This window comes from Orcinus orca, chromosome 19 (genome assembly GCF_937001465.1).
Source record: "Orcinus orca chromosome 19, mOrcOrc1.1, whole genome shotgun sequence".
Classification (NCBI taxonomy): Eukaryota; Metazoa; Chordata; class Mammalia; order Artiodactyla; family Delphinidae; genus Orcinus; species Orcinus orca.
In genome coordinates this window covers 57,567,263-57,639,351 of record NC_064577.1, presented here as the reverse complement: position 1 = coordinate 57,639,351, position 72,089 = coordinate 57,567,263, and positions in this window count along the sequence as shown.

The window sequence follows — 72,089 nt, the reverse complement described above, 5'->3', positions numbered from 1 at the left end:
ACAGAGACATCCTGGCCCACATATTATCAATTTGCAAAAGCTCTCCCAGAGGTCTCCAACTCAACACTAAGACCCAGCTCCACCCAATAGCCAGCAAGTTCCAGTGATGGACTCCCCATGCCAAACAACAAGCAAGAGAGGAACACAACCCCACCCATTAAGAGAGAGGCTGCCTAAAATTATACTAACTCCACAGACACCCTAAAACACATGACCACATGCAGTCCTGCCCACCAGATAGAAAAGATCCAGCCCGACCCACCAGAACACAGCCACCAGTCCCCTAGACCAAGAAGCCAAAAGAAGCCATGGAACCAAGCTCACTGACTGGGGGCAGACACCAAAAAACAATGGAAACTATGAACCTGCAGCCTGCAAAAAGCAGACCCTAAACACAGTAACTTAAACAAAATAAGAAGACACACAAATATGCAGCAGATGAAGAAGCAAGGTAAAAACACACAATACCAAACAAATGAAGAGGAAATAGGCAGTCTACCTGAAAGAGAGTACAGAGTAATGATAGTAAAGATGATCCACCATCTTAGAAATAGAATGGAGAAAATACAAGACATGTTTAACAAGGACATAGAAGAACTAAAGAGCAAACAAACAATGATGAACAACACAATAAATGAAATTAAAAATTCTCTAGAAAGAATCAATAGCAGAATAACTGAGGCAGAAGAATGGATAAATGACCTGGAAGATAAAAGAGTGGAAATAACTACTGCAGAGCAGAATAAAGAAAAAAGAATGAAAAGAATTGAGGACAGTCTCATGACTTCTGGGACAATATTAAATGCACGAACATTAGAATTATAAGGGTCCTAGAGAAGAAGAGAAAAAGAAAGGGACTGAGAAAATATTTGAAGAGATTATAGTTGAAAACTTCCCTAACATAGGAAAGGAAATAGTCAATCAAGTCCAGGAAGAACAGAGAGTCCCATATATGATAAATCAAAGGGGAAACATGCCAAGATTCATATTAATCAAACCATAAAAAACTAAACACAAAGAAAAAATATTAAAAGCTGCAAGGGAAAAGCAACAAACAAGGGAATCCCCATAAGGTTAGCCGATGATCTTTCAGCAGAAATTCTGCAGGCCAGAAGGGAGTGGCAGGACATATTTAAAGTGAAGAAAGGGGAAAATCTACAACCAAGATTACTCTACCCAGCAAGGATCTCATTCAGATTTTATGGAGAAATTAAAACCTTTACCGACAAGCAAAAGTTAAGAGAATTCAGAACCACCAAACCAGCTTTACAAGAAATGCTAAAGGAACTTCTCTAGGAAGGAAACACAAGAGAAGGAAAAGACCTACCAAAAAATAAACCCAAAACAACAAAATGGTAATAGGAACATACATATAGATAATTATAGGTAAAGGGATTAAGTGCTCTAACCAATAGACATAGACTGGCTGAATGGATATAGAAAGATGATCTGTATATATGCTGTCTACAAGAGACCCACTTCAGACCTAGGGACACATAGAGACTAAAAGTAAGGAGATGGAAAATGATATTCCGTGCAAATGGAAATCAAAAGAAAACTGGAGTAGCAATTCTCATATCAGACAAAATAGACTTTAAGTTAAAGACTATTTCAGGAGACAAAGAAGAACATTACATAATGATCAAGGGATCAATTCAAGAAGAAGATATAACAATTGTAAATATTATGCACCCAATAAAGGAGCACCTCAATATATGAGACAAATGCTAACAGTCATAAAAGGGGAAATCAACAGTAACACAATAATAGTAGGGGACTTTAAAACCCCACGTTCACCAATAGACAGATCATCCAAAATTAAAATAAATAAGGTAACAAAAGCTTTTAATGACACATTAAATAAGGTGGTCTTAATTGATCTCTATAGGACATTTCGTCAAAACAACAGAATACACTTTCTTCTCAGGCAGTCATGGAACATTCTCCAGGATAGATCATACCTTGGGTCACAAATCAAGTCTTGGTAAATTTAAGAAAATTGAAATCACATCAAGAATCTTTTCCAGCCAGAGTGCTATGAGACTAGATATCAATTACAGGAAGAAAACTGGAAAAAATGCAAACACAGGGAAGCTAAACAATATGTTACTAATTAAACAAGATATCACTGAAGAAATCAATGAGGAAATCAAAAGTACCTAGAATCAAATGATAATGATGACCCAAAACTTATGGGATGCAGCAAAAGCAGTTCTATGAGGGAAGTTTATAACAATACAATCCTACATCAAGAAACAAGAAAAATCTCAAATAAACAACTTAACCTTAAACCTAGAGCAATTAGAGAAAGAAGAACAAAACAACCTCAGAGTTAGCAGAAGGAAAGATCATAAAGATCCGATCAGAAATAAATGAAAAAGAAATGAAGGAAACAATAGCAGAGATGAATAAAACTAAAAGCTGGTTCTTTGAGAAGATAAACAAAATTTATAAACTATTAGCCAGACTGTTCAAGAAAGAAAGGGAGAAGACTCAAATCAATAGAATTAGAAATGAAAAAGGAGAAGTAACAACACTGGCACTTCAGAAATACAAAGGATCATGAGAGATTTCTACAAGCAACTATATACCAATAAAATGGATAACCTGGAAGAAATGGACAAATTCTTAGAAAAGAACAGCCTTCCGAGCATGAACCAGGAAAAAATAGAAAACATGAACAGACCAATCACAAGTACTGAAATTGAAACTGAGATTAAAAATCTTCCAACAAACCAAAGCCCAGGACCAGATGTCTTCACAGACAAATTCTATCAAACATTTAGAAAAGAGGTAACACCTATCCTTCTCAAATTCTTCCAAAATATAGCAGAGGGAGGAACACTCCCAGACTCATTCTATGTGACCACCATCACCCTGATACCAAAACCAGAGAAAGATATCACAGAAAAAGAAAACTACAGGCCAATATCACTGATGAGCATAGATGCAAAAATCCTCAACAAAATATGAGCAAACAGAATCCAACAGCACATTAAAAGGCTCGTACACCATGATCAAGTGGGGTGTATCCCAGGAATACAAGGATTCTGTGATATACACAAATCAATCAATGTAATACACCACAATAACAAATTGAAGGATAAAAACCTTATGATAATCTCAATAGATGCAGAAAAAGCTTTTGACAAAATTCAACACATATTTATGATAAAAACTCTCCAGAAAGTGGGCATAGAGGGAACCTACCACAGCATAATAAAGACCATATATTGTTCTCAATGGTGAAAAAGTGAAGCCATTTCCTCTAAGATCAGGAAGAAAACAAGATTGCCCACTGTCACCGCTATTATTCAACATAGTTTTGGAAGTTTTAGGCACAGCAATTAGAAACAAAACATAAATAAAAAGAATCCAAATCAGAAAAGAAGAAGCAAAACTGTCACTGTTTGGAGATGATATGATACTAGATATAGAGAGAATCCTAAAGAAGCCACAAGAAAACTTCTAGACCTAATCAATGAATTTAGTAAAGTAGCAGGATACAAAATTAATGCACAGAAATCTCTTGCATTCCTGTACACAAATTAATGAAAATCTGAAAGAGAAATTGAAGAAACACTCCCATTTAACATTGCATATAAAATACTTACAAATAAACCTACCTAAGGAGAGAAAAGACCTGTATGCAGAAAACTAAAATATACTGATGAGAGAAACTAAAGATGATGCAAACAGTTGGAGAGATATACTTTGTTCTTGGATTGGAAGAATCAACATTGTGAAAATGACTACACTACTCAAAGCAATCTACAGATTCAATGCAATCCTTATCAAACTAGCACTGGCATTTTTCACAGAACTAGAACAAAAAATTTCACAATTTGTATAGAAACACAAAAGACTCCGAATAGCCAAAGCAATCTTAAGAAAGAAAAATGGAGCTGGAGGAATCAGTCTCTCTGACTTCAGACTAAACCACACATCCACAGTAATTAAGACAGTATTGTACTGGCACCAAAACAGAGCTATACCTCAATGCAACAGGATAGAAAGCCCAGAGAACCCATGCACATATGGTCACCTTATTTTTGATAAATGAGGCAAGAATATACAATGAAGAAAAGACAGCCTCTTCAATAAGTGGCACTGGGAAAACTGGACAGCTACATGTGAAAGAATGAAATAGGAATACTCCCTAATGCAGTATACAACAATAATCTCAAAATGGATTAACGACTTAAATATAAGGCCAGACACTATAAAACTCTTAGAGGAAAACATACACAGAACATTCTATGACATAAATCACAGCAAGATCATTTTTGACCCACCTCCTATAGACATGGAAATAAAAGCAAAAATAAATAAATGGGACCTAATGAAACTTAAAAGCCTTTGCACAGCAAATGAAACCATAAACAACACAAAATAATAGCCCTCAGAATGGGAGAAAATATTTGCAAATGAAGCAACTAACAGAGGATTAATCTCCAAAATTTATAAGCAGCTCATGTGGTTCAATATCCAAAAAACAAACAACCCAATTCAAAAATGGGCAGAATACCTAAATAGACATTTCTCCAAAGAAGCTATACAGACTGCCAACAAACATGTGAAAGAATACTCAACATCACTAATCATTAGAGAAATGCAAATCAAAACTATAATGTGGTATCACCTCACACTTGTCTGAATGAGCATCATCAAAATATCTACAAACAATAAATGCTGGAGAGGGTGTGGAGAAAAGGGAACCCTCTTGCACTGTTGGTGGGAATGTAAATTGACACAGCCACTATGGAGACCAGTATGGAGGTTCCTTAAATATCTAAAAATAGAACTACCATACAACCCAGAAATCCCATCACTGGGCACATACCCTGGAAAACCATAATTCAAAAAGAGTTATGTACCACAATGTTCATTGCAGCTCTATTTACAATAGTCAGGACACGGAAGCAAACTAAGTATCTATCGACAGATGAATGGATAAAGAAGATGTGACACATATATACAATGGAATATTACTCAGCCATAAAAAGAAATGAACTTGAATTATTTGTAGTGAGGTGGATGGACCTAGAGTCTGTCATACACAGTGAAGTCAGAAAGACAAAAACAAATACCGTATGCTAACATATATATATATATGGATTCTAAAAAAAAAAAAAAGGTTCTGAAGAAACTAGGAACAGGATAGGAATAAAGATGCAGTTGTAGAGAATGGACTTGAGGACATGGGGAGGGGGAAGCGTAAGCTGGGATGAAGTGAGAGAGCAGTACTGACATATATACGTTACCAAATGTAAAACAGATAGCTAGTGGGAAGCAGCTGCATCACCCAAGTAGATCAGCTCGGTGCTTTGCGACCACCTAGAGTCGTGGGATAGGGAGGGTGGGAGAGAGATGCAAGAAGGAGGGGATACAGAGATATATGTATACATATAGCTGATTCACTTTGTTATACAGCAGAAACTAACACAACATTGTAAAGCAAGTATACTCCATTAAGGTGTAAAAAAAAAAAAAAATGAAAGGAATTCTGAGAAGTTAGATATCCCTAAAAAAAAATAAATTAATGATATTGTGTGCAAATCCCCATGCGTACACCCACTCTTTTTCTGTTATATTCTGTCCCCTATTAACAGCAGAATTCTGATACCTATTATTTTTCATGGTTTCCATAAAAATATCTGATATATTTTTAAGTGTTTAAGCTACATTTTTAGTATATTAATGATAAAAGAAAACTTCTGCTTTGAATAGGCATTATTAAGAAACAAATTCTTTGCTTACAAATTTATATTTGTGTCATTTGGAAGACATTTCCAGAGACTAGCTTACTGTTCCACCAAATTCAGATTTTGTTTCTCTTCTACTCCTCATACAATACCATTATTAATATCTGAAGAATAACTTCAGATTGTTGTAACACCTGTGGCCCTGTGCTTTTACATTACATCATGGTGAATCTTCACAGTGGGCAGGAGGAGTATTTCTGGAAGCCATTCTTACACTGGCAATTTTGGCAATAAATTAAATGTAAACAGAAGTGACTCTAAACCGTATAACTATATCTCACTAAATGACAAATATATGTATTCCCCAGCTCAACTTTTAACTTGAATCCATATAACTATCAATTGACCCAAATGGAAGTGTGAAGGAAAGCAAACTGAGGTGGTGGGAAGCAGTGATCTTAATGATCATAAGAAATATATCTAACTTAACAAATTTTACCAAAACATATAATCACAACCCATTGCTAGGTTTAACCCATTCCACAGCTGTGGCAAGAATTTGTGCAGTTTAGGGACTTTGAAACTTGATGTTTATTAGCTTCATGTATACCCCACTATGATAGGAGCTACATAATAAGTGCTTAAAAGAAAACTAAAAAAATATAATGTATTCCATTTGTAAGTTTGTATGATATTTTACAATGTGTCCCCTTTGTAACCATGTGAAGTGAGGATGTACGCTCAACTTTTCACAGAATATTTGCCTCCATACTGCTAATTGAAATAAGATGTTCAATAGAGAGCTTGCTCACTGAGACAAGGCAAGAAAAATTAAGAAAATTTCTGATAATTAAGATTTAATTTTCCTTCCCATTCTAAAAATTTTCTCAGTTTTCCTTCAGATAAAAATCTTAGTTATTTTTCCAAACTCACATAACTCCCACTAATATTTGATATTGGTGAAATACACACTACTAAATATTCTTGCACATGATAGTTCTCCATTTATTCAGAGAAGGATGATAAATAAGACTTTATATGTTTTGATATCCAAACTATAAATTCACATTATTTTTATATGCAAGACTTTGGAAATATCAAATACATGATCTTGATATTGCCCACTGTTGGAAAATAGTTCAACATGCTGAAAAATCAAAACATCTTCTCATGTTCTTCACCAGATAATATATTTTTATTTCTGAGTATTACTGGAAACTCAAGCAGGGGAACACTTCTAAGGAACTGTGGAACAGATAATGTTTTCTGTTCTTTCTCAAATCTTCCCTTTCTGTACCATTTTCCTCCTTTCCTTCTAGGTTGGCTCCATTAGGATCAACAGCATTCATATGCTGTCTTGCACATCAAGGCATCAATTCCTGATAGACTCATGCCTGAGGTTCTCTTTTTCACTGGCATATCTGCTAGGATTCACAAAACAACACACACATGATAGCACAAAAAAAGAATGATTTTTTGAGAACGTGCTCAGAAAAAGTAAATAAATGTTGGTTCCAAATGTAACCATAAAGCATTTAACATGAAATTGTTGTAATTTATTAAAGGAATGATAAACAAGGAAGAGACATCTTAAACAGAAGGTAGGAAGAACAAAAACTTGAGAAAGCTATCAAGACAATCACAGCTTTTTAAAGTCAAAGGAAATTTAAAGCTGCAGCAGTAAATCAGCTCCCAATCTAAAATGTTCAGAGCACTTCTCTGGTGGTGCAGTGGTTAAGAATCTGCCTGCCAATGCAGGGGACATGGGTTCTAGCTGTGGTCTGGGAAGATCCCACATGCCGTGGAGCAGCTAAGCCTGAGCACCACAACTGCTGAGCCTGTGCCCTAGAGCCTGTGAGCCACAACTACTGAGCCCAGTGCCACAACTACTGAAGCTGTGCACCTAGAGTCCATGCTCTACAACAAGAGAAGCTGCTGCAATGAGAAGCCCAGGCACTGCAATGAAGAGTAACCCCTGCCCACCGCAACTAGAGAAAGCCCACACACAACAATGAAGACCCAACACAACCATAAATAAATAAATAAAATAAATTTTAAAAATTAAAAAAGTAAATATTCAGAATGTGAGGAGGAGTGACCAAGGTGTCAGAGTAGTAAGATCCTGAGATCATCTCCTCCTATGGGTGCACCAAAAGCAAAACTATTTACAAAGCAACTATCAATGAGAATGACCTGGACACTAGCAGAAAAGATTTTCCACAACTAAAAATATAAAGAAGGAATGGGTAGGACGGGTAGAGATGCAATATATTCAAGACCCTCACCCCTGTTAAGCAAACCACAAGGGGGAAGATAATCAAAATTTCAGAGATTCTCCCCAAGGAGTGAGGGATTCAAGCCCCACATGGGGGTCCCCAGTTCTGGGGTGCTGCACTGTGAAGATGAGCCCCCATACTATCTTTGAAGGACAGCAGGGCTTGTGTACCAAAGAGCTGAAAGGCTGTAGCAAAAAAGAGACTTGGTTCTTAAAGAGAACACACAAAATCTCACATTCTGCAAGGCCCAGTGCAGAGGCAGAAATTTGGAAGGAGCCTGGGTTAGACACATTTATTCATCTTGGAGAACCTCCCAGAGAGGGCAGGAGGTAACTGGGACTACCTCTGGGGACAAAGATTCTAGCTGCAGCCATTTTGGGGAGTTCTTGCTACAATGAGGACACTGTTGATGGATGGCTCCATTTAGGTGTCCTCCTTCTATTCTACTAGCTCTGAGGTCGTACCAGTATACCAACAAGTTTTTACCAGTCCCAGGACCTCCCATGCCCTGCAACCAGTCTCCCTGGGACACAACTCCACCCACCAAAAGACCAGGACCAGAACTGAGATGCTCCAAGTCATCCAGCCATCTGCACGAGGGGTTGGCCCCACCCACCAAAGTCCAGAAGCATCCACATAAGGCCTAGGCTGGCAGCCAACCAGGACAAAGGCCAGCCAAGCCTAAAGAACACCCACAGTATTTCACCTCAACACAAGAGAAGGGCCCACTTAGCTCACACAGTGAACACCCCTAGATCATGGAACTCTGGTGACAAGAGGAGATTTCACTATTGGGCTCCATAGGAAGTCTCCTACATAAGGCCACTTCTCCAAGATCAGGAAACATTACCTACCTAATCTACTTAATGCATAGAGTAATCACAGAGAATTAAGCAAACCTAGGTGACAAAAGAATATGTCCCAAATGTAGAGGCAAGATAAAACTCAAGAAGCAATAAGTGATGTAGAGATAAACAATCTACCTAATAATGAGTCAATGTAATGATAATAAAAATGCACAATAAACTTGGGAGAAGAATTTATGAACACAGTGAAAGTTTAACAGAGTTAGAAAATATAAAGAACTAAATGGAGCTGAAGAATACAATAACTGAAAGGAAAAATACACTGGAAGGAATCAACAGTAGATTAGATGATACAGAAGAATGAATCAGCTAATCGTAAGCCATAACAGTGAAAATCACCCACACTGAACAGAAAAAAAAAAAAAAAAAAAAAAAGAATTTTATAACACAAGAATAGTTTAAGAGACCTCTGGGACAGAATCAAGTGTACTAACATTTGCATTATAGGAGTCCCAGAAGAAGTGAGAAAGGGGCAGAGAACTTATCTGAAGTGATAATGGCTGAAAATTTCCCTAATCTGGGAAAGGAAAAAGATGTCCATGTCCAGGAAATACAGAGAGTCCCAAATAAAATGAACACAAAAGGATTCACACCAGTACACATTATAACTAAGATGGCAAAATTTAAGGATAAAGAGAGAATCTTAAAAGGAACAAGGGAAAAGAAACTTGTTATGTACAAGGTAAATCCCATAACATTGTCACCTGACTTTTCTGCAGAAATTTTGCAGGCCAGAAGGGAGTGGCATGATATATTTAAAGTGATGAAACAAAAAACCTAAAACCAGGAATACTCTACCTGGCAAATCTATCAATTATATTTGAAAGAGAGATAAAGAGTTTTACAGACAAACAGAGGCTAAAAGAGCTCAGCACCATTAAACCAGCTTTAAAAGAAAGATTTAATGGACCTCTCTAAGTGGAAAAAGAAAGGCCACAACTAGAAATGTGAAATTATAAAATAAAAAAATCTCATTGGTAAGGCAAATATATAGAAAAAGTATTAGATCAACCACTTATAAAGCTAGTGCAAAGGTTAAAGACAAAAGCAGTAAAATCATCTATATTCACAATGAAGAATACACAAAATAGAAAGATGGAAAATATGGTGTCAAAAACATTAAAAATAGGGGAGCGAGTAAAAATGTAGGATTAGTAGAATACATTCAATCTTAAGAAATCATCAAATTAAAATAATTATATTGCTATGTATAAACCATGTGGTAATTGTAACAAAACGTATAATAGATACATACAAAAGAATAAATCCTTGAATCACAAGGGAAAAGTGCTATTGAAGAAGAAATGAACAAAAAGGGACTATTAAAACAATCAGGAAATTAACAAAATGACAATAAGTACATACACATCAATAATTACTTTAAATGTAAATGGACTAAATGTTCCAATAAAATATATAGAGTGGGTGAATTGATAAAAAAAATACCAGGCCCATATATATGCTGCCTCAAAAAGATTTATTTCAGATAAAAAGACATACAGACTGCAGGTGAGGGGCTGGAAAATGGTATTCCATGAAAACGGAAACAAAAGGAAAGCTGGAGTAAAAATGCTTATACCAGAAAAAATATAGTTTAAAACAAAGGCTGTAACAAGAGACAAAGAAGGATATTACATAAAATAAAGGGATAAGTCCAACAAGAAGATATAACAATTGTAAATATATATGTACCTAAAATAGGAAAACCTAAATACATAAAGCAAATATTAACAAACAAAGGAAATATTAAAGGATGAAATTGACAGAAACACAATAATAGTAGGGGACTTTAAAACTCCACTTTATTAAAGTATAAATAGGGACTTTAATACATCAATGGATGCATGATCTGACAAAAAATCAATAAGGAAACAGTGGCTTTAAATGACACATTAGAACAGATGGACTTAACAGATATCTACAAAACATTCCATGCAAAAGCAGCAGAATACACATTATTTTAAAGTGCACATGGAACATGCACCAGGATAGATTACATACTAGGCCAAAACAAATCTTAATAAATTTAAGAATATGAAATCATATCAAGCATCTTTTCTGATCACAATGGTAAGAGTAAAAAATCAACTATAAGAAAAAAAAAAAAAACTAACCCTGGGGGCTTGATAGACCAAGGAATAACCTGCCATCATGCCAGGAGAAACAGAGCTAGCTCAGAACTGCAGCTTCCAGCCCCTTGAGTTCTTGCCTACACCTAGCCAAGGTGGAGACCACCATTACAGCAGGAAGAAGCCCAGCACCCTCAGTGCTGTGACTCCAGCTCCTTGGGGCCCTGCCCCACCATTGGCCAAGGTGGCAATCATCATTGCTCTGGGGTTAAGTCTGGATCTCTCAGGGTTCCTGCTACAACTGCTGGGGCCCTGGTTCTGCCCCCAGACAGTATGATGACCAACAAAGAACCTGGGATAAACCCTGGCTCACACCAGTCATTAGCTCTAGCCCCTCTGACTCCAGCCATACCCGCCTACTGCCAGCGCACCCTGGGAGAAAACAGCCCATGCTCACTTCAGACTCAGCTCTACCTCAAAAATCAATGGGAACAAGCAGAATGCATAGGGATGCTCCCACATAAGGACCTGCCTTCAAGACTGAGATAGGTAAAAAAGAATTAGAAGACAGAAATATCTTACAACCAGAGAACAGGATAAAACCCCAGGATTAATCCCAAAGAAGCAGAGATAAGTAATTTACTCAACAATGAGTTCAAAGCAATAGTAATAAAAATATTAACTGAATCTGGGAAAATAATAAAGGAACACAGTGAGAACTTCAATAAAGAAATAGAAAATATAAAAAGAACTAAGCTGAAGAACATAACAATTGCAATGAAAAATACACTAGAAGGAATTACCAGCAGATTCAGTGATACAGAAGAACACAAAAGTGACTTGGAGGACAGAATAGTGGAAATAAACAAATCAAGAGCAAAAAAAAATTAAAAATTAAGATAATTTAAGGAACCTCTTGGACAACATCAAATCATACTAACGTTTGCATTATAGTGGTCCCAGAAAGAGAAGAAAGGAAAAGGAGCAGAAATCATATTTGATTAAATTATAGAAGAAAGGAAAAGGAACAGAAATCATATTTGATTAAATTATGTCTGAAAAATACCTACCCTGAAGAAGAAAACAGATACATATGTCCAAAGTGCAGAGAATCTCAAACAAGGTAAAACAAAGAGACTCAAACCAAAACATATGATTAAAATGGCAAATGTTAAAGATATAACTAGAATTTTGAAATGGCAAGAGAAACAGTCACATAAAAGGGAAGCTCTGTACTTCATCAGCTGCTTTTTCACACAAATTTTGCAGGTCATAAGGGAGCAGTCTCATATATTTAAAGTGCTGGCAGGAAGCAACCTACAACCAAAGACACTCTACCCAACAAGGTTATCATTCACAACACAAAGAGAGAGAAATGTTTCCAGACAAGCAAAAAGTGAGAGTTCATCATCACTAACCTACCCTACAAGGAATGTTTAAGAATCTACTTTAAGCAAAAGAGAAAAGTCTATAACTAGAAATAAGAAAATAGATGAAGGAAAAATCTTACTGATGAAGTTATATATAGTACAAGCAGTGGGCCAACCACTTAAATAAACTAGTCCAAAGGTTATAAGGCAAGAAATTTAAAAATTAAATATAGCTGTATTAAACAATTAAGGACTAGACATGAAAACATAAAATATAAAACCAAAGTGTAAAACGTTGTGGGGGGAGTAAAAAATGTAGTTTTTACAATGATTTTGAACGAAATGACTATCAGTTTAAAACAGATAGGTATAGTTATAGTTTGATATACATAAACCTCATGGTAAACACAAATCAAAAACCTACAATAGATACAGAAAAAAATAAGAGAAAGAAAGCCAAACATAGCACTAAAGAAAATCATCAAACCACAGGGGAAAGGAAAGGGGAATAAAACAATAGAGCAGAACTACAAGAACAGCCAGAAAACAAGTAAAAACTGGCAATAAGTACATACCTATCAATAATCACTTTAAATATCGATGAACTAAATGTTCCAATAAAAAGACATAATGGGGCTAAATGGATTAAAAAAAAAAGATCCATCTCTATGCTGCGTATAAGAGACTCACTTAAGAATTAAGACAGACACAGGTTGAAAATAAGGCAATGGAAAAAGATTTCCATGCAATTGGAAACAAACACACAAAAAGCTGGGTTAGAAATACTCATATCAGACTAATAGAGTTTAAAACAAAATATAATAAAAGACAAAGAAAACATGGTATAATGATAAAGTTTCAATGCAAGAAGAGGATATAACATGTGTAAATATATATGCACCTAATATAGGAGCACCTAAATATATAAAGCAAATATTAACAGACATATAGGGAGAAACTGAAAATAACACAATAATAGTAGGGAATTTAATATCCAAATTACATCAATAGATAAATGATCCAGACAGAACATCAATAAGGAAACAGTGTCCTGAAATGACACATTGTACCAGATGTCCTTAGGAGATGTATACAGAACATTCCATCCAAAAACAGCAGTATATTTATTCTTTTTAAATACACGTAGAACTTCCTTGAGAATAGGTCACATGTTAGGCCATAAAATGGCTCAATAATTTGAAGAATATTAAGATTATATCAAACATCTTTTCCAACCACAATGGTATGAAAGTGTAAATCAATTACAGGAATAAAAATGGAAATACAAAACACCTCAAAAAGCATGGATACTAAACTACATGGTATTAAAAAACAAATCAGCCAGTGAAGAAATCATAGAAATTAAAAAAGAAAATACCTTGAGACAAATTAATATAAAAACATAACATTCCAAAATCTGTAGACATAGCAAATGCAGTTTTAAGAGGGAAGTTTATAGTGATTCAGGCCTACACACAAAATAAGAAAAATATCACATAAACATCCTAACTATCTATCTAAAGGAATTAGAAAAAGAACAATTAAATTCTAAGGTCACCAGAAGGAAGGAAATAATAAAGATAAGTGCAGAACTAAATAAAATAGAGACCAAAAAATCAATACAAAAGATTAATGAAGCTAAGAGATTTTTTTGAAAGATAAAAAAGATTGATAAATCTTTAGCCAGACTCATTAAGAAAAAAAGAGAGGGCTGAAATTTAAAAAAAATGAAATGAAAGAGGAGAGTTAATAAATGACATTACAGAAATACAATTATAAGACAATACTATGAACAGTTATACAGCAATAAATTGGACAACTTAGAAGAAATGGATAACTGCCTAGAAAAGTACCATCTTCCAAGACTGAATCAGAAAAAAACAGAAAATCCAAAGAGACTGATTACTAGTATTGAAACTGAATATGAAGACAAAAAACCTCAACAATCCAAAGTCACAAATTCACAGTGAAATTCTACAATTTAAAGAAGAGTTAATACTTATTCTTCTCAAACTATTTGAAAAAATTGAAGAGGAAGAAACACTTCCAAATTCATTCTATGAATAAGCTTCACCCTGTTACCAAGTCCAGAGAAAGACACTAAAAAATAGAGATAAAATGATAGGACAATATCCATTATGAATATAGATGCAAAAATTCTCAAGAAAATACTAGCAAATTGAATTCAACTATACATTAAAAAGGATCATGTACCCTGATCAAGTGGCATTTATTCCAGGGATGTGAAGATGGTTCATAACTACAAATCAATCAATGTGACACACCACATTAACAAAATGAAGGATAAAATTCACATGATCATCTCAATACATGCAGAAAAATAATTTGACAAAATTAAATGTTAAGTCATGATAAAAACTCTGGACAAAATTAATATGTAGGGAATATACTTCAACATAATATAGGCCATTATGACAAACCAATAGCTAACATTATACTCAATGGTAAAAACCTGAAAGCTTTTCCTCTATGATCAGAAACAAGACAAGATGCCCACTGTCAACACTTCTATTAAACATAATATTGGAAATACTAGCTACAGAAATCAGACAAGAAAAAATATATTTAAATTCAACTGAAGAAGTAAAACTCACCATTTGCAGATGGCTTGTTACTGTATGTAGAAGACTTTAAAGAATCCATCAGCGGGACCTTCAAGATGGTGGAGGAGTAAGACGTGGAGATCACCTTCCTCCCCACAAATACATCAAAATACATCTACATGTGGAACAACTCCTACAGAAAACCTACTGAATGCAGGCAAAAGACCTCAGACTTCCCCAAAGGCAAAAAATTCTGCACATACATGGGCATGTGACTGAGAGGGTCTTGGTGCTCTGCCCTGGTGTCAGGCTTGAGCCTCCAAGGTGGGAGAGCTGAGTTGAGGATATTGGACAACCAGAGACCTCCCGGCCCCACATAATATCAATTGGTGAGAGCTCTCCCAGAAATCTCCATCTCTAATGTAAGACACAGCTCCACCCAACTGCCAGCCAGTTCCAATGCTAGATGCCCCATGTCAAACAACTAACAAGGCAGGAACACAAGCCCAAGCATTGGCAGAGAGTCTGTCTAAAACCAAAGTTCAGAGACACCCCAAAACACACCACCGGATGTGGCCCAGGCCACCAGAAACACAAGATCCAGCTCCACCCACCAGAACACAGCCACCAGTCCCCACCAACAAGAAGCTGACACAAGCCACTGAACCAAGCTCACCAACTGGGGGCAGACACCAAAAACAACAGGAACTAAGATCTGGGAGCCTGCTAAAAGGAGACCCCAAACACAGTAAGTTAAACAAAATGAGAAGACAGAGAAAGATACAGCAGATGAAGGAGTAAGGTAAAAACTCACCAGACCAAACAACTGAAGAGGAAACAGGCAGTCTACCTGCAAAAGAATTCAGAATAATGATAGTAAAGATGATCCAAAATCTTGGAAATACAATGGAGAAAATACAAGAAATGTTTAACAAGGACCTAGAAGAACTAAAGAGCACACAAAGAATGATGAAAACACAATAAATGAAATTAAAACTTCTCTAGAAGGAATCAATAGCAGAATAACTGAGGCAGGAGAATGGATAAGTGACCTGGAAGATAAAATAGTGGAAATAACTGTCTCAGAGCAGAATAAAGAAAAAATAAATAAAAAGAATTGAAGATAGTCTCAGGGTCTTCTGGGACAACATTAAATGTACCAACATTCGAATTATAGGGATCACAGAAGAAGAGAAAAAGAAAGTCTGAGAAAATATTTGAAAAGATTATAATTGAAAACTTCCCTAATATGGAAAGGAAAATATAAAGTCCAGAAAGCACAGAGACTCCTGTAGAGAATAAATCCAAGGAGAAACATGCCAAGACACATATTAAACAAACTATTAAAAATTAAATACAAAAAAAATATATTAAAAGCAGCAAGGGAAAAATCAACAAATAACATATGAGGGAATCCCCATGAGGTTAACAGCTGATCTTTCAGCAGAAATTCTGTGAGACAGAAGGGAGTGGCAGGACATATTTAAAGTGATGAAAGGAAAAAACCTACAACCAAATAACTCTAGCCAGCAAGGATATTATTAAGATTGCATGGAGAAATTAAAATCTTTACAGACAAGCAAAAGTTAAGAGAATTCAGCACCACCAAACCAGCTTTACAATAAATGCTAAAGGAACTGCTAAGGCAGGAAATACAAGAAAAGGAAAGACCTACAAAAACAAACCCATAACAATTAAGAAAATGGCAATAGGAACATACATATAGATAATTACCTTAAATGTAAATGAATTAAATGCTCCAACCAAAACACATAGACTGCCTGAATGGAAACAAAAACAAGACCCATATATATGTTGTCTACAAGACATGCACTTCAGACCTAGGGACACATACAGAATGAAAGTGAGGGGATGGAAAAAGATATTCCATGCAAATGGAAATCAAAAAGAAGCTGAGTAGCAGTTCTCATATCAGAAAAAATAGACTTTAAAATAAAGATTATTACAAGAGATAAAGAAGGACAATACATAATGATCAAGGGATCAATCAAAGAAAAAGATATAACAATTGTAAATATTTATGCATCTAACATAGGAGCACCTCACCTCAATACATAAGGCAAATGCTAACAGCCATAAAAGGGAAATCAACAGTAACACAATAATAATAGGGGACATTAACACCCCACTTTCACCAACAGACAGATCATCCAAAATGAAAATAAATAAGGAAACACAAGCTTTAAAAGATACATTAAACAATATGGACTTAATTGATATTTATAGGGCATTCCATCCAAAAAGAGCAGATTACACTTTCTTCTCAACTGCTCATGGAACATTCTCCAGGATAAATCATACCTTGGTTCACAAACCAAGCCTTGGTAAATTTTTTAAAAGATTGAAATCATATCAAGAATCTTTTCTGACCACAATACTATGAGACTAGATATCAATTATAGGAAAAATACTGTAAGAAGTACAAACACATGGAGGCTAAACAATACACTACTAAATCACCAAGAGATCACTGAAGAAATCAAAGAAGAAATTTTAAAAATACCTAGAAACAAATGACAATGAAAACACAACTATCCAAAACGTATGGGATGCAGCAAAAGAAGTTCTAAGAGGGAAGTTTATAACAATACAATGCTACCTCAAAAAACAAGAATAATCTCAAATAAGCAACCTAACCTTACACCTAGAGCAATTAGAGAAAGAAGAACAAAACAGTCAGAGTTAGAAGAAGGAAAGAAATCATAAAGATCAGATCAGAAATAAATGAAAAAGAAATGAAGGAGACAATAGCAAAGATCAATAAAACTAAAAGCTGGTTCTTTGAGAAGATAAACAAAATTGATAAACAATTAGCCAGACTCATCCAGAAAAAAAGGGGAGAAGACTCAAATCAATAGATTTAGAAATGAAAAGGAGAAGTAACAACTGACATGGCAGAAATACAAAGGATCATGAGAGAGTACTGCAAGAAACTATATGCCGATAAAATGGGCAACCTGGAAGAAATGGAAAAATTCTTATAAAAGTACAACCTTCCAAGGCTGAACGAGGAAGAAATAGAAAATATAAACAGACCACACATAGCACAGAAATTGAAACTGAGATTAAAAATCTTCCAACAAACAAAAGCCCAGGACCAGATGGCTTTACAGGTGAATTCTATGAAACATTAGGAGAAGAGATAACACCGATCCTTCTCAAACTCTTCCAAAATATAGCAGAGGGAGGAACACTCCCAAATTCATTCTACAAGGCCACCATCACCCTGACACCAAAACAAGACAAAGATGCCACAAAAAAAGAAGAGTACAGGTCAATGTCATTAATAAACATAGATTCAAAAATCCTCAACAAAATACTAGCAAACAGAATTCAACAGCACATTAAAAGGATCATACACCATCATCAAGTGGGATTTATCCCAGGAATGCAAGGATTCTTCAATATACACAAATCAGTCAATGTGATAAGCCATATTAACAAATTGAAGGAGAAAAAACATATGATCATCTCAATAGATGCAGAGAAGTCTTTTGACAAAATTCAACACCATTTATGATAAAAACCCTCCAGAAAGTAGGCATAGAGGGAACTTACCTCAACATAATAAAGGCTGTATATGACAAACCCACAGGCAACATTGTTCTCAGTGGTGAAATATTGAAACCATTTCCACTAAGATCAGAAACAATACAAGGTTGCCCACTCTCACCACTATTATTCAACATAGTTTTGGAAGTTTTAGCCACAGCAATCAGAGAAGAAAAAGAAATAAAAGGAATCCAAATTGGAAAAGAAGAAGTAAAAGTGTCATTTTTTGCATATGACATGGTACTATACATAGAGAATCCTAAAGTTGCTACTAGAAAACTACTAGAGCTAATCAATGAATTTGGTAAAGTAGCAGGATAAAAAATTAATGTACAGAAATCTCTTGCATTCCTATACACTAATGATGAAAAATCTGAAAGAGAAATTAAGGAAACGTTCCCATTTACCACTGCAACAAAAAGAATAAAATACCTAGGGATAAACCTACCTAAGGAGACAAAAGACCTGTATGCAAAAATCTATAAGACACTGTTGAAAGAAATTAAAGATGATACAAACAGATGGAGTGATATACCATGTTCTTGGATTGGCAGAATCAACATTGTGAAAATGACTCTACTACCCAAAGCAATCTACAGATTCAATGCAATCCCTATCAAACTACCACTGGCATTTTTCACAGAACTAGAACAAAAAATTTCACAATTCGTATGGAAACACAAAAGACCCCAAATAACCAAGCAATATTGAGAAAAAAAGTGGAGCTGGAGGAATCAGGCTCCCTGACTTCAGACTATACTACAAAGCTACAGTAATCAAGACAGTATGGTACTGGCACAAAAACAGATATATAGATCAATGGAACAGGATAGAAAGCCCAGAGATAAACCCATGCACATATGGTCACCTTATCTTTGATAAAGGAGGCAAGAATATACAGTGGATAAATGATAGCCTGTCCAATTAGTGGTGTGGGGAAAACTGGACAGCTATATGTAAAAGAATGAAATTAGAACACTCTCTAACACTATACACAAAAATAAACTCAAAATGAATTAAAGACCTAAATGTAAATTCAGACACTATAAAACTCTTAGAGGAAAACTTAGAACAGAACACTCTATGACATACATCACAGCAAGATCCTTTTTGACCCACCTCCTAGAGAAATGGAAATAAATTCAAAAATAAACAAGTGGGACCTAAATGAAACTTAAAAACTTTTGCACAATAAAGGAAACCATAAATAAGACGAAAAGACAAACCTCAGAATGGGAGAAAATATTTGCAAGTGAAGCAACTGACCAAGGATTAATCTCCACAATTTACCTGCAGCTCATGCAGCTAAATATAAAAGAAAATAAACAATCTAATCCAAAAATGGGCAGAATACCCAAATAGACATTTCTTCAAAGAAGATATACAGATTGCCAACAAACAATTATTGATGTTGAGAATGAAAGGATGCGCACATCACTAATCATTAGAGAAATACAAATCAAAACTACAATGAGGTATTGCCTCACACTGGTCAGAATGGCCATCATTAAAAAAATTACAAAAAAAAAAATTACAAACAATCAATGCTGGAGAGGGTGTGGAGAAAAGGGAACCCTCCTGCTCTCTTGGTGGGAAAAATTGATAAATTGATACAGTCACTATGGTGAACAGTATGGAAGTTCCTTAAAAAACTAAAAGTATAACTACCATATGACCCAGCAATCCCACTTTTGGGCACACATCCTGAGAAAACCATAATTCAATAGGAGACCTGTACCACAATGTTCACTGCAGCACTATTTATAATAGCCAGGACATGGAAACAACCTAAGTGTCCATCAACAGATGAATAGATAAAGAAGATGTGGCATATATATGCAATGGAATATTACTCAGCCATAAAAGGAAATGAAATTGAGTTATTTGTAGTGAGAAAGATGGACCTAGCGTCTGTCATATAGAGTGAAGTAAGTCAGAAAGACAAAAACAAATACCTTATGCTAACACATATATATGGAATCTAACAACAACAGCAACAAAAAACAATGGTTCTGACAAACCTAGGGGCTGGACAGGAATAAAGACACAGACATAGAAAATGGACTTGAGGACTCAGGGAGGGAGAAGGGTAAGTTGGGACTTAGTGACAGAGTAGCATTGACATATATACACTACCAAATTTTAAATAGATAGCTTGGGGGAAGCAGCTGCATTGCACAGGGAGATCAGCTCTGTGCTTTTTGACCTCTTAGAGGGGTGTGATAGGGAGGGTGGGAGGGAGATGCAAGAGGGAGGGGATATGGGGATATATGTATACATATAGGTATTTCACTTTGTTGTACAGCAGAGTCTAACACAGCATTGTAAAGCAATTATACTCCAATAAATATGTTTAAAAAAATTAAAAAAGAAAGAATTGAAATAAAAAATAAGAATCCACCAAAAAACTGTTAGAACTGAAAACAAATCTGGTAAAGTGGCAAGATACAAGACACATACTAATAATGAACTATCAGAGAAATCAACAAAACAATCCCATTTATAATGGCATTAATAAAAATAATATACATAGCAATAAATTTGATCAAGGAGGTGAAAGACCTGTATTATGAAAAGTGTAAGATATTAATGAAGGAAATTGAAGATGACACAAATAAATGGAAAGTAATCCACTTTCATGGATTGGAAGAATTAATATTGTTATAATGTCCATGCTACCCAAAGCAGGCTATAGGTTTACTGCAATCCCTCTCAAAATACCCATAAAATTATTCAGACTAGAATACGTAATCCTAAACTTTTTAGAGAACCACGAAAGACCCCAAATAACCATTGAATTCTTGAGAAAAAAAGAACAGAGCTGGCGGTATCATGTTCCTTTGACTTCAGACTATTCTACAAAGCTACAGAATTCCTAACAGTACGGTATTTGAACGAAAAAAGACACATATATCAATGGAAGATAATATAGAACCCAAGAATAAACCTACACACATATGGTCAATCAGTCTATGCCAAAGGAAGCAAGAATATGCAATGGAGAAAAGGCATTCTTTTCAATAAATGGTGTTTAGAGAACTGGACAGCTATGTGAAAAAGAATAAAACTAGGGCATTTTCCCACACCTTATAAAAAATAAACTCAAAATGTTTTAAAGACTTAAATGTAGGACCCCAAATCATAAAACCCCTAGAAGAAAACATAGGAATTATGCTCATTGACATTGGTCTTTGCAATATTTCTTTGGATCTGTCTCCTCAGGTAAGGGAGATGAACGCAAAAAAAATTTTAATGGTACCTAATCAAACTTTAAAACTTTTGACAGCAAAGGAAACCTTCAACCAAATGAAAAGGTAACCTCCTGAAAGGGAGAAGATATTTGCAAACAGTATGTCCAATAGGGGGTTAATATAAAAACATATTCAATGAACTCATACAAATCAATATCAAAAACAATAACAATCTGATTACAAAATGGGCATAGGACCCTAATAGGCATTTTTCCAAAGAAGAAATAAAATGTTTGGTAGGCAAATAGATACTGAACATCACTAATCATCAGGACAATGCAAATCAAAACCACAAAGAGATATCACCTCACACCTATCAGAATAGCTATCTTCCAAAAGACATCAAATAATAAGTCTTGGCAAGAATATGGAGACAAAAGAATGCTCCTGCACTGTTGGCAGGAATGTAAATTTGTACAGCCACCATGAAAAATAGTATGGAAGTTCCTCAAAAAATTAAAAATAGAGCTAACATATAATCCAGCAATTCCATTCTTGGTATTTATCCAACGAAAATGAAAACTCTAATTCAAAAAGACATAAGCACCCCAAAGTTCATGAAGCAGTATTTACAGTAGCCAAGGTATGGATGTAACCTAAGTGTCTATTGATAGATGATTGGATAAAGAATATGTGATATATATATATATATATATATATATATATATATATATATATATATAACTGAGTCATAAGAAGAATGAAATCTTGCCACTTGTCAGAGTGTTGATGGACCTGGAGTGTATTATGCTGAGCAAAATAAATTAGACAGAGAAAGACAAATACTGTATGTTTTCACTTATAAGTGGAATCTACAAAATAAATCAAATGAACAAATATAACCAAACAGAAACAGATACACAGAACAGCTAATGGTTACCTGAGGGGACAATAGTAGGGATAGAAGCAAAATAGTTGAAGGAGATTAAGAGGAACAATTTACTAGGTATAAAATAAATGTTACAAGGATCTAATGTATAGCATAGGGAATATAGCCAATATTTTTTAACTTTGTATGGAGTATAATCTGTAAAAATTTTGAATTACTATGTTGTACAACTGTAACTAATATAAAATTGTAAGTCAACTATATTCCAATTAAATAAAACTACAAATAACAATATGCTACTAAACAAGAAATTGGTCCCTGAAGAAGTAAAAGAGAAAATTTAAAAATTCCTGGAATCAAATAAAATCAAATACCACAATACAAAATCTATGGGACACAGCAAAAAATGTTGTAAAACGGAAATTTATATCAATAGAAGCCTACCTCAAGAAATAAAAATCTCAAATAAATGATCTAAATTTACACCCAAAGGAACTACAGAAAGCAGAAAAAACAAAACCCAAATTTAATAGAATGATGAAAATAATAAAGATCAGTACAGAAATAAATGAAATAGAGACTTAACAATTTTAAAGATCAATGAATCTGAGAGATGGTCTTTGAATAGATAAACAAAATTGATAAATCTGTAACCAGACTCATTTGGGAAAAAAGGGAGAGGGCCCAAATATATAAAATCAGAAGTAAAAGAGGAGTTACAACTGACATTACAGAAATACAAAGGATTGTAAAAGATTACTACCAATAATTATATGCCAATAAATTGGACAACTTAGAAGAAATGGATAAATTCCTAGAAACATATAATTTCTTAAGACTGAATCATGAAGAAATACAATATGAACAGACCAATTACAAGTAATCAGAATCAGTAATCAAAAAACTCCCAACAAATAAATTTCCCCACAAGATGGCATTATAGGTGAATTCTATGAAACATTTAAAGAAAAGCCAACACTTATTCTCAAACTAGTCCAACAAATTGAACAAGAAGGAATGCTTTCTAACTCATTCTCCCTGATACTAAAATAATACAAAGACACCATAAAAAAGGAAAATTACAAACCAATATCACTGATGAACGTAAATGTAAAAATCCTCAACAAAATAATAGCAAACTGAATTCAACAATACATTAAAAGTATTGTACACCATAATCAAGCAGGATTTATCCCAGGAATGAAATATTGGTTCAATATATGCACATCATGTGACATACCACATCAACCCACTGAAGAATAAAAGTTATAAGATCATCTCAATAGATGTAAAAAAATTCTTTTGAAGGGAGGGTGGGAGGGAGGGAGATGGAAGAGGGACGAGATATGGAAACATATATATATATGTATAACTGATTCACATTGTTGTAAAGCAGAAACTAACACACCATTGTAAAGCAATTATACTCCAATAAAGATGTTAAAAAAATATTTTGACAAAATTCAACATCCATTTATGATTAAAAAAAACTCTCAACAAAGTTGGTACAGAGGGAATATTCCTCAAAATAATAAAGGCCACATATGACAAACCTAGGGCCATTATCATACCAATAGTGAAAATAAAATCTTTCCTTCTAAGATCAGGAAAAAGACAAGGATGTCCACTCTTACCCATTTTATCCAACATATTACTGGATGTCCTAGTCACAGCAATTGGACAAGAAAAAGCAATAAAAGACATCCAAATTGGAAAGGAAGAGTAAAACTGTAACTGTTTGCACATGATATAATGATATTTAAAGAAAATCCTAAAGATGTCACCAAACAACTATTAGAAGTAATAAATAAATTCAGTAAAATTGCTGAATACAAAGTTAATATACAGAAACCTGTTGTGTTTTTATACACTACTATCAAGCCTCAGAAAGACAAATTAAGAGAAAAATGCCATTTCCAATTGAATCTAAAATAATAAAGTACCTAGGAATAAATATAACTATGGAGGTTAAAGGCCTGTACTTGGAAAACTATAAGACACTGATGAAATAATTGAAGACTACACAAACAAATGGAAAGATATATCATGCCTATGAACTGGAAGAATTAGTATTGTTAAAATGATCATACTACCCAAGGCAATCTACAGATTTAATGCAATATTTATCAAAATATCAATGGCATTCTTCACAGAACCAGAACAAATAACTCTAAAATTTGTATGGAAACACAAAAGACCCCAATTGTCATAACAGTCTTGAGAAAGAGCAAAGCTGGAAGTATCACACTCCCTGATTTCAAGCTATAGTACAAAGCCAGAGTAATCAAAACAACATGGTACTTTAAGAAAAATATGGACATAGATAAATGGAAATGAATCGAGAGCTTAGAAATAAACTCACATTTATGTGGTCAATTAGCCTAAGACAAAGGAGGCAAGAATATACAATGGAGAAAAGACACCATTTTCAAGAAATGATATTGGGAAAACTGGACAGCTCCATACAAAATAATCAAACTAAACTACTTTCTGATACCATCTGCAAAAATAAACTCCAAATGGATTAGAGACCCAAATGTAAGACCCAAAGTTATAAAACACCTAGAAGAAAACATAGGCAGTACACTCTTTGACACTGGTCTTAGCTATATATATATATATATATATATATATATATATATATATATATTTGTATCTGTCTCCTCAGGCAAAGGAAATAAAAGCAAAAATAAACAAAAGAGACCCAATGAAACCTAAAAGCTTTTGCACAGTAAAGGAAACCATCAAAAATTGAAAAGACAATCTACTGAATGGAAAGTTATTTGCAAATGATATGTTTGATAAGGGGTTAATATCCAAACTATATAAAGAACTCTTACACTCAATTCAAAAAAACAAAAAGAAAAACAAAACAAAATCAAATTTAAAAGTGAGCAAAGGACCTGAATAGATATTTTTCCAAAGAAGACATACAGGTCAACGAAGCATATGAAAAGCTGTTGAACATCACTAATCATCAGGGAAATGCAAATCAAAATCACAATGAGGTATCGCCTCAAAAGTTTCAGATTGGCTATTATCAAAAAGATCACAAATAACAAATGTTGGTGAGGATGTGGAAAAAAGGGAACACTTGTGCACTCTTGGTTAAAAAGTAAATTGGCACAGCCACTACGGAAAACTTTATGAAGCTTTCTCAAAAAATTAAAAATAGAACTACCATGCAATCCGACAATTACACTCCTGTGTATTTATCTGAAGAGATTGAAAACACTAATTTGAAAAGATATATTCACCCCTATTGTCATTGCAACATTATTTATAATAGCCAAGATATGGAAGCAACCTAGGTACCCATAGAGAGATAAAAGGATAATGGGGGTTGGGGGGAAGGGAGAATGGGAGAAAGCTGGTCAAAAGTACAAACTTCCAGTTTTAAGATAAATAAGTACTAGGGATGTTGTGCACAATATGATTAATATAATGAACACTGCTTTATGTTATATATGAATGCATCTAAGAGAGTAAATCCTATGAGTTATCTTCACAAGAAAACTTTCTTTTTCTTTTCTCTCTGTATGAGATGATGGCTAGTCACTTAACTTATTGTTATAATCGTTTCATGATGCTTGTAAGTCAAATCATTATGTTGTACACCTTAAACTTATAGTGCTGTATGTCAATTTTATCTCAGTAGAACCAGAAAATGTTCAGAATATTTAGAGTATTTTCAAATAAACTTTAAAATTAGAAAACTAAGGCAAATATCCAATGAAGGGAATTAGCTTTGCTCATTTTGAATCTAAGGGACTATATCTTCTAGTGAATGAGAGGGCAGTTACCCTCTGTCCTAATCATAGGTTGTGTAAAATACCAGGAATTTTTTATTAAGCCTTTCAACTCTTTGCTCTTGGGGGTAAAAATCAATGCACATAGTAGGAAAAAGATTTTTAGTATAGAAAGATTTTTAGTATGATGGACTCCAAATGTGGCTGAGCACCAGCATCACCTGCAGAGCTTGTTAAACTGCAAACACCAAGATGCACAGCCAGTTCCAGGAATGCTGGCCAATTAGATGTAAGTCAGAGTAAAGGTGCTTGGTGGCCCTTAAGGAATAGGTATTTTTTAAATCAAGTTGTGACCCTTAAGGAATGGCCCTTAAGGAATATGGTTTTTTATAATCAAGTTGTGGTAATTTAATAATTCACACTCCCCCACTAAACATAATCTGGCAAAGACAAAAGATAGTCATGGAGCAGACCCCTGGATCAATGCTGGAATCTTCAAATCTCCTTTGTTTTTCTCAGTAAAGACCACCCTCCATTTTTGTACTTGCCATTTTCAAACCACCCTTCTTCATGGTGACAAATTTACCTAAACTACTGTATAAAAGTATAGGGATTAAGAATATGAGTCTTGGAATTGGATCAAGACCTTAATCTGACTCTACTGCTTATCCATCCTGGACAACTCAATCTCTGAGCTTCTTTACTTTACCTGTCAGATGAAGATAGTGACATCTACTCTATAGGAATTTATGGGGATTCAGTGTAATGTGTACATTAAAGTGGCTTATAAAGTACTAGGCATATTTTAGTTATGAGTTGTAACTACTTCCTGCTGATGTTTAAAATAAACACCCTTCAGTGAAATATTTACACATCATATTGCTGGATGCATTGTTCTAAAAGTTTCTTTAGAAATTACCTTAGTTTCCCATCCAGCTTTTCATTATATTCTGAATAGTATCCACTTGTAGCCACAACTCTGAGTTCTAGAGCACAATATATATTCAGACGTTTATAAAGTAGTGGCCACATATTATTTATCTTTCCAAAAGAAATGTTTATGATTTCCTTCCTATGGGGACCACCTAACTCTGATATCATAATAATCTTCATCAGTCCCCATTACCCCACTGATAAATTAAGAACATATCTTAACAATGGATATCACAATTATTTTAGGGATAGACATGTTGTACGAACCAGACCTAGAGTCCTTTCCTGTACTTTTACAGAGATTTGTTGAGAAAGACAACCTTTGATATACTCTAGGATCAAGGATGCAAGGGACATGCAAATCTGAAATTGCTGATTGTTCTCTCGCTCATAATGTGGAGACCACCTCCCTGAAAATGAAGGCAATATGGATGAGTGTAGAAAAAGAGACATAAACCAGTGATACAGTGTGAGCACCTAGTTTCAGTCACACCTGTGAATACTGAATATTGGATACCTCCATGAGTATTCTAGTTTTAAAAGCTAGTAAGCTTTTTTCCCCCCTCCAAGCTAGTATGTACTGGGTATTTACTTTCAATCAGAAGAGTTCTGATCAGTGAAAATATACCTTTCTTTGCATTTGTAGAATCCCACTTTATATGTGAATTCCTCTATTATCTCATTTCCATCTTGGCTGAATTAATTATTGTACCCTTTAGTCATTCCTCCAATGTTGTCTATGCTTGCTGTTTTAAGTGTGTGTCTTCCTTATAGACTATGAACTCCCCTAGGATATGGACTGTTTCTTATTAAGCTTTATAGTTTCAGCATGCTGCAGAGTATATAATGCAGTAGGAACTTAATGATATTTGTTGTGCAATCTGACTAAAACTAAATGATTATACTGTCATTTGCAATTTTCAAATGCAGAGACAAAAGTTTATTTCCTCCTTCCCACATCCTCTTATAAATAGATTCAAAGACTATTTGATCACTCATTGAAAGGGAATATGGGAACCGGGGAGACAGTAGAACACATCTTCCATGATGGCAAATTTTGAGCTAATATAATTCAAGTACTTTGCTTTCTGATGATTTAACAACTTGGAAAATTTATAAGAATAGATTGTTTATATTTCCTCTAATATCACCTGTTTTATTTATTTATTTATTTTTAGGTTCTAACTTTGTAAATTTTATTTTATTTTATTTTTTTTACATCTTTATTGGAGTATAATTGCTTTACAATGGTGTGTTAGTTTCTGCTTTATAACAAAGTGAATCAGTTATACATATACATATGTTCTCATATCTCTTCCCTCTTGCATCTCCCTCCCTCCCACCCTCCCTATCCCAACCCTCCAGGCGGTCACAAAGCACCGAGCTGATCTCCCTGTGCTATGCGGCTGCTTCCCACTAGCTATCTACCTCACATTTGGTAGTGTATATATGTCCATGCCTCTCTCTCGCTTTGTCACAGCTTACTCTTCCTCCTCTCCATATCCTCAAGTCCATTCTCTAGTAGGTCTGTGTCTTTATCCCTGTCTTACCACTAGGTTCTTCATGACATTTTTATTTTCTTAAATTCCATACACAAGTGTTAGCATATGGTATTTGTCTTACTCTTTCTGACTTACTTCACTCTGTATGACAGACTCTAGGTCTACCCACCTCATTACAAATAGCTCAATTTTGTTCCTTTTTATGGCTGAGTAATATTCCATCGTATATATGTGCCACACCTTCTTTATCCATTCATCCAATGATGGACACTTACGTTGTTTCCATCTCTGGGCTATTGTAAATAGAGCTGCAATGAATATTTTGGTACATTACTCTTTTTGAATTATGGTTTTCTCAGGGTATATGTCCAGTAGTGGGATTGCTGGGTCATATGGTAGTTCTATTTGCAGTTTTTTAAGGAACCTCCATACTGTTCTCCACAGTGGCTGTATCAATTTACATTCCTACCAAGAGTGCAAGAGGGTTCCCTTTTCTTCACACCCTTTCCAGCTTTTATTGTTTCTAGATTTTTTGATGATGGCCATTCTGACTGGTGTGAGATGATATCACATTGTAGTTTTGATTTGCATTTCTCTAATGATTAATGATATTGAGCATTCTTTCATGTGTTTGTTGGAAGTCTGTATATCTTCTTTGGAGAAATGTCTATTTAGGTCTTCTGCCCATTTTGGATTGGGTTGTTTGTTTTTTTGTTATTGAGCTGCATGAGCTGCATATAAATTTTAGAGATTAATCCTTTGTCAGTTGCTTCATTTGCAAATATTTTCTCCCATTCTGAGGGTTGTATTTTGGTCTTGTTTATGGTTTCCTTTGCTGTGCAAAAGATTTGAAGTTTCATTAGGTCCCATTTGTTTATTTTTGTTTTTATTTCCATTTCTCTAGGAGGTGGGTCAAAAAGGATCTTGCTGTGATTTATGTCATAGAGTGTTCTGCCTATGTTTTCCTCTAAGCGTTTGATAGTTTCTGGCCTTACATTTAGGTCTTTAAACCATTTTGAGCTTATTTTTGTGTATGGTGTTAGGGAGTGATCTAATCTCATACTTTTACATGTACCTGTTCAGTTTTCCCAGCACCACTTATTGAAGAGGCTATCCTTTCTCCACTGTACATCCCTGCCTCCTTTTTCAAAAATAAGGTGACCATATGTGCGTGGGTTTATCTCTGGGCTTTCTATCCTGTTCCATTGATCTATCTTTCTGTTTTTGTGCCAGTACAATATTGTCTTGATTACTGTAGCTTTGTAGTATAGTCTGAAGTCAGGGAGCCTGATTCCTCCAGCTCCATTTTTCAAGATTTCTTTGGTTATTCGGAGTCTTTTGTGTTTCCATACAAATTGTGAATTTTTTTGTTCTAGTTCTGTGAAAAATACCAGTGGTAGTTTGATAGGGATTGCATTGAATCTGTAGATTGCTTTGGGTAGTAGAGTCATTTTCACAATGTTAATTCTTCCAATCCAAGAACATGGTATATCTCTCCATCTGTTTGTATCATCTTTAATTTCTTTCATCAGTGTCTTATTATTTTCTTAATACAGGTCTTTTGTCTCCTTAGGTAGGTTTATTCCTAGATATTTTATTCTTCTTGTTGCAATGGTAAATGGGAGTGTTTTCTTGATTTCACTTTCAGATTTTTCATCATTAGTGTATAGGAATGCTAGAGATTTCTGTGCATTAATTTTGTATCCTGCTACTTTACCAAATTCATTGATTAGCTCTAGTACTTTTCTGGTAGCATCTTTAGGATTCTCTATGTATAGTATCATGTCATCTGCAAACAGTGACAGTTTTACTTCTTCATTTCCGATTTGGATTACTTTTACTTCCTTTTCTTCTCTGATTGCTGTGGCTAAAACATCCAAAAGTATGTTGAATAAAAGTGGTGAGAGTGGGCAACCTTGTCTTGTTCCTGATCTTAGTGGAAATGCTTTTAGTTTTTCACCCTCGAGGACAATGTTGGCTGTGGGTTTGTCATATATGGCCTTTATTAGGTTGAGGAAAGTTCCCTCTATGTCTACTTTCTGCAGGGTTTTTATCAAAAATGGGTGTTGAATTTTGTTGAAAGCCTTCTCTGCATCTATTGAGATGATCATATGTTTTTTCTCCTTCAATTTGTTAATATGGTTTATCACATTGATTGTTTTGCGTATATTGAAGAATCCTTGAATTCCTGGAATAAACCCCACTTGATCATGGTGTATGATCCTTTTATTGTGCTGTTGGATTCTGTTTGCATCTATGTTCATCAGTGATATTGGCCTGTAGTTTTCTTTCCTTGTGACATCCATATCTGGTTTTGGTATCAAGGTGATGGTGGCCTCGTAGAATGGATTTGGGAGTGTTCCTCCCTCTGCTATATTTTGGAGGAGTTTGAGAAAAATTGGTGTTAGCTCTTCTGTAAATGTTTGATAGAATTCGCCTGTGAAGCCATCTGGTCCTGGGCTTTTGTTTGTTGGAAGATTTTTAATCACAGTTTCAATTTCAGTGCTTGTGATTGTTCTGTTCATATTTTCTATTTCTTCCTGATTCAGTCTTGGCAGTGGTGCATTTTGAAGAATTTGTCCATTTCTTCCAGGTTGTCCATTTTATTGGCATAGAGTTGCTTGTAGTAATCTCTCATGATCTTTTGTATTTTTGCAGCATCAGTTGTTACTTCTCCTTTTTCATTTCTAATTCTAGTGATTTGAGTCTTCTCCCTTATTTTTCTTGATGAATCTGGCTAATGGTTTATCAATTTTGTTTATGTTCTCAAAGAACTAGCTTTTAGTTTTATTGATCTTTGCTATCATCTCCTTCATTTCTTTTTCATTTATTTCTGATCTGATTTTTATGATTTCTTTTCTTCTGCTAACTTTGGGTTTTTTGTTCTTCTTTCTCTAATTGCTTTAGTTTCTAGGTTAGTTTGTTTATTCAAGATGTTTCCTGTTTCTTAAGGTAGTATTGTATTGCTATAAACTTCCCTCTTAGAACTGCTTTTGCTGTATCACATAGATTTTGGGTCATCGTGTCTCCATTGTCTTTTTTTTCTAGGTATTATTTTATTTCCTCTTTGATTTCTTCAGTGATCACTTCATTATTAAGTAGTGGATTGTTTAGCCTCCATGTGTTTGCATTTTTTACAGATCATTTCCTGTATATTTTTTACAGATCTTTTCCTGTAAATTGTATCAAATATCTTTTCCGACCACAACTCATAGAGTTGTGGTCGGAAAAGATATTTGATACAATTTAAAATTTCTTAAATTTACCAAGGCTTGATTTGTGACCCATGATATGTTCTATCCTGTAGAATGTTCCATGAACACTTGAGAAAAATGTGTATTCTGTTGTTTTTGGATGGAATGTCCTATAAATATCAATTAGGTCCGTCTTGTTTAATATATCATTTATAACTTGTCCTTCCTTATTTATTTTCATTTTGGATGATCTGTCCATTGGTGAAAGTGGGGTGTTAAAGTCCCCTACTATGAATGTGTTATTGTCAATTTCCCCTTTTATGACTGTTAGTATTTGCCTTATGTATTGAGGTGCTCCTATGTTGGGTGCATAAATATTTACAATTTTTATATCTTCTTTTTGGATTGATCCCTTGATCATTATGTAGTGTCCTTCTTTGTCTCTTCTAATAGTCTTTATTATAAGGTCTATTTTGTCTGATATGAGAATTGCTACTCCAGCTTTCTTTTGGTTTCCATTTGCATGGAATATCTTTCTCTATCCCCTTACTTTCAGTCTGTATGTGTCTCTAGGTCTGAAGTGGATCTCTTGTAGGCAGCATATATATGGGTCTTGTTTTTGTATCCTTTCAGCCAATCTGTGTCTTTTGGTGGGAGCCTTTAGTCCATTTACATTTAAGGTAATTATCAATATGTATGTTCCTATTCCCATTTTTTAATTGTTTTTAGTTCGTTATTGTAGGTCTTTTCCTTCTCTTGTGTTTCTTGCCTAGAGAAGTTCATTTAGCATTTGTTTTAAAGCTGGTTTGGTGATGCTGAACTCTCTCAGCTTTTGCTTGTCTGTAAAGGTTTTAATTTATCCATCAAATCTGAATGAAATCCTTGCTAGGTAGAGTAATCTTGGTTGCAGGTTTTTCTCCTTCATCACTTTAAATATGTCCTGCCACTCCCTTCTGGCTTGAAGAGTTTCTGTTGAAAGATCAGCCGTTAACCTTATGGGGATTCCCTTGTGTGTTATTTGTTGGGTTTCCCTTGCTGCTTTTAATATGTTTTCTTTGTATTTAATTTTTGATAGTTTGATTAATATGTGTCTTGGCGGTTTCTCCTTGTATTTATCCTGTATGGGACTCTCTGTGCTTCCTGGACTTGATTAACTATTTCCTTTCCCATATTAGGGAAGTTTTCAACTATAATCTCTTCATATATTTTCTCAGTCCCTTTATTTTTCTCTTCTTCTTCTGGAACCCCTATAATTCAAATGTTGGTGCATTTAATGTTGTCCCAGAGGTCTCTGAGACTGTCCTCAGTTCTTTTCATTCTTTTTTCTTTATTCTGCTCTGCTGTAGTTATTTCCACAATTTTTTTCTTCCAGGTCACTTCAGTTATTCTGCTATTGATCCCATCTAGAGTATTTTTCATTTCATTTATTGTGTTGTTGATCATTGTTTGTTTCATCTTTAGTTCTTCTAGATCCTTTTTAAATGTTTCTTGCATTTTGTCTATTCTATTTCCAAGATTTTGGATCATCTTTACTATCATTATTCTGAATTCTTTTTCAGGTAGACTGCCTATTTCCTCTTCATTTGTTAGGTCTGGTGGGTTTTTATCTTGCTCCTTCATCTGCTGTGTGTTTTTCTGTCTTCCTATTTTGCTTATCTTACTGTGTTTGGGGTCTCCTTTTTGCAGGCTGCATGTTCGTAGTTCCCGTTGTGTTTGGTGTCTGCCCCAGTGTGTAAGGTTAGTTCAGTGGGTTGTGTAGGCTTCCTGGTGGAGGGGACTAGCGCCTGTGTTCTGGTGAATGAGGCTGGATCTTGTCTTTCTGGTTGGCAGGTCCACGTCTGGTGGTGTGTTTTGGGGTGTCTGTGGACTTATGATTTTAGGCAGCCTCTCTGCTAATGGATGGGGTTGTGTTCCTGTCTTGCTAGTTGTTTGGCATAGGATGTCCAGCACTGTAGCTTGCTGGTTGTTGAGTGAATCTGGGTGCTGGTGTTGAGATGGAGATCTTTGGGAGGTTTTCACCATTTGATATTATTTGGAGCTGGGAGGTCTCTTGTGGACCAGTGTCCTGAAGTTGGCTCTCCCACATCACAGGCATAGCACTGACTCCTGGCTGTAGCACCAAGAGCCTTTCATCCACACAGCTCAGAATAAAAGGGAGAAAATGTAGAAGGAAAGAATTAGTAAAAGTAGAAAGAAAGAAAGAAAGAAAGAAAGAAAGAAAGAAAGAAAGAAAGAAAGGAGGGACAGAGGGAGGGAGGGAGGACAGAAGGAAGGAAAGAGGGAAGGAAGAAGAAAAGAAAGAAAGAAGATAAAGTAAAATAAAGTAAAGTAATATAAAATGTAATAAAATTATTAAAATAAAAAAATAATTATTAAGAAAAATAATTAAAAACAAACAAACAAACAAACAAAAAACCAAAACGGATGGATAGTACCCTAGGACAAATGGTGGAAGCAAAGCTATACAGACAAAATCTCACACAGAAGCATACACATACACACTCACAAAAAGAGGGAAAGGGGAAAAAATCATAAATCTTGCTCTCCACCTCCTCAGTGTGGGATGATTCATTGTCTATTCAGGTATTCCACAGATTTAGGGTACATCAAGTTGATTGTGAAGCTTTAAACCACTGCTTCTGAGGCTGCTGGGAGAGATTTCCCTTTCTCTTTGTTCTCACAGCTCCCAGGGGCTCATCTTTGGATTTGGCCCTGCCTCTGCGTGTAGGTCACCGGAAGGCGTCTGTTCTTCGCTCAGAAAGGACGAGGTTAAAGGAGCCGCTGATTCGGGGGCTCTGGCTTACTCAGGCTCGGGGGAGGGAGGGGCACGGAGTGCAGGGCTAGCCTGCGGTGGCAGAGGCCGGCGTGACGTTGCACCAGCCTGAGGCGTGCTGTGCGTTCTCCCGGGGGAGTTGTCCGTGGATCCCGGGACCCTGGCAGTGGCGGGCTGCACAGGCTTCCCGGAAGGGGGGTGTGGATAGTGACCTGTGCTCGAACACTGGCTTCTTGGTGGCGGCAGCAGCAGCCTTAGAGTCTCATGCCCGTCTCTGGGGTCCGCGCTGTTAACCACGGCTCGCGCCCGTCTCTGAGCTCCTTTAAGCAGCGCTCTTAATCCCCTCTCCTCGCGCACCAGGAAACAAAGAGGGAAGAAAAAGTCTCTTGCCTCTTCGGCAGGTCCAGACTTTTCCCTTGACCCCCTCCCGGCTAGCCGTGGCATACTAACCCCCTGCTGTGTTCATGCCGCCAAACCCAGTCCTTTCCCGGCGCTCCAACCGAATCCCAAGCCTCAGCTCCCAGCCCTGCCCGCCCTGTCTGGTGAGCAGACAAGCCTCTCGGGCTGGTGAGCGCTGGTCGGCCCCGATCCTCTGTGCGGGAATCTCTCCGCTTTGCCCTCCGCACATCTGTTGCTGTTCTCTCCTCTGTGGCTCCGAAGATTTCCCCCTCCGCCACCCACAGTCTCCGACCCGTGAAGGGGCTCCTAGTGTGTGGAAACCTTTCCTCCTTCACAGCTCCCTCCCACTGGTGCAGGTTCCGTCCCTATCCTTTTGTCTCTGTTTATTCTTTTTTCTTTTTCCCTACCCAGGTACGTGCGGGGTTTCTTGCCTTTTGGGAGGTGTGAGGTCTTCTGCCAGCATCCAGTGGGTGTTCTATCGGAGCAGTTTCACGTGTAGATGTATTTCTGGTGTATCTGTGGGGAGGAAGGTGATCTCCATGTCTTACTCTTCTGCCATCTTCCCAGAAGCCTCTATCATCTGTTTTAAATAATTTTTCAGCAGATACTGTCTTCTCATCAATTTATGATTGAGTTCTCTAGCAAATGCCAGTGGTGCAAATGGTCTCTCAAGCAGATTTCCCCACTGTGAAGGGAATGCACTGATAGGCTGCTGTGGACTGCTGGAATCTTGACAGTCAAGATTACCCCCTGTAAGTTATCAATGTGGCTTTCCCATGTGGGCTTGATTGGTATGAGCCAGGTGTTCCTTCTACTCAGCCATGAAACTTTTAACGGGAAGGAGGGAAGTAATCTCAGTTAATCATTGAGGTAGGTGTTCAGAGTTGCCTTACCCCACCGCATGTAAGCTCATTGACATTTTATGATCTTCCTCCTGATAACATCTACAAGATGTTATCTTGTTCGCACAGTTTGGTCACACAGTTTGTTCGTGAGATTACTGAAGGGGAAGCTAGGAAAGCGATCTGGTCGTCTGCTAATTACAGTAAGCCCCCTACATACAAAACTTCAAGTTGTGAACTTTCAAATATTCGAAGGTGCATTCCATCAATGTCAGGCTTGAGTGAAATTTCAGCTTGGCTTCTGTCTCCTATTGCTGACGTTCCTTCAGCTCCACCATCTCCCACCTCCTTTTCCTCCTCCAGTCAGTAACTCTTCTTGCCTGTTCACTCGATGCCACCCCTGAATGCAAGCTGTTGTACTGTACTACTCTACTTTTCAAGGTAGTGTACTGTAGGATTAAAAATGTTTTCTTTATTTTTTGTGTTTATTTGTTTTTTATGTATTATTTGTGTGAAAAGTATTATAAGTCTATTACAGTACAGTACTATATAGCCAATTGTGTTAGTTGGGTACCTAGGCTAATTTTGTTGGACTTACTAACAAATTGGACTTACGAACTCATTCTCGGAATGGAACTCATTCATATGTAGGGGACTTACTGTACTTATTTTTCATTTCTACTTCTTTGATCTATGGAAAGAACTGACAAGTTATGGAAAGAACTGACAAGTTAGGCAAAGCATCGTGTGATTAAAAGATTTGAAAGGTGTGCTTGGGCCAGAAATGAGTAGAGCATGGAGATGCCTGGTTTAAGGTTAAAACAAAATGGTGTCTCCTGAAAGAGAGCTCTTTCCTGCCAAAATCTGCTTATATTACCAAGTAAGCCATTCAGGCTTTGCACCTGAGAGATCAGTGTGTGGAGGCATGTTTGCAGGAGACCTATCCAGTTGTAGCTATCAGTTTTTTTATTGCACTCCACTCCTTCAAGTCCAGTCTTGTCCTGATGGAGGCACACACTGAGCAAATCAATATTTCATCAGGTCATACATATCATTTTCCTTTAAATGTGGCATTTCCTGAATCCTCAAATATAGTGTTGATTATATCTTGGGACCACTCTTGCCTTGGACTCTTATGTCTGAAATTAAAATATAAGACAATGGAGAGAATAGATTAAATTTTTTAAAAGTCTGATTTTATTTTTTTTACTAATTTAAGAACAAGTATATTATTGAAGGTTGGAGAAACTATAGACTGTAAGTGCCAGTGGTCATGAAAGTCTTCCAAGCTCCAGAGACTTTACCCCACTTTCTCCTAACTCTTGATTCTAGGGTTCAGATATTCTATCACTAACAATGACATTTCTCTGGAAAAAAATTTCCAACATCTTACTTAACACTGTGTGTCATGGTGAGGCAGGAGGTGGATGTGCTCCAGGCTAGAAATTTACAACTGGCCTCCTTTTCACACTTCCTGGGGTGAGAAAAAGATGCGCTGCAGGCCGGACATTTACTACCAGCCCCCTGTTTACATTTCCTGAGGCAAGAGATAAATGGGCTCCAGACAACATATTTATGACTTGACTCCTGTCTACAGTTTGAGACCTTCACTTTGATATAAGAAACAACAATAGGAATGGGGTAGATAACCAGATATTTGTCCCTTTTATGGCAGGGACAGAGAGGGGCTAAGCCCTTTTAAAAGGTCAAGAGTTCATACATTTCCCATCCTTAGGGCGAGAGAGACACTACACATGTGCAAATGGCTTCACAGAATCAAAAAGGCAGGGGAAGCCAGACCATAGTAAGTTTTGCTATCTTCCTCCCAGATGCCTTTGTGATGAAGACTATCTTTACTGGGGGGTGCGTGCACACCCAGAGGAAGGTCCTGAGACAAATTAACCGTGGGGTCAGAGCAATACGATTGGCCAAGTAGAAGACAAAGATCTAGAAGACTGCCCCCTTGTAAAGGATTTAAACTTCCCAAAGGTGTCTCTTGCGAGTAACTCACTGAGTTCACCTGTGTGTCTTTCTGCATGTACTCTGCTTTTCTAATAAACACTTTACTTCCTTCTATACCTTCTGTCCCCTTGTGAGATTCCTCCTTTCAAGGCAGACAAGTACTGGGGACTTAGATTTTAGCAGTTGGCCCTATGGTCTAACGCATAAGATTCTCAGTTCCCATTCAGGCAACCAGGGTTTGATTCCCAGTCAGGGAACTAAGGTCTCCCTTCCAGCTGCTGCTTCACTGCAAGCTACCACTCACTGCTGCGTGTGGCTGAAATCAATGGGTTAAAGAGGCAGGGTGTCATTCTTTGGTGTAAAGACTTCTTTAAGAAAAAACAATGCTAATCCTTTAGCAATTTGCTCCCAATAGTTGTGAAACATAGTTTGTTTTGCAAACAATTGTTTAAGTTTCTTTTCAGTAGGATCTTCAGAACATACAGGACCCTAACAAGGATCTAGGCGAGAAGGGGAAGATTTGATTCACCAAAGAGGCAAAAAGGGAAACATAAACATTTATTGAACACCTACTATGAGGCTAGTGTATCAAATATGCTGTCAGCAAAATTCATGTGAAACTAGGAGATGTCAGTTAGCAGAACAATCAGGGAGTCAAGACACTTGGGCTCAAATTACAGTTCTGTCCTTTACTAACAGAATAACCCTAGGCAAGTTACTTAACCATTCAGAAACTCCATTTCCTCATTTGTAAAATAGTATTCATAACAATATCTAAAATCATACTTAAGAAAAAAGAAACAAATAAGGTAATGCCATCAATTTTCACCTTCAAAGCCTGTTAGTGTGTAATGGTTTTTATTATAAAACTTATCATTATTCATTATTTAATTAAAGAAGATTAGGAAACTGAGTCTCAAATAAGATGACCAAAGCCATTTATGAATGAAGGCTGACCTTCTCCTTTATAACACTATTTTTTTATTTTTGGAGCCAGAGGTGATAGGAAGCAGGGCGAGGGGTGTGTATATCAGTGGTAGAGGGGTTGGGTTAGGATTTTTGTGGAGCCTTGAGAAATTGGATGATAAGAGCAGGGCCACTGTTCTTTATGTATTATATTATGATTGCAGCTGCTCAGTCTCCTAGTATTTTTTTAGAGTGTCTTTTAGAACATTTGCTATTTTTACGCTTCCTTTCCATGTTTTGATTTTTCTGATGTCAGAAATGGCTTTGAAAAGTTATACAATGCTGAAAGAACTTTGGTCATTTATCATCTCTCAAGCATCCAAAGTGTTACCACTATTGTTCAGCAACATTGAAGGAAGAGAATTCACCCCTGGGACTTTCTTTTGATTGTTGTTAGATTTTAGTCATAGCTAAAAATCATTAAAATCATTGCCCTCATAAGAAAAGTCTGCACTTTGGTGGCCTTGCAGTTTTCCATTACAGTGCCCAAGCTGTTCATTGAGATACAATGAGGATCTAAGCAATGTCATCTATCTCAGTCATTTTTGACATGAGAGTAAAACCCAGTGTCTGAAACCTTTGTCTCTTGTCACCCTAAAACTCTATCCATCAAACTTTCTTCTCATCAGTTCTAGCATAAATGCCAGAGCGAGACATTTTCCTCCTCACTTTTAAGTTAAGGCAATTAAGCTTGCTTTTATATGTATCAACTATATCATACTACACAGGTAGAGCTGAGCCTTAGCTGGTTCCATGATGAATACTGGTGCTGCCAATGACTTTGTTTTGGAAAGACAGTTTCCTGTTTTAACACAGTCCTTAGAAAATAGTGAACTGAAGCATAAACCACTCAAATATTTTTTTCTTAGAGTCCACTTTACTCATTTGTCACTAAAAAATCTCAGTGTGCCATAAAACAGATACAGTTGTTTAATAATTTGGCTTCAGATCCAAACTGAAGCTGTATCAATAGTAGGAAAGAACGATTACGTAGTTCTTAACATTTTGATAAATATTTTCTTACAAATTATAGTCATTTGTTAGCTTAAGTAAGCTGAAAAAACTTTAGGATATATATTACTGGTGGAATCATGTATTTTTTCCACCATGCACAGATAATTTCAGGATTACTGGCCAAATAGTCGATCTTGTTAGGGAACTACAGTGATAAGAACAAGGGTGGATGTTCTTTCTCAAGAATATTGGGGTCTTGCTTTGAGACAAAATCTAATAAAGCTGAATGAGAGGCCTGTCTTAAATATGCAAGGTAGGGCTTTATCAGAATATACTAGTATAAGGCTGAGATAGAATTACATCCTTAACCATTTTAATACTATAGGAGCTTCCATGGATGATATAAAACTGTTTTCTTGAGGACCAGTTATGTCAGGTTTTCAGACTGTTAGGAGAATAGAATATAAAAATGAATAAGATTCTGGTATATGTTAGAAAATGTGGGAAATTCTAGATTGACTTTTTTAGATTGATATTTTTTAGGTCATTTTTAGAAGTGATACCATCTTGGCCAGATAGGGCGCTACTTAGAAATACAGGATATGGCCCAGAAACAGCACATCAGAGATCTCAGATATCCATTTGTTAAGTATTGGCCTGGGAGTGATTCTCAGAAGACAATCAAGAAAAGACTGGATTAAGGACACATGAAATACCAGGTATAGAAACAGTGTCAGATTTTTTTTTCAAAGTAACTCACAACTACTTACCCTCATAGGCCATGGAAGGTGCTGACTATCAAGTACTATAAACTAACAGGAATATTGCAGAGGTTAAAAGGAATCACAGCTCTCTGGCAAAAATGAGTCTGGAATACCCTTATTACCTTTCCATATAAGGACAACACTAATATTTTCAATGTCCTGAAAGTCAAATTTTGGAACGGATCAAAGGGCTATAGGTATTGACTGAATTGAAGTCTCAGTTCATAAATAGTTTTGTGCCAAAAGAGCATGAGGGGATAAAAGGATAAATAAAATATTGTATATCCATACACCAGAACACTATTTGGCCATAAAAAGGAACAAAATACTGATGTATGCTAAAACATGTATGAATCCTAAAAACATGCTAAGTGAAAGAAGTCAGACAAAAAAGATCAGACTTTGCAATTCTATGTATATGAAATGTTTAGAATAAGCAAATCTATAAAGATAGAAGGTAGATTAATGGTTGTCTATGATATGGATGAGGATGGGAAGAGGGAAGGACTGCAAATGAGCACAAGTTTTCCTTTTGGTGTGGTGAAAGTGTTCTGAAATGAGATTGTGGTGGTTACTGTAGAACTCTGTAACTATACTGAAAAACACTAGCTTATTAATTTGAAATGGATGAATTTTTATGGTATGTAAATTTTATCACTATGAGAAGAAAAAAGAACAGAGAAGGTCTTTGTGGAGGAAAAATAAACATAATGAACTCTGAAAGACACGAACAATTGGCTCATTAAAATAACACTTGTCGGGCTTCCCTGGTGTCGCAGTGGTTGAGAGTCCGCTTGCCGATGCAGGGGACACGGGTTTGTGCCCCAGTCCGGGAAGATCCCACATGCCGCGGAGCGGCTGGGGCCGTGAGCCATGGCCGCTGAGCCTGCGCGTCCGGAGCCTGTGCTCCACGACGGGAGAGGCCACAGCAGTGAGAGGCCCGTGTACCGGAAAAAAAAAGATAGCACTTGTCCTACTTAACCAGGTATGTAGGCCTCAGGCATCAGATCACCATCTCATTTTCACTGGAAAAAAAAGAGAAAGGCTCATCAGGCTCTGAGTTCACATCACAGCCTCTGGGACACAGTTAGTTTAGTTGTCACTTACAGGGCACTATTATATCATTATTGTAAGGGGAAATATTGGACTAAATCTTTGGATTTATTATCTACTGCTGTGTGCGGGGATGCTGCAGACTCAGGGCTTCAGGGGGCATGCTCACATAATATTCCCTGTAGGTGACCAACCTTACACTTGGGCTCTGTTGTACTGGTTATTGTTCCTCTAGATTGGGCAGGTGGGTGCTGGAAGCTAGGAGGGTCTCTGAAAGGCTTAGCCAAATTTATCTCCTACCTCACATGGCTAGGAGAGATTCTAGGAGAAAACCAAACTCAGCATATTCACCCAGAGCTGAATTGTTATTATGAGCTCTAGAATCAAAATAAATAGGAGCAGTAGAAAATTCCAGGTTTCAAGAGATAACTTGTGAACATTCACGGATGACCTAGACTGGGTTTCAGTGGGCCTCAGAAATAGGGGCCATGTGAGAGTGGTCCACAGCATCAGCAGACACGGAAAAAAGTTGACTCTAATCTAATTCCCTGAGTGAAGAATTTCAGGTTCTGTAGCTGTAGGGCTTGGGACTAAGGGGAATAATGATGGCGGCAGTTTTTACAACAAAGGGCAGATAGTCAGAATGTCAAAAGATTATTGTTAATTAAAGAAAACCAGATATCTCAAGTTAAATAATTTAGTGCTATTCTATGTATGGGAAGATGGAAGAGTCTGGGGTCACTAAAATCATTCCTTTGATATGCACCTCAGCTACCTGGGGCCAGCATCTTGTGTATTCTAATCCTGAGTTTCCTCAAGCTGCACCATTGTGGGTGGCTGCAATCTGATGACAGCTAGATGGCAGGCATATCTTATTTCCAGCCTGAGTTCTCTTGGAGCTCACCATTGGGGGTGGCTGCAATCACTGATGGCTGTGACACCTTTTGTTTACTGATATGGCAGGCAGCATTTAGTCCACAGTGCCCCTCTTGGTCATAAATTCAACCAATGTTTGGGAGGCATTTCATGACCAATTTTGTCCCATGGCACTGGGAGGCTTTTCCCAGATTAGGCAAAGATTCTTGTTGATATGCCAACTCCAGGTGCTGATTTCTGGATTAGGCCCTGTTGATAATTTAAAATTCTCTGGATCCTCTCTCTTACTAGTCTATTGTGATTCAGGACATGTTTTTCCCTGTTGCTTCTTTCCATGCCTAGAATCACACTATTACAATTATTCTGTAAGAGTCATAAGTGTGATCTATTTCCTCAAGATGTTTAGCCATCATCAATGTTTTTGGAGGTCTGGTTGCACATTGGGTACTGTAAGAGACAATGATCTTATAAAATAGACAGGATATAAGCTAGTAACCTTGACAAAGTCATAGTGCAGCAGAGAGACACAAAGCATAAGCAATTTGGAAACAAAGAATAAATTAAAACAATGATTAGTATAACTAGTTGTAATCTGGTTGCAGTTAACCATCAAGTCCACAGGAGAGCTAGCTGGAGAAGCCAAATTCTGGATGGATCAGATAGAGAGGAAAAGATAAATGTTTCATCTTTGTTTACAAAGTTATACTTTATCAAATTCTTATAGGTCACAGCATAGAAGTATTTTTCTGGAAAACAAAGATTAAAGCTGGTATATTTCTCCCCAGAAGTCATAAAGTTATAAATCATATTTATCAGCTCATTCAATCCCTTGTAATTAATTCCTGTTGACCTGGATGAAGTCATCAGGTTTTCAATTAGAGTTTTGTCATTTGTTACCCTGTTCAGTGGATTATCTAGAGGCTCTCAGAAACTTATATTTGTCAAAAAATTTCTTTTATGAGCCTTCTTGAGGATCATTATTTTGTAAAAGCATCAGAGTAAAATAATGACTGTCTATAAAGGGCAAAACTTAAAATGGCATGGTTAAAGGTTTGAGTACAATGCAATTGGTAAGAAACTTGGACATTTCTGTGACATGTAATACATTAAGATAATAACTAGAATTATAACATTTTATCAGGGCATATCAGATGTTAGGAATTATATATAAATTTTGGAATATCTATATCAATGACATTTATCCATACACTATAATCTAAGGTTCATCTGCAACCTCAATGTTTCTCAAGTAATTTAACATACCAAAGAAGCATAATTAGTTTAACATTCTTTTCTGAGATGTCTCAGGGTTCCTTGGAAACATCCCAGAGTTAGCTGGAGGCTAAAAGAACTTTAGTTAGAATTTGATATTTTGGAAAGTTTATTAAATGTATCAAAAAGGTTTTAAAACACAATAGGATCATAGGTCACTGTGAAACAATACTTACTCATTTAATCAAAGTCACAAAAAGATTTTAAAAAATCACTTAAGGGCACAGAAACTCACAAAATCTGTTATCAAAAAGGAGCACTCTAAGAAATGTTGTTCTCTTAACAGAGAGAGAAATAAAAATCCAGTCTTCTACTAGCTTACTTAAAAACAAAATCCATTTACTTAATTAAATTCAATCTAAATTTAGCTAATTCATGCATTAAACTTTTTTCTTGGGGTTCCTTTCCACAGCCTTTCATCACTTTTTGTATCCATGTTAGTTTGTCCCTTATTTTTCCATCCAAAACCAACCATCTCTAAGACAAAATTACTATCTTTTCCCTTAATAAAATGTAATTCCATTCCTTATAGCTCCTTTACTGAAAACATGCATTTTACTTTCCTATTGAAATGTTTTATTAATTCTATTGGCTTTTATGACATATTTAAAATAGAATCCTCAACTGTTAAGAAACCTTAATTTCTAGTGAAAATTAAGAAGTAAGCAATTATGAACTGTCTTTTACACTAGCATTCTGTAGATTGGTGAACATGAATACCAGTGATAATTTCTAAAACCATTTGCTTTCTGATAGAGAATATCTCAGTTTGGTACCAAACATATTCATTAATAGTCCTAAATACCTTTAGTTTCTCTGTTTAGTAATTGATGTCTCAGTATCTTATTTCTTTGGAAATGACCTAGCTATTCAACAGACTTCCATCATTTAACTTAAATTAGCACAAGTCTAGAATTTTAAGTTATAAAATATTTGGAGAGATCATTTTAAGTAGATATTTCTAAAACATAATTATTTTTTTTTAACATCTTTATTGGGGTATAATTGCTTTACAGTGGTGTGTTAGTTTCTGCTTTATAACAAAGTGAATCAGTCATACATAAACATATGTTCCCATATGTCTTCCCTCTTGCATCTCCCTCCCTCCCACCCTCCCTATCCCACCCCTCCAGGCTGTCACAAAGCACCGAGCCAATATCCCTGTGCCATGCGGCTGCTTCCCACTAGCTATCTACCTTACTACGTAAAACATAATTATTTTTAAAGAGCTTACTCTTTAAAGAATTTACTCAAAAGCTCTTATCTCATTTACATTTAAAGTTTCATCATATCAAGCTGTTTTCCTTGCTGACAAATTTGCAACAGATATAATAAGGTCTTGTTTGACTTCTATTAAATCTAGTACAATAATAGTATTATACTTAATGCTGATGACTCTAAAGACATGTCTATGTTAATTAGATCAACAAACAAACTAACTTTAATACCAGGTATCAACTTAATATTGGATATTTCCCAGTTCATTTGAACCTGAAAGTCATTTTGTCTAGCTTCTTTTATAGTTAATTTGTAAGCACTTACTATTTTTTTTTTTTTTTTTTTTGGTGGTACACGGGCCTCTCACTGTTGTGGCCTCTTCCGTTGCGGAGCACAGGCTCCAGACGTGCAGGCTCAGCAGCCATGGCTCACGGACCCAGCTGCTCCATGGCATGTGAGATCTTCCCCGACTGGGGCACGAACCCGTGTTCCCTGCATCGGCAGGTGGACTCTCAACCACTGCACCACCAGGGAAGCCCTGGAAGCACTTACTTTTAAGTCAATTAAATGGAGCACTCTATAAATTCAATTTTGATAATGATTTCTAGAGGTAGATATATCTCATATGTATAATGTGTTCACAGATATATAAACTGGCAAAACTAGAGATCTCATGGCTTTACTTTAAAAAAAAACAGTTATAAATCAGGCATTACAATATAAACTTACTAGTTTACAAAGAAGTGTTGGAATACATTAAAGTTGCTTGCTCAGATGACTAAGGCTTTAAATTTTGTGGAAAAGACTTCTAAGATTTGTATTTGTTCTTGAGAAAAATTCTAGGGAGGCTATGAATTAGATTTTCAGTGGAGGGAGGCTTTCCAGTGGTTTGAATTTTAAAACTGCCACCTTTGTCATTTTTTTTTTTTTCCTGTGGTTTCAAGTCCTTCCGAATTGAGCTAATTAGACTCAGTCTCAGGTCCCTGTGGCCTGTATTTACATGTCTGATTTGTAGAGATTTGTATGATAAAGACAGTTGCTTTTTGATATTAGTGAGAATGTTTCTAACGAAACTGAAATTTAAGTGTTCTGTGTTCTAGAGTTTTAGAGTTTAATTTATCATTCCTTCACAACTTGTATAAGGCGTTCAACAAAGAGCCTCTTTCTGAGTTAAACCCAGAGCAAAATCACTATTGTTATTTTTATTAGTCCCTTAATATGAGTTTCTATTTCACTTTATTGTATGGCTCAGGTACCCTATTTGTTTCCTTTAGTATGTTTACTATTTCCTGAGGGGCAGATCTATATGCCTTGTCTTATAATATCATGCAGGGGAAGCATTCCCCGATGAAACATGTCTATCTCACAATATAATTAAGCAAAAGAGATGTAACCATCTTAAATAAAGCCCACTTAAATAGACCAATTTTATACTCTTTTATACTCTTTCATCTCAATTCTGTCAACTTTTATACCTTTAACTTTATTTTTCACTAGGATCCAATCAACAAGTTTTGATCTTACCAGAGGAGTCCTAGAAGTTTTTCTTTCTTTTTATTCCCTGTCCATTTTATTTTTATATAAAATGTTCTGGGATCCCCATAGAGAGGAGGTGAGCTAAGGAGCACAGGCCTTTTTGTCAATCTTGATTAATTGGCCTAATTTTTGCCCCAAGTAATTGTTGGTCAGGTATCTCAGTGTAACTTCTTTTTCCAGCCCCTTAAATATATATATACACACACACACACACACACACACACACACACACATATATATATATATATATATATAAATACATATATATTAAATTGGGTTAAATAAAGCAGGCTTGTTTGGCTTTTAATCTTGGGGACCAGTAAGTGTTCCCTTTTGGCCCATTTAACCTTAGGTAATGTAATATCAAAACCTTGTGTTTTAATCATATATATGTCCATTTTATTTATCCCACTTTACATAATAATCTAAAGATTTCTTTATCCATTTGGGATGTCTTTTTAAAAATTTCTACCTTGTTGGAAAAAGTATCTAGGCTTTTCTTACAGGTTTTATTCCTGTTAACATTAGTTACTTTTATTTTATATTTTTTTTAAGCATCTGTATGTCACCTACAAATTGGCACTTGCTATCTACTTCTACAAGGATCAAATTATGAGCCACTGTAGCTGCTGACCATCAGGGAGATCAGGAATGAGGCCCTCTTTGCTCTGTGAAAAACTGGCAGACCAGGTCTTCAGATAGATATTTTCAGGGGATGATTTTATAAGTCCAATTCTTGCATCTCCTCATATCTAGAAAAACACTAAAATCCTTCATGGTGATGTCTGCTCCTTGTAACTAGCAGTAACCTTCACGAGACTAGCAGAAACTTTCTGTAAAAAATACATGCTTGATTGCATGCACTCCCCCTTCACCAAAATCACACATATATTGACCTTCCCCCCTACCTCTTTGGAGCAGTTTCTCAGAGCTGTCTGAAATGCTCTCTCCTGGGCTATAGTCTTCATTTTGCCCCAAATAAAACTTAGCTCTCACACTGTGCTTCTTTTTTTCCAGTCAACATGTAAGATCCATTGAGGGAAGCAAATACCACAAATAAAGCTTCTCCAACTGTTTTTTTGTTTGTTTGTTTGTTTGATTTAAACTAATGGAGTTCTTAGGTTAACCATTAGATATACTTCTTTTTTTTTTCCACCTTTAGTTTGATTTTTGTTTATATAGGTACCAGTAAAACAGTTGTTTATAATTAGACCTCTCTAAAAAATTACCAATTTAGAAGAGTCTCCAATTTAAAAGATCCATCATTGGGCTATTAACCAATAAGACGCAAGTTGCTTTCACATAAGAGTGTATTTTCGCAAGTAGCTATCGCATCGGGAAGGATGCCACCTAAATAAAAGATCCAGAAAGTTCACTCCCCAAAATAGCGTGACAGAGATCAAGTTGTTTTTTTCACACACACACACACACACACACACACACACACACAATATCCTAAGAAGATCAGTATAATATTTACATCTCAAAGACACAAGAAGAGAAATGCAAGTTCCCCCTAGAAGGCCTTTGTTTAAAGTCAGAATTCTGAAAATATATTTTTATCAAGCTGGCTTTTAAAACTTAACTGCTTTCACAATAAAAGAGCCCCTTCTTTTAGGATGAGATTTCCTTTAATTCCCAATTAAGTAAGTATTTGTAAGTGTAAGTATGTATATACATAAACCTGGCTGGGGTATTGGTTGGAGGCTGACAATCTGTCGTTCCTTTTTTGTTGTTTGTTTTGATAGCTTTATTTCTCATTCTGAGGTCGGTTTGTTGATTGATAAACTTGCTAGTGATGATCGCGTGGTGGGTCAATGTGCTGCTTAAGAGCTTAACTCCTCTTTTTTTCTTTTTCATTCTTCCAGAATTGTTTTAGCTCCCTTTTACGCGTCTCGGGTTTTCCTGGTGGCAGCATAAGACAAGCACAGGTGATCAGATCACGGAATGGCCGGCCAGTTCTTATTCATGTCCCTGGTTGAGCAGGTTGTTAATTAAAACGAGTGGGTTTCCCTACAGGGACAGCTACACAAAGGCATGAGGTCTTTGACTTCACCACTCCTGCAAGTTTCTCAGTCCCCTGAGAAAGCCATTGCCAGCCGGGATGAGAGAGTTCCTTCTTCAGAGATAAGAAGCTTTCATAAGATTTAAGTTTTATTTCAACAAACCATATTAATGTAGACAATTCAAGGAAAAATGATAGGCCAGTCTTCCCCCTAATTACTCAGTCCAACCCTATTTAGTATTTGACTGATCAAAGTCTTCCCAAGTCTTTCAACTGAGGATAAAACCACTCAGTGTCTAAACTGAGCCTGAATGTGTTTCCACCAGCCTCCCCTAATATTTTTCAATTAGGGGGCATTTTCTCCTTTTTCAACTGGGCTCCCCTAATACCTTTAAATTAGAGGGTCACTCCCCTCTATCTTTCAACTGGGGAGCCAGGTACATGTTAGACATTACCAAATAAAACTCAGGATCATCAACCAAAAATCGGGGGAAACAGGAGAGACCCAATTCTTCTGGACTCTCCAATGAGGCAGATGGGCACAAGAGGCCTCTGCTGGTACCAAGGATCCAGTTCATCATAGAGTTCAGGTGAAGGAGATACATCTGCTCTGGGTCCTTTATTCATGGTATTCAAAAGTGTTGACTGAAAAATAATGTACAACTTAAAACTTAAGAGTTATGTTTTATTCATTGGACATTCTTAGGACTTCAAGCCCAGCAGAGAGCATTTCAAATAACCCTGAGAAAACTACTCCAAGGAGGCAAGGGGGGAGCCAGGATATACCGGTGTTTTTGCAAAAAAGGCCAGGTAGTTGGAACGTCAAAGATGATTGTTAATTAAAGAAAACCAGATATCTCTATTTAAATAAGTTTGTGCTTTTCTATGTATGGGAAGATGCAAGAGTCTGGGATCACTGAAATCATTCCTTTGATATGCACCTCAGCTATCTGGGGCCAACATCCTTTGTTTTCTCATCCTGAGTTTTCTCAAGCTGCATCATTGTGGGTGGCTGCAATCTTATGACTGCTAAATGGCAGGCATTCCTTGTTTTCATCCTGAGTTCCCTCAGGGCTTACTGTCAGGGGTGGATGCAGTCGCTGATGGCTGTGACATCATTTGTTTACTATATGGCAGGCAGCATTCCTAGTTCACAGTTGCTGTTTCTACTCCTGGCTTCTTTGTTGGTAAATGAATTTATTGTGTAGTGAATTCATGAATGAGTCCAAGTTTGAGGGTCTTTCTGAGTTGTGGCTAAACATTTGTAGGAAAAAATGGGAAAATTTCTGCTCACTTGAAACACAAGAATTCTCTTTTGGACTTTTTTTTGGTCTTGAAATGACTTTGCCTGACTTTGGAATCAGAGTAATGCCGTTCTCATAAAATGGGTTGGGAAGTGTTCCCTTTTCTATATTCATTCTAGAAGGATGTATGTGGAATGGGTTTCTTTATTTCTCTTTGGAATTTATTTCATGGGTGTTGACTCACTGTTTACATCACTGTTATTGCAGAGGAAATTTGTTTTCCATAAGGCAGAATCTCTAATAGTCAGATAGAACCACTCAACATTCTTCACCATTTCCCACCGGAGAAAACCTTACTCCCATTTCCTTACAGCTCCAAGTGCCTTTTTTTTTTTTTTTTTTTTTTTTGTGATACGCGAGCCTCTCACTGTTGTGGCCTCTCCAGTTGCGGAGCACAGGCTCTGGACGCGCAGGCTCAGCGACCATGGCTCACGGGCCTAGCCGTTCCGCGGCATGTGGGATCTTCCCGGACTGGGGCACGAACCCGTGTCCCCTGCATCGGCAGGCGGACTCTCAACCACTGCGCCACCAGGGAAGCCCTCCAAGTGCCCTTTTGGTATCTTTCTGGAGCACAGTCTTTCATATCAGGCAGACTTGGGTCCAAATTCTAGCTTTGCTTCTGATTTTTTAAAAGACTTATTTTTTAGAGCAATTTTTAGGTTTACAGAAAAATTGCATGGAAAGCATAGAGAAAACCCATGTTTTCTCCCTCCTACAAAATTTCTCCTATTTTCACAATCTTGCATTAGTGTGGTTCATTTGGTAGAACTTATAAACCAATATTGATACATAATTATAAACTACAGTCCATAGTTTGCAGTAGAGTTTACTCTTTGTGTTGAACAATTCTTTGGGTTTGGAAAAATGTATAATGTCATGTATTGATCATTACAGAATCATATAGAAGTTTTACCACCATGTTATATTCTGTGATACATTTATTCATCCTGTCCTCTCTGCCCCTGAACCCTTGATAACCACTGATCTGTTTACTATCTCCATAGTTTTTCCTTTTCCAGAATGTCATATAGTTGAAATAATACAATATAATCTTTTCAGACTGCCTGCTTTCACTTAGTGGTATACTTTTAAATTTCTTCCATATCTTTTAATGGCTTGATAAACTCATTTCCTTTTAGCATTGAAAGTCTGGACTGCCAACATGGAGTGCATCATGAAAGCCCTGGCACTTCGGGACAACTCGACCATGGGCTACATGATGGCCAAAAAGCATCTGGAGATCAATCCTGGCTACCCCATTGTGGAAACCCTGCGGCAGAAGGCAGAAGCAGACAAGAATGACAAGGCCGTCAGGGACCTTGTGGTGCTGCTGTTCGAAACTACACTGCTCTCTTCTGTAGAAGAGAATTTGTATCTTTTCAAATTCTATTGTTTGGGTGTGCCACAGTTCATTTATCCATTAACGCACTGAAGGATGTCTGGGTAGCTTCTAAGTTTGGGCAATTATGAATAAAGTTGCTATATGGACATAAGTTTTTTGTGTGGACATAAATTTTCAACTCATTTGGGTAAATACCTAGGAGTGTGACTGTTGGATTATATAATCAGACTATGGTTAGCTTTGTAAGAAACTGTGCTTTCCAATGTTGTTACTGAATTAAGATGTATGTATTTCTGCTTGGGCCTTAGACCCGCTGAGGCCCTCTGCCTTGGTGGGGAGGTTATTTTTCCATTCCAGTTCATATAGCTGAAAACAAAATTGAAGCTGAGATTGAAGCACGACAAGCTTCATTCAATGGCCAGAGGATGGAAAAGTGAGGTCATGGTTCACAAATAAATTTCTCACCTTAATGGAGAGAGGAATTTCCTTTTAAGGAGTAAGGACAATGGGGGGAAGCAGAGAGATTAATGATTGGGAGGCATATACATAGTTTTCTGGGTAAGAGGCAGGGTTTTCCTGGAAATGGGGTGCCCCCCTTCTCTTCTTTCTGTGTCAGTGACTTCTTGTGGTCACCAGTTGATGTGTCATTTAGTATGCTAATGTAGTAAAATCAGTGCAAAATGAGACTCGGGGTCTGTTGCAGGTCAGATTCAGCATCATGTTTTTCAAAAATTTTATTGAAGTATAGTTGATTCACAGTGTTGTGTTGACATGTGTTAACACTTTCTGTTGTACAGCAAAGTGACTGTATATACATATATATATATATTCTTTTCCATTATGGTTTGTCACAGGATATTGAACATAGTTCCCTGTGCTACATAGTAGGACTTTGTTGTTTATCCATCCTATATATAAGAGTTTGCATCTGCTAATCTCAAACTCCCAGTACTTCCCTCCCCCACCCCCCTCACGCTTGGCAACCGAAAGTCTGCTCTCTATGTCTGTGAGTCTCTTTCTGTTTTGTAGATATGTTCTTTTATGTCATATTTTAGATTCCATATATAAGTGATATGATATGGTATTTGCTTTTCTCTTTATGACTTACATCACTTAGTATGACCATCTCTGTGTCCATCCTTGTTGCTGCAAGTGGCATTATTTCATTCTTTTTAATGGCTGAGTAATATTCCATTATATATATATATATATATATATATATATATACACACACACACACATACCATATCTTCGTTATCCATTCATCTGTCGATGAACATTTAGGTTGTTTCCATGTCTTGGCTATTGTAAATAGTGCTTCTATGAACATAGAGGTGCATGTATCTTTTCAAATTACAGTTTTGTTTGGATCTGCCCAAATTCCCAGGAGTGGGATTGCTGGATCATATCTATTTTTAGTTTATTTGGAAATATCCATAATGTTTTCCACAGTGGTTGAACCAATTTACATTCCCACCAACAGTGTAAAAGGGTTCTCTTTTTTCCACACCCTCTCCAGCATTTATTATTTTTAGACTTCTTAATGATGTCCATTTTTACTTGTGTGAGGTGGTACCTCATTGTAGTTTTTATGTGCATTTCTCTAATAATTAGTGATGATGAGCATCTTGTCATGTGCCTATTGGCCATCTGTATGTCTTCTTTGGAGAAATGTCTATTTAGGTCTTCTGCCCATTTTTTGATTGTTTGTTTGTTTTTTTGTCATTGAATTATATGAGCTGTTTGTATATTTTGGAAATTAAGCCCTTGTTAGTAGCATTATTTGTAAATATTTTCTCCTAGTCCATAGGCTGTCTTTTGTTTTGTTTATGGTTTCCTTTGCTGTGAAAAATTTATAAGCTTGATTAGGTCCCTTTGTTTATTTTTGTTTTTATTTCTATTGCCTTGGGAGACTGACCTAAGAAAACATTGTTACAATTTATGTCAGAGAATGTTTTGCCTATGCTTTCTTCTAGGAGTTTTATGGTTTCTTGTCTTATATTTAAGTCTTTAAGCCATTTTGAGTTTATTTTTGTATACAGTATGTGGGTGTTTTCTAACTTCATTGATTTACATGCAGCTGTCCAACTTTCCCAGTACCATTGCTGAAGAGACTGTCTTTTCCCCATTGTATATTCTTGCCTCTTTGGTGGAAGATTAATTGTCCATAAGTGTGTGGGTTTATTTCTAGCTCTATTCTGTTCCATTTTATGTTCCATTGCATGTGTGTTTTTGTGCCAATACCATGCTGTTTTGATTACTGTAGCTTTGTAGTACTGTCTGAAGTCTGGGAGGGTTATGCCTCCTGCTTTGTTCTTTTTCCTCAGAATTGCTTTGGAAATTCTGTGTCTTTTATGTTTCCATATAAATTTTAAGATTTTTTTGTTCTAGTTCTGTAAAAAATGTCATGGGTAATTTGATAGAGATCACATTAAATCTGTAGTTTGCTTTGGATAGTATGGCCATTTTAACAATATTAATTCTTCCAATCCAAGAACATAGCATACAATTCATCACCATCTTGATTTCACCTGGTTTTATGCAGTTTTTCTTTTTCTCTTCCTATAGCTTCCTTTCTTTGTTTTCAGATTCTGTGACTTAAAGACATATGTTAAGTCCTATTTAAAGAAGAGGTTGGTGGGTTTTGAGCAAGGGTCTGTTGGCAACTCTGGTAACAATGTGACTATACCATTTCTCATTCCCACCAGCAAAGAATGAGAGTTTCCATTGTTCCACATCCTTGTCAGCATTTGGTGTTGTCATTATTTTGGGATTTAACCATTCTAATAGGTGTGCAGTGGTATCTAGCTGGTGTTTTAGTTTACAATTCCATAATGATATATGACATTTAGCATATCTTTATATGCTTATTTGTAATTTGTATGTCTTCTTTGTTGAAGTGTCCATTGAGATCCTTTGACTAAGTTTTAAAACTTTTTTTTCTTATAGTTGAGTTTTAAGATTCTTTGTAAGTTTTGGATAAAAGTCTTTTATAGGATATATGCCTTGCAAATATGTTTGCTGTCTGTGTCTCTGTCTTTTATTAATTGTGTGACCTAGGCTAAAACTCTTAACCTTTCTCAGCCATAATATCCTCCCTTCAGAAAATGAGAATGGCAATATCCAACTTACATTTTTTTTTTTTTTTAATAGACGGAGTTGACAAGTTATATGAAAGAACCCAGTCCACTGCCTGGCTCAATAAAAGTTAGCCTTGTGTCTGTGCCTTTTCTTCTCCCATCCTCCAAACATACATCCATTTAATACTTCTCATGTTTTATATGTGGTTGTTTTTATCAGTACTTTTCACCCTTTAATGAGCATATAAATTGTAGACTCTAATTCAGTAAGTCTGAGGCAGAGCCTGAGATTCTGCATTTCTAGCAGACCTAAATAGACATTTCTCCAAAGAACATATACAGATTGCAAACAAATGCAAGAAAGGATGCTCAACATCACTAATCATTAGAGAAATGCAAATCAAAACTACAATGAGGTATCACCTCACACTGGCCAGAATGGCCATCATCAAAAAATCTAGAAACAATAAATGCTGGAGAGGGTGTGGAGAAAAGGGAACCCTCATGCACTGTTGGTGGGAATGTAAATTGATACAGCCACTATGGAGAACAGTATGAGAGTTCCTTAAAAAACTAAAAATAGAACTACCATACAACGCAGCAATCTGACTACTGGGCATATACCCTGAGAAAACCATAATTCAAAAAGAGTCATGTACCACAATGTTCATTGCAGCTCTATTTACAATAGCCAGGACATGGAAGAAACCTAAGTGCCCATTGACAGATGAATGGATAAAGATGATATGGCACATATATATACATGGAATATTACTCAGCCATAAAAAGAAATGGAATTGAGTTATTTGTAGTGAGGTGGATGGACCTAGAGACTGTCATACAGAATGAAGTAAGTCAGAAAGAGAAACAAATGTGGTATGCTAACACACACACACACACACACACACACACACACACACATATATATATAGAATCTATTAAAAAAAAAAGTAGCTCTGATGAACCTAGGGGCAGGACAGGAATAAAGACGCAGATGTAGAGAATGGACTTGAGGACACGGGGAGGGGGAAGGGTAAACTGGGATGAAATGAGAGAGTAGCATTGACATATATACACTACCAAACGTAAAATAGATAGCTAGTGGGAAACAGCCGCATAGCACAAGGAGATCAGCTCAGTGCTTTGTGATCACCTAGATGGGTGGGATAGGGAGGGTGGGAGGGAGACACAAGAGGGAGGGGATATGGGGATATATGTATACATATAGCTGATTCACTTTGTTATAGAGCAGAAACTAACATAACATTGTAAAGAAATTATACTCCAATAAATATATTAAAAAAGATAAAGATTTTAAGTGATGTTGGGGCTACTGTTCCATAGAACATACTTTGAGTAGCAAGGGTTTACATTTCTTTCTCCTCTTATAAATCAATGCTGTCAAACTTCTTTTTTGACCTATTAGTGAGATATGAAATCAATTTTGTCAATTGGCAGTCATCATTTTTACACACATAGAATACAATAAAAAACATCACAGGGAGTTAACCATTAACACTATTGTTTCATGAAAAAACATTGTGATGCACAATATAAATACTGTGGTCAAATTAAAGGGTATTTGATGATTTACTGTATTATACTGAAAGAAGGCTAAAGTCTTGCTTATTCATACACATATTGTCAGCTACTGAAACATGTTTTTGCAACTGATAGGTAAATTAATACTTGTTTATTTCAACTGGGATGTAGAGACAGTAAGATGAGTAAGTTTTGGATAGTCTGAATAATCCTCATGATGAAGCAAAGACATGGATTGGTTTTTGAGGAATACATAAAATGGCACTTGGTATAAAGGAAGAGAGGAAGGTGGAAATGACTCGAGTTATACATAGAAAGTGTACAGTGTGGTCTAGCCTGTAGTGTGGAGCCAGGGGAGAGGATGGTCCAGGTATGGGAGGCAACAGGGAGCTGAGAACTTCTATAGTTGCATGTTTAGAATTGAAAGATAAAAGCAGAAGCACACGGTGGTTTAAAAGGACTGGGGACAGTAAATGGAACTGAGGCAGGAAACTCAGATAAATTTCTCCTCCGTTGTATTAATACAGGAATAAAGTTATAAGAGCCTGAGTTAAGTTAATGACAGCAAAAATGAGGATCACAAATCATTCTAAAAGATAACTCTGCCCCAAGGTTACCCTTTATCCATACTGCTGTGGGGTAGTGGGGTATTACTATTAATTGTGAGATTCTGACTGTACACCATTCAGAAACTTCAGTTTCAATTTGCACATTTCCCTGAAAAGGGAAATCCCAGTGTGGAATTCTCTCAGCAAAGGGAAATTCTGATGTAGGCACCACTTAGGGCAAAGGTCCAGGTCTAGTGGGACTCGGAAGTCAAGTTTGGGTGGGTTTCCACCATATGTTTTTCTTTTTCTTTTTGAGCATCTCTTTGCTGTTTCCTCTTCTGGTTTATGTTTTATGTGTGACTTCCAGCTGTCAAGGTGAAGGTTTAGGTTTTCATTTGAGCACGTTAACATCTAACTTTTATTGCCAACTGCTCAAACCAAAATGGGAAACATTTCCTCTGAGGTTCCACCCCCACCTGGGAGCCCCTTGGGAGAATTTTTGAATGACTGGTCGATCTATAGTTATGATCCAATGAAGAAAAGAAAGATTTTTTTTTTTTTGACACAGGATGGCCACAGTATTCTTTAGACTCTGGAGAAAATTGGTTAAAATAAAACTTTTTAAAAACTACAAAATGAGTTATTTTTGCATGTACAATTAGAGAAAGCTAGCTTACTGAAATACTTTTTCAGAATTCTGACCCTGAGAGGACAAAAATATTCTTAGGAGAAAAACTTGGAGTTAACTCTTATCATGTCCTTGAGATACACAGCCCACTTTGGCTGAGATTTCAGCCTTGAGTAAATTAGTAAAACTTCAAGCCAAAAAAAAAAAAAGAGAGAGAGAGACAGAGACAGAGAGACATTTTAAGCCTCAAGCAGAAAGCTAGGTCTCTCACTGTGTCTGTCTGGATATATGTATATCTCACTATGTGTCTGTCTTTGGATAATATTTCTGAGGTTAATTTGTAAATGAGACCCATTTAATTGGCTTAAAGAAAAGTAAGCTCTTACAAATCAAACAATTCTAAATACAAGAGAAATTAAGCTAAATGAATTTCAGGTTCATGTGAACTGGGAAATATTCAGTATTAAATTAATACCTGGTATCAATGTTTAAGTTTGTTGATCTAATTAACATAGACATGTCTTTAGAGTTATCAACATAAGTATAATACTTTTATTGTACCTAGGCTTAATATAAGCTAAATAAGATCTTATTATGTCTGTTGCAAATTTTCAGCAAGGAAAGTAACTCAATGTGAAGAAACTTTTAAGGAAAGAAAATGCAAATAAGATAAGAGCTTTGGATGAAATTTTTAGGAACAATTATATTTTAGGAATGTCTACTTAAGAATAATCTCTCCAGATATTTGACAATTTGAAATTTTAGAGTTGTGCTAAATTAAGTTAAATGATGGAAATTTATTGAATAACTAGACCATTTCCAAATAAAATAAGCTACTGAAACATTAATTACTGAACACTGGTTTACTTTCACAGATAAACAAAAGGTTTAGATTGATTAATAAATGTGTTTCATGTCACAACGAGATATTTTCTATAAGAAAGCACATTTTTCAAGAAATTATTATTTGGTTTTATGTTTACCAATCTACAGAGTGCTGATATAAAGGACAGTTCATGGTTGTTTAAGGAAAGTAGGATGTGAGTTTTCAGTAAAGAGGAGATGAGGAATGGAATTGCATTGTATTAAGGGAAAAGAAAGTAGGTCTGACTTACAACTGGCTGTTTCTGGATGGAAAAATAAAGTGATGGATACAGAAAGTGATGAAAGTTTGTGGAAAGTGGATGCCAAGGAAAGAGTTTTGTGTATGATCAGGGGTGACTAAGTTTAGAAAAAATTGAAGTGAGTAAATAAATTTTAAATGTAAACTGCTGCAAAGCTTGAAAGTGTTTTTTCTCTCTGTTCAAAGGACAAGTTTTTTAAAAAATGTTGAGCTGCCTTTGATAACAGATTTTAAGTTTCTTTACCTTTTAAGAGATCTGTATTTGCCTTTGAAAACTTTTATTTCCACTTTGGCTACAAAAATAACTATTATTTCACAGTGACCTATGATCCTATCTGACTAAATGTTCTAAATCCTTTTTGATTTTTTTTTTGACAAAACTTCCAAATCAAACTGTAATGAAGTTTCTTTGACCTCTAGCTAACTTTGGGATGCTTCAAGGGGCCCCTGAAGCATCCCAAAGACAGATATTATACTAATTATGTTCATTTGGTATGTTAAATTACATGAGAAGAATTGTCAAATACATAATAAATCTTCTTAGTTTATATTGTATGGCAAATGTTACTAATATAGATATTCTAGAAATTAGATGGAGTTTCTAAAATTCTGATATGTCCTGGTAAAACATTATCAGTCATAGTTCTATTTTCTGAAAGTGTTGTATGTCACAGCAGTAACCAAGTTACTTTGTCAATTGCATTATAATCAGATTTTAAACGTGCCTTCTTAAGTCTTTCGTCATTATAGACATTTATGGTTTCACTCGAATCTTTTGCAAAAATTCTGCCTCTTGAAGAAGATTTATAGAAAGGACTTTTGGATAAATACAGGTTTCTGATTTTCAGACCATAATGCTAAACTGGGTAAGAAATTGAAGAATTCTAATGGGAAACTTGATGGCTTCATAAAACTGTTAACAAAAAGGATTAGTTACATAGGCCTGAGTGAACTGGTGAATATGGCTATAATTTTTATGGTTTCTATCTGAAAAATTACTTGTTTGAATTTGTGTTTTCCAGGTATAAGGAAATCCTTATCCTCAAACTAATTATGGTTTATAGTAATTCGGTAAATTATACCTTTAAAAGCAGAATTTATCTGCTTCTATCTGAAACATTTATCTTTTTTCTCTATCTGTTCCCTTCAGAGATTGGAAACTCTTAGGTTCACAGCAGCTTTGTCAGATAAATTAAGAAGGCTACCTCACTAACAGGTACAGAAATCTCAAGGTATTTTGGGGACCTTGAAAAGAGAGGAATTCACCTAGTTCTGTTAGGCAAAATCTGTGACAAGCCCTTGGCGTGATTTTCCTAGCCTTGAGAGGTCTTTTAAAAGTTCAGTCTGAAACTCCTTATAAAAGTTTCATCAAAGTAAAAAAAAAAAAAAAAAAAGCCTATATGGTCAATTACAGTTATATAAATCAACAAGCCAAGTTTATTGAGACCAGAATTATTTTGCAAACAAACTAGTCTTAATTTTGTTATATTTGGTAAAAATGAGGGTAATTTTAGAGAGAAAAAGATTATGTTTCAGTAAATATTACATGCCAGTTTTGTTAATGGAGGTCTGTATTCACTAAGACTCACCTCCCAGATAGTTCCCCATTGTTGTGTTATATTAATGTAAAGTTTAATTGAATTATTAAAGACACTCTGTTTCTGAAGCTTATTTTAGTAATATAACTTTAGATGAAGATCAGATGACTCATGACCTGCAACCAAGGGATTATGCATACTGGAAAAATAATTTAAAGGACTATCTCCAACCTAGACACAAGGACTCTTATCAAGTACTCTTAACTAGCTCATACACCATGAAACTGAAGGGAATTGACTCTTGGATTAATTTCTACTCACAAATGGTGCCTGCACTGGACTAGCCTATAGAGAGGACTGCTGACCTTAAAATCACCTTAAAACAATGCTCAAACTGAGAAGAAACTGCACTCACACCAGGATGAGAAGAAGATGACATCAGAAATAGACAGCTAGCCCAAGATCCTGGACCTGACTCAAATGATCTTTTATAATGTTTTCTTGACTTCTTAGACCTTTGCATATGAATCAAATGCTTTTCTATTATAGGCATGATTCTATGCTAGTTTTAAAAATCAATCCAATTGTTGGGTTTGTGGCCAGTTACCCATATCTAGCACTTCTGGGTTACCTTGGTGGATTTCTCCACTCCAAGGCTATAATTGGTTGACTCTTAGGAAATTTATTTTAGAAAAAAGAAGTTATAGTCCTTCTTAGGCCACTATTGATATTACTAAGTGGGATTGGAATCCCCTCACCTGGCCAATTAATAATACCTGCTCTGACCCTGACGATAAATATGAATTTTCCTCTATTACTCAAGTTCAATCAGAGCAACAAGCAAAATTTCAGCCAAGAAATAAAACTTCCCATGATTGTGTGATAGATTTATGTAGTTAACACCAGGCTATGGTAATTTAAGTTTAAAGACTCCTCTATGCTGAGAACATTTAAATCATACTAAGGATGATCAGTCTAGTAACACTAGGAAACTGGGCTGGGTGCCTTATGGACAGTGCCAGTATATAATTTCCCTGAAAGATAATGATGGTACAGAACAGACTAAGTCAGATGACCTGGGATATACTGGGCAGCACCTAATAGAAGTTCTTGAATTATATTCTTACTTATGACCTTACTAACTATATTGACCTAACTAGCTATATTGTTTCCTATATTGCCTTTTTTTCAGAAAATTGTTGTTTCTTACATTATCAAATGTGTGACTGAGCCTCTGGTAAAATGACATATAGTTCCATGTGAGATCAGTGATTGTAATAGTGTAACTTTAGATATGGGAAGAAGCAACAAGAGGGAATATTTTCCTGGACCATAAGAGACTAGTAAGACAGGTGGTCCAGAGACTTTTTGCACTGTTAATAAGGACAAGTCCAATAATAGCACATTGAGTGACCTATCAGTGAAATCTTCACCAGACCTGAGAATGAACATTCCTAGCACTGTGGGACAAAATGGTCATGAAATGCTCCCCAAACCAGGGTCAAAATTATGACCCTGAAGGGGCCCTGCCAACTGAAAATTGGCACTTGCCTTCTGCCTCTGCAAGGATTAAGTCAATGGCTACTGTGGCCACTGACCTTCAACACCTACTGAAATGAATTCAGGGTGGAGAACAGAAATGAGTCACTCCATGCTCTGAGAAAACTGGCAGAACAGGCCTTTACATATTTACAGAAGATCTTATGAGTCCAAATTCTTGCATCTCCTCATATCTAGAAAAGCACTGAAATTAATAACAATAACATCTGTTTTAACACTGAGGAGGGGAATACATTTGAAAGTCAAAATGGAGTAACTATGGTAAAACTAGGTGACAATTGTGGAAATGATTTCAGATGCAGTCATTCTGTATTTTTGCAAATTTGAATTCTCTGAGCTATGCCACAAGGATTTAAATATTCCCCAACCCTCTTCAATGAAATTTTGCTAAAGATTTAAGACGGTTACGCCTAGATCAAGATTGAATAGAGGCCTTTCCAGTCAGAACAGAAAAAGCATCGGAAGGGACAAAAACTCTTTTAAGGACATTATTAAGAAAACTCTCACCAAGCTATGCCAGAAAACTCACCCAAAATGGGACAAGGTCTTGCCAATTGCTCTCCTCCATATACTGATGGCTTCTAAAAGCAGGCTAGGATTGAGTCCTTATGAAATTATGTACAGGAGACCATTCTTAGCTCCTAAGAGCAAGGAAAAAGAAACATTTCTAACACAGAAGGAAAAAGGAAAATCAAACAGTATGTTCAACAGATTGGTCAGTTGTTAACTACTATGTATGAGATTGTGTTCCACAGGTCTCACCCTCACCTAGAAGCTCTCTTGCATCCCCTCAAAGCAGGATACTGGGCGGTGCTGAAAGTGAAAAATAGCAATGACCTGAGCAACCATTTAAAGAAAAATGGAAGGGATCCTATGACGTTCTTCTTACTACTTACACCCCTCTAAAACTGGATGGAGTAAAAATGTAGGTACATCACACCAGGGCAAGAATATTGCCTACAGCCAGCAAGCGGACTCCTGAGAAGCAGACATCTCACCCTTTGGGAAACTTCAATTATTTGTTCCTACAAGAGGAATGAAAGTTCTGTTGTCTTATCTTTTCTCATAAATTTTACCTATATATAGATTCACATACTGATTATTTTGGTAATTCTAACTGCTAGATAAGTAGTCAGCTTCCTATTTCTGGATCTTCAGGATTGCCTTGATGGGTTTACCCATACAGGGAATGGTTTGGAAACAACTGGCTACAATAAGTCTCTCTCAAGTGCTGATTCCAGACTGGCTTCAGACTTACTCTCCTGAATTCCTAAGGAAATGAAATCTATTTAGTCTACTAAAGTTCTAGCTATCACTCCTCTTACCTCTAACTGGGTCTATTGCACCAAAATGGTGGAACAAGGGGTTGAGACCTTAATAATGTAAGACACGGATCCAGGACTTGAAACTCAAATATTTCTAATTCAGTATCTATTCCCCAAAATTTAGGCAAGACTACACCCTACCTCAGGAGGAAGTAGTTAGATAAGTCACCACCCCATTCTCTGAAGGATTTGGGGAAAGATAAAACCAAAATGAGGATTAAAACCAATTCCCCCTAAAACTGAGTTTATGATTAATGTCTCTATCCAAAAAAATTATTTCCTTCTTTGTCCAACACCTGTTCTCCTCAAGATTGAGGGAGTATCAAAAAAGGGGGGGGGGTCATATTGAGCAGTGCCCTGTGGGGCTCCTGGGCAGAAAGGCTTTCTGTGTCCCCCTTTTCTTTGATTACAGGAAATAGCCTTCATTCAGCCTCCATTACGTTCCCTGCGTTCTAGCGGGCAGATTCAAGCAGTTTTTAATTAGGGAAGGGAGGGGATATAAAACAAGAAAGAAACAGCGTCAAGAGAAACAATAGTTCAAACTTGGGGCAAGGTCCTTGTTCCCCATCAATGAACATACACAATATCTTTGAGAAGTTTTGCAGATACTGAAACTCCCTCCAGGTAGGAAAAGTTAATGATTAATGATAGTATGCTGCCCACAAACACGTATTCTCCAGACAAACTGGAACCAGAAGGTTGATGATGCTGACTCCCACTTACCTGACCACCAACCAATCAGAAAAATGTCCACGAGCTGATCACGCCTTCTTTGAACCATTATTATAAAAACTTCTCACTATCTTCTCCAAGGGGGCACAGTTTCTGGAGGTGCTAGCCTGCTGTATTCCCTCTTTGCCTGGCAAAGAAGTACAGCTACTCTTTCTCTTTCCTCCAAAACTCTGTCTCTGTATTTCTGTTTGACATTGGTGCACAGGGAGCCAATATTTTGGCATCATTATTACTCTACTTCTATCCCTAGGGTAGACCCAATGTGTCAGTGATGGAGGGCACAGAAAATGAGGTATAAGAAGAAAGGGGTGGGGTGGGAAGTCTGAAATCCATCTGTTTCTTTATCTCTGTAGTACTCTTACCAAACCTATCTGCCACAGTTTCTCACAGCACCAAATAAATAAAGACCCCATCTAAACCAGAGATTACATACCAAAGTTTTACCATGTTTACAAGCTTCCCACTATGCACTAGGAATGTAAGAGTTGAAAGGAACCTGAGATATTTTGCAGGCTGACGATTTAATGTTGCAGAGAAAGAAAGGGAAAGTGAGGGTTCATATAGTCATCAACATAGCAACTGGCAAGGGACAACTCCTCAGTAGATATTTTCTGAATGAACCAAATTAGATATTTACAGGGACAAGATTAGACCCAGAAACTCTGACTTCTGGACCACTATCCTCTTCTGCTTACCCCTCAGCTGGCTCTTCACAAAACTATTATATCTGAGTAAAAATCCAGTCTCTAAATACTGAGACCACACAAGGAGACTAGAGTTCATCCTACGATTTACAGCGAGTTCTGCCTTTTTAGTAAAAGGCGTGGATAGTGTGGAAGACAAGTATATGGTAACACCATGAAATTAGATACATTAAGAGCTCTGAAAAAATCTGGAACCACTTGTGAAAGATTGAAATAGAATAATTGATTGGGCTGGCCACAGGGTACCAAATGTTCATAGAGAGGAATAAGTGCTAAAGATACCAAGAATAAAACCATTTCTGGGAATTCCTCAAAGCCAGTGGTACTTTGTTTCCTACAACTCCACTTTTACCTGGTTGTGTTCTTCACGTTGTTTTGGGTGGGGCTATTTATTAAGCCCATGGGTCCCTCAGACAGGTATGTAGCAAAAGGGTGAAATAAGAGAAGAAAAGGGCTTCCCTGGTGGCGCACTGATTGAGAGTCCGCCTGCCGATGCAGGGGACACGGGTTCGTGCCCCGGTCCAGGGGGATCCCACATGCCGCGGAGCGGCTGGGCCGGTGAGCCATGGCAGCTGAGCCTGCGCGTCCTGAGCCTGTGCTCCGCAATGGGAGAGGCCACAACAGTGAGAGGTCCGTGTACTGCAAAAAAAAAAAGGAGAAAAATTTTTGCTACACAAGGAGAAAATAAAGGAAAGGAACATATTTTTGTGGGGAGTATCTGGAAACCTCAGGTCTCTATATCTATGCCTGCTCCTTAATTTTCTTCCTAGTTTCCAGAAGTTAAAACTACAGGCAATAGGAAGCCCAAAGGGAGGCTTTGAAGAGGGAGTGGCAACACTTCTTGGTGTGTTGGAAATCCTAGAACTTGCGGGTCAGGAAGAAGGCTGAGGGTATCTTTTGGCTCTGGGAAAATAAGATTTACATTCCTGGGTCCTGAAATCAAAAAGACCAAGGTTTACTCTTGGCTCTGTGATCTTGAGCAAGTGCATAACTTCCTCATTCAGTTTTCATTTAAAAAATGGAGATAATGATCATGCTTATTTTATACAATGTTTAAGGATTAAGTGGGATAATTTAAATAAAGTGTTGAATATAATCTGGTGCACAAGCAACACAAAGCAAATGATGAAAATTATTATGATTACTAGGGATTATTATCATAACTAGGGAGTTTCTTGGAGCAGCTATGGGATTGGCAGTATTGACAGTGTGGCTGCAGCCCTGGCAGCAGATATAGATGGAAAAAGAGAATAAACCAAGATTCTGACCTCCAGAGTTTTGGGTTTCTGTCTTAGCCCTAACACCTTCCAGGTGCATTTATCTTGGAAAAGCCACCAACCCTCTCCAGGTCTTGATTTCTTCATCTCTGAAGCGTGAAAAATTTTTAATAAATGCCCCAGGGAGATTATGGTCTGGATAGAAACTTTTATATACTGAACTGTGAGAAATGGAATATTTCCTGCCATATCAGTAAACTAAAGGATGACACAGTCATCAGCAGTTGCAGCCACAGCCTATGGTGAGCTGGTAAGCCCTGAGGGAACTCAGGAAGGAAAGGATACCTGCCATCTAACAGCCATCAGACTGCAGCCACTCCCTAGGGTGAGCCCTGAGGAAACTCAGGATATGAAAACAGAGGATACTGGCCCCAGATAGCTAAGGTCAATATCAAAGGAATGATTTCAGTGAGCCCAGACTCTTGCATTTTCCCATACATAGAAAAATGCTAAATTCCTTAAATTGATAGGTCCGGTTTTCCTTAATTAACAGTAATCTTTTGATGTTTTCAATTACCTGCCCTTTGTTGCAAAACTCCTGTATACTCTAGCTCTCCCCTTGCCTCCTTGAAGCATTTCTCTCAGGGTTACTTGAGATGCTGCCTTCTGGGCTTGAAGTCCTAAAAACTCCCACCAGATAAAGCATAACTCTCAACTTTTAAGTTGTGATTTTATTTATTTTTTTGTCAACAACTGTTATACAAGCAAATATTTTTTGTTATTTGTAGCAAATCTGGTCAGCCTTTTCCCTTGCATACTCAGCTCCCTGCCATTATAACCTTTGAAGCCAATCTTAGAGTTGCCACCCAGGGTGACAATAATCATCAAGGTGAAAATTGACTATGCCTTCCTGTTTGCTTGCTGTGGTGACCCACACTGTGGTTTTGTTCAAATTTATTGTCACATCATACATTCTCCCAGAGGAGATGTGGGTCACTTATCCTTACTTCTCCACCTTTCTAACTCTTTCCACCTGCTGCATCCAAATAGCAAAGGGACACTATCCCACTGCCTATGAACCAGACTCATGTCACATGGGAGGAGCCTCAGTCACTCAGGGCAGGAACAAGGGATGCCTTTCAAGAATGCCAGGAAATTTGATAGTTATAAACACTATGCTCTATAGATCACCAGCACTTATTTATCTTGCATAGGCTAACAACAATACAGTATAATATGCTTAAAGTTTACTAAGAGGGTAGATCTTATGTTGAATGTTCTTACCATTGGGAAAATCAATCAGTCAATCAATCGGGCAGGAAGAAACTTTTGAAGGTGATGTATATGTCTATGGGTTTGATTGCAACTGAGCAGGACCCTCTGGGGCCTTCCCAGGATAGACCGCCTCCCCCATATCTCTGCTGTATCTCCTCTCTGAAGTACCTAAATAATGGTATCTGATGTACATTACAGATGCTAAAACCCCCACCAAATGGAAGGATTTGACTGCTTGAAGACCATGAGCACCTATCTCCCAGGCCTCCTGGCACCTAAGGATTGATAATCTTAACTCCTGTGATGCCACCCTGTTACATCACCATCAGCCAATCAGAGAATTGTGCACAAGCTGATCACATACCCTGGAACTCCCCTCCCTCACCGTGCCTTTAAAAATGTTTTGCTGAAACCTATTGGGGAGTTTGGGTTTTTTGAGCATTAGCTGTCCTGGACTCCTTGTATGGTGCTTTATAATAAACACTGCACTTTCCGTCACCACAACTTTGTGTTAGTAGATTGGCTTTACTGTGTGCAGGCAAGCAGACACAAGTTTTGGTTTGGAACATGATGATGGTGATGATTTCATGGATGTATACCTAGCTTCAAGTCATTGAGTTGTATACATTAAATATGTCCAGCTTTTTACATGTCAATCACACCTCAATAAAGTAGTTTAAAAAAAAAAAAGAAAGAAAGAAAGCCATCCTGTGCTGTGTTTGTAGCAGTGTGGCCTCAGTTCTCCTTGGCCGGTTTATACAGTCTCCTCTAACAGACAGATCTGTTTCTGAGTCCCTGGGAAGGAAAATAAAAGCAGAGAAATCCTGTTAGCCTGGGGGAGGAATCAAGCTTGCAGGTTGAATTTTGTGCTCAGGCAACATCTTGTCAGCCAAGTCATGCCGGTTTGCAAAGGTCCTCAGATCAGATCCCTTAGAGGTGAGTCTGCATAGGATTCATGTCCCAAAGTAAGCATCTGGGAGGTTGAGATGAGCATAAGGCAGAGAGACTGCTCTTTAGACAAGTCCAGCACTCCAGCATCAAAAATAATTGTGTCCTTCAAAAAAGATACTACCGGAGGCTAGTACTTATTCCTTTGTTGTTATACTCACTGTATTAATTCTCACCATGTAAAATAGTGGAGATTTTTCCTTTGATATGGTCCCAGAGGAGGTTATAAATTACAAACAAAAAATGGCTCATCTTACATTCGATTGCCGGATTGTATTACCCAACTTTATCAATAATGTGACTTATTTTTTTTCATGAAAACAACAATATATAGAACTTACTAAGTATGTTAAATCACTGAGCTATGTGTTTTCCAACAATTTTCAAGGTGAGAAGAGTAATCCTGGAGATAATCCCCAGATTTTAGTTGTCATTTCAATAAGCTTCTCAGTGTAAATTTGCACTCAGAATTTTTTAATTCCGAAGTTAATAAAATTTCCATTAGGGCAAAGTGATTGTTTCTCCAAGTTTCAATCCATCTTTTTTTTTTTTTTTTAACATCTTTATTGGGGTATAATTACTTTACAATGGTGTGTTAGTTTCTGCTTTACAACAAAGTGAATCAGTTATACATATACATATGTTCCCATATCTCTTCCCTCTTGCGTCTCCCTCCCTCCCACCCTCCCTATCCCACCCCTCCAGGCTGTCACAAAGCACCGAGCCAATATCCCTGTGCCATGCGGCTGCTTCCCACTAGCTATCTACCTTACTACGTTTGTTAGTGTGTATATGTCCATGACTCTCTCTCGCCCCGTCACAGCTCACCCTTCCCCCTCCCCATAACCTCAAGTCCGTTCTCTAGGAGGTCTGCGTCTTTATTCCTGCCTTACCCCTAGGTTCTTCATGACATTTTTTTTTCTTAAATTCCATATATATGTGTTAGCATACTGTATTTGTCTTTTTCTTTCTGACTTACTTCACTGTGTATGACAGACTCTAGGTCTATCCACCTCATTACAAATAGCTCAATTTCGTTTCTTTTTATGGCTGAGTAATATTCCATTGTATATATGTGCCACATCTTCTTTATCCATTCATCCGATGATGGGCACTTAGGTTGTTTCCATCTCTGGGCTATTGTAAATAGAGCTGCGATGAACATTTTGGTACACGACTCTTTTTGAATTTCGGTTTTCTCAGGGTATATGCCCAGTAGTGGGATTGCTGGGTCATATGGTAGTTCTATTTGTAGTTTTTTAAGGAACCTCCATACTGTTCTCCATAGTGGCTGAACCAATTCACATTCCCACCAGCAGTGCAAGAGGGTTCCCTTTCCTCCACACCCTCTCCAGCATTTATTGTTTCTAGATTTTTTGATGATGGCCATTCTGACTGGTGTGAGATGATATCTCATTGTAGTTTTGATTTGTATTTCTCTAATGATCAATCCATCTTTGACTGACCAAATATTACCAGAGAATGTTCTATTGGGAATTCCAAAAGTGGTTTTCTAAAATATAGCTGGCTTTATTGGAATAAACTTTTACACTCACATAATGCGTAACCACTTTGAAGGAGGGATTGCTCATTTGCTACCACATATTTCATGTGTTTATTTGGAAAAATGATTTCCACCTCAATTCTAATCTATGGGTTTTCCTCTTATTCTGTCTTCCTTTTTATTTTTAGCCTGAAAGAATTTCTAGAATGTTTGTTAGAGTATATTTATATTTATTCTAGAATATTTATTAAGGTATATCTTGTTGCCTGACTGGCTCAGGGGAAAATGATGAAGTCTTCATTAATTCAGCACACTAGTATGCCCAGGTGCATACTGTGGCTGAAAGTCATATCCAACGCAGCTTTTCATATCTTCAAGCATCCTTCCAGTTGCCCCTTATCTGATGGTTGAGTAGCCTTCTATCTCAGAGATACTACTGACCAGCCCTCTCACCAATTACAACAGAAAGTCAAGCATGATAAATATCTAAAGATGATGTAAATTGCACCAAAGATCAGCGTTGCAAGTGCTTACCAAAAAGCATAACCCAAAGTTAATGAAGTAGGTATGAAGGAATCTATACAGTGCTTGGCACAGAGAAAATGCTATAGATATTAATTTCTTCATTTTCTTTGAATTGTCTGCTTTGCATCTCATGTGTATATATGAGCTAAAAGATATATTGTTTCAGGAAAAATACTCTAAGGTGTCATGTTGTACTCCTATAGATATTCTGAACTGTATCTCAGAACCACTTGGATTGTAAATTCATGTAACCTAGCCTCATGACCAGTGACTATCTACTCTGTTTCAAGAAGCTCAAAAACTTCAAAAATTATCTTCCAGAGATTCATGAAAGGCTTAATGGTTTTAAAAGTCATAGATCTTTAATCCATTTCATAACATTGGGATAAAAATCACTGCTGCTTTGAATCAAACTGTTACGTTGGAAAGACAGGGAGTCTTGAAGATCCAGCTGATTTCAGTTCAAATTCCAGTTTCATTGCTTACCTGCTGTATGATCTTAAGAAGCGTATTGTACATCTTTATGCATTATTGTTCCTCTGTGAAATGTAGATATCTTTTTAAATTTCCACTGGGCTCTTGTTACAAGGATACACACACACATACTTATATACACACATACACATGTATATATACATATATATTATATATACATATATCATATGTATCATATGTATATGTATATAATATATATTATATATACATATATCATATAATATCATATGTTTATGTATCTATATATATACTGAGAGAGAGAGAGTGAGATTGAGAGAGAGACGATTTGGTAAGTAGATAATGATAGGGGAGAGAGAAAAAGGAAGAGTCTATTCAAAGACATCTGTTTCCCTCATTTTTCCTGTTTGCTCTACAACAAGCTCTCTAATTAGTTTGCTCTGCAGCTAGTTCTTTATGCATTCTGGATATCAACCTTTATCAGAAATGTGCTTTATAGATGTAACTTTTCATTTTATAGGCTGCCTTTTCACTCTGTTGATTGTGTCTTTTGATGTACAAAAGATTATAAGTTTGATGTAGTCCTGTTACTGAGTTCAAGCTCGCTCTGCTCACCGCAAAACAGGCCAACAAATCAGGAGATGAGATGTTTAGGCAAGGAATATGACTTTATTCAGAAAGCTGGCAGACCAAGAAGATGGCAGACTAATGTCTCCAAAAAACCATCTTATCATGGTCTGGATGCCATTTTTCTTTTTTATAGAACATAGAGGGAGAGGAGATGAGGAAGTAAAGTAAAAAGGCCATAAATTTTGCAAATATCCCCTGGAATGGTCAGCCTTGGGGAGAGAATGTGTTAATTTCTTCTTTCTTGCAGCCATTCACAGGTGGACAGGCTCAGGATACTTCCATGGACAAAGGCACTTTGGTTTAACATTCAGGCGGAGGGGCAGGGTTCCCTGAGGCAGGCCGTTATGTATAGACAGTAACCTTTTAGTAAACAAAAGCAATGGGAAGCAAATGTTAAAGTAAAAGAAAGAGCGAACACATAGTCAGATTTGGCTCTTCCCTGTTACAGTCCCATTAACCTATGTTTGCTTTAGTTGCCTATACTTTTGGTGTCATATCCAATAAGTCACTGCCAAACTCAATGTCATAAAACTTTTCTTCTAAGTTTTCTGGAGGGGGTTTTGTAGGTTTTTTTTTTCTTACATTTAGGTCTTTAATCCATTTTGAGTTTTTGTATATGGTGTAAGATAAGGGTTCAACTTCATTATTTTGCAGGTGGATATCTAGCTTTCCAAACTACAAGGCACATAATTTTTCAGTTAGCAGCAGAACTGAAACTGCATGGCTCAGATATCAAGGTTAGAATTTACTTCATCTTGTACATGTGTATTAGTAAATTTTTATATTCTAGTGTCAGGTAGATCTGAAATAGTTGCTACAACAACTTGAAGAGCCATGTATTGAACTCTACGTATTTCCCTCATTTATGGATTCCAACCCAGCTGGAGTTAACCTGAATATAGAATTGCATACTTCTGACCTTGTTATTCTCCTGGTTTGAGCCTGAATGTTTTCGTATTCCTACCAAAATTTCACATTTTGCCTCTCCCCATTCATATGGATTTATAATTGTAGGTGACGTCTTTGGCCAGTGTCCTGGAACTTTATGTCTTCCCCCTACGTCCTTACTGTTACTATGGACAATTCTTAACTAGAATTCTCCTTTTGACTTTCTTAGGTCTTCAACTCCCCAAACATGGCAGCATGTAGTCCTTAAAATAAGGTTGAACGTAAGTATTCTAAAGGAGGTAGAGGCTTAATATTAATAGAGTTAGAAATATTTAGAAAAGCAAAACAGTTTTGAAAACAAAAAAGAAAAAGAATCCTTTGATTCACCCTACATTATATAAGATTAATTATAAAAGTATAATACAATTATTCCATAAACTTATATCATGCCACCATTTTAGACCTGTGGCAATTTTAGTTTACACTCAACTTGAGCTCTCATTCAATACAGACATTAACCAGTTGTACAAAATTTAACAACACTGGTATTATTTAATTTTATTATTTTGCTTTCATTTCTGTACTAATTCCAGCTTGGCTTACCTCTTGAGCCAGTGTTTCTCAATAAGGGATCTATGGACCAACTGCATATGAATCATCTTGTTACTCATAAAATTCAGGTACTGGATGGGCTCCACTACATTCTTCTTGATTTGGAAGAA